This window comes from Hyla sarda, chromosome 3 (genome assembly GCF_029499605.1).
Source record: "Hyla sarda isolate aHylSar1 chromosome 3, aHylSar1.hap1, whole genome shotgun sequence".
In the NCBI taxonomy this organism is placed as follows: Eukaryota; Metazoa; Chordata; class Amphibia; order Anura; family Hylidae; genus Hyla; species Hyla sarda.
In genome coordinates this window covers 448,869,549-448,941,637 of record NC_079191.1, presented here as the reverse complement: position 1 = coordinate 448,941,637, position 72,089 = coordinate 448,869,549, and the positions used below count along the sequence as shown (strand labels likewise).

General features: G+C 43.2%; 1 protein-coding gene across 8 annotated transcripts; it reads right to left on the bottom strand.

The window, feature by feature from the left end:
• Positions 1–42,322: 42,322 nt before the first annotated feature.
• VEGFA (vascular endothelial growth factor A) lies at positions 42,323–71,334 on the bottom strand. Of its 8 annotated transcripts, none has more exons than XM_056568685.1 (9): positions 70,953–71,334; positions 60,620–60,668; positions 54,320–54,516; positions 53,876–53,952; positions 53,748–53,780; positions 50,190–50,237; positions 48,019–48,156; positions 47,241–47,336; positions 42,323–46,652 (listed from the first exon to the last, which is right to left on the bottom strand). In XM_056568685.1, the coding sequence occupies exons 1-8, from the start codon at positions 71,025–71,027 to the stop codon at positions 47,270–47,272; spliced, it is 684 nt and encodes a 227-aa protein (XP_056424660.1). In that variant the 5' UTR covers positions 71,028–71,334; the 3' UTR covers positions 42,323–46,652; positions 47,241–47,269. The 8 variants fall into 8 exon arrangements, with proteins under 8 accessions (XP_056424660.1, XP_056424659.1, XP_056424661.1 ...); XM_056568684.1 differs by having other exon boundaries at positions 50,172–50,237; positions 70,953–71,333; XM_056568686.1 differs by lacking the exon at positions 47,241–47,336 and having other exon boundaries at positions 50,172–50,237; positions 70,953–71,324.
• Between the last annotated feature and the right edge of the window lie 755 nt (positions 71,335–72,089).

Here is a 72,089-nt window from a genome sequence, read left to right as displayed (position 1 = left end):
TAGGAAGCAGTATATGAGGGTATGATATCCTCAGTAGGAAGCAGTATATCAGGGTATTATATCCTCAATATGAAGCAGTATATCAGGGTATTATATCCTCAGTAGGAAGCAGTATATCAGTGTATTATATCCTCAGTAGGAAGCCGTATATCAGGGTATTATATCCTCAATAGGAAGCAGTATATCAGGGTATTATATCCTCAATAGGAAGCCGTATATCAGGGTATTATATCCTCAGTATGAAGCAGTATATCAGGGTATTATATCCTCAGTATGAAGCAGTATATCAGGGTATTATATCCTCAGTAGGAAGCAGTATATCAGGGTATTATATCCTCAGTAGGAAGCAGTATATCAGGGTATTAGATCCTCAGTAGGAAGCAGTATATCAGGGTATTATATCCTCAGTATGAAGCAGTATATCAGGGTATTATATCCTCAATAGGAAGCAGTATATCAGGGTATTATATCCTCAGTAGGAAGCAGTATATCAGGGTATTATATCCTCAGTAGGAAGCAGTATATCAGGGTATTATATCCTCAGTATGAAGCAGTATATCGGGGTATTAGATCCTCAGTAGGAAGCAGTATATAAGGGTATTATATCCTCAGTAGGAAGCAGTATATCAGGGTATTATATCCTCAGTAGGAAGCAGTATATCAGGGTATTATATCCTCAGTAGGAAGCAGTTTATCAGGGTATTATATCCTCAGTAGGAAGCAGTATATCAGGGTATTGTATCCTCAATAAGAAGCAGTATATCAGGGTATTATATCCTCAGTAAGAAGCAGTATATCAGGGTATTATGTCCTCAATAGGAAGCAGTATATCAGGGTATTATATCCTCAGTAGGAAGCAGTATATCAGTGTATTATATCCTCAGTAGGAAGCAGTATATCAGGGTATTATATCCTCAGTAGGAAGCAGTATATCAGGGTATTATATCCTCAATATGAAGCAGTATATCAGGGTATTATATCCTCAGTAGGAAGCAGTATATCAGTGTATTATATCCTCAGTAGGAAGCAGTATATCAGGGTATTATATCCTCAGTAGGAAGCAGTATATCGGGGTATTAGGTCCTCAGTAGGAAGCAGTATATCAGAGTATTATATCCTCAGTATGAAGCAGTATATAAGGGTATTATATCCTCAATAGGAAGCAGTATATAAGGGTATTAGGTCCTCTATTGGGAGTGTTTTGTCCTCTATTGGGAGTGTTTTGTCCCCTATTGGGAGTGTTTTGTCCCCTATTGGGAGTGTTTTGTCCCCTATTGGGAGTGTATTGTCCCCTCTATTGGGAGTGTTTTGTCCCCCTATTGGGAGTGTTTTGTCCCCTATTGGGAGTGTTTTGTCCCCTATTGGGAGTGTATTGTCTCCTATTGGGAGTGTTTTGTCTCCTATTGGGAGTGTTTTGTCCCCTATTGGGAGTGTTTTGTCCCCTATTGGGAGTGTTTTGTCCCCTATTGGGAGTGTTTTGTCCCCTATTGGGAGTGTTTTGTCCCCTATTGGGAGTGTTTTGTCCTCTATTGGGAGTGTTTTATCTCCTATTGGGGGTATTATGTCTCCTATTGGGAGTGTTTTGTCCCCTATTGGGAGTGTTTTGTCCTCTATTGGGAGTGTTTTGTCTCCTATTGGGAGTGTTTTGTCCCCTATTGGGAGTGTATTGTCCCCTCTATTGGGAGTGTTTTGTCCTCTATTGGGAGTGTTTTGTCTCCTATTGGGAGTGTATTGTCCTCTATTGGGAGTGTTTTGTCTCCTCTATTGGGAGTGTTTTATCTCCTATTGGGGGTATTTTGTCTCCTATTGGGAGTGTTTTGTCCCCTCTATTGGGAGTGTATTGTCCCCTATTGGGAGTGTTTTGTCCCCTATTGGGAGTGTTTTGTCCCCTCTATTGGGAGTGTATTGTCCCCTATTGGGAGTGTTTTGTCCTCTATTGGGAGTGTTTTGTCCCCTCTATTGGGAGTGTATTGTCCCCTATTGGGAGTGTTTTGTCCCCTATTGGGAGTGTTTTGTCCCCTATTGGGAGTGTTTTGTCTCCTATTGGGAGTGTTTTGTCCTCTATTGGGAGTGTTTTGTCCCCTATTGGGTGTGTCCGCGTCCTCTATTGGGAATGTCCCCTATTCAGAGGGTGCAAATACATTAAGTCCTATGGGACTCTGCCAGGAAATTAAAAACTGTCCGCTATTGGGAGGTGTCCGCTAAGGGAGATTTTACTGTATCAGGGTATTAGATCCTCAGTGCTAAGTAGTAAATCTAGGTAGTCGATCTTAAATTAAAGGCAATATATAAGGTAACAGATCCCCAGAGGAGAGCAGTATTTCAGGGATTTCCAGCAGGGGGTGTTATTCCTGGAGTTAAAACAGAACTGTCAGGAGTATAGAGAACGAAGTATCGGTTCAGAGTCTCTCGGCCAGGGAGAGTCCAGCTGTAATCTAATCAGTTACTGGAATTTTCAGTCTCAGAAAACAAGTGATATATAGTGCAAGTGCGTGCGGAAGGACATCCCATAATGGAGGAAAACCCGTCCACATGGGTCCACTGGAGAGATCTAAGGCCCTGTTCAGATCCTGCACAGTGTACACACTTACTATGGGGCTCCACTGTCTTTTTGGTCTCTGTACAGTTGTCCAACAATGTATGGAATAGCACAGTAGAGCTCACTATTCCATATATACAGTATAGGACATTATAGGTAACAGTATGCCTATATAATGGGTCACCTCGTGGTCCTCCATTGAAGGTAGACATCTGGAGCTTTTCCCACTACATTCGTCAGATTGATGCTGGAGACGTCATGTGAACAGGGCCTACGGCGGACACTGCCTGTGAATGCGTCTTACTCCTCTCTGTCCACCATGACTTCTTTTTGTCTTTGTGAGGACACAATCACAGGTCTATGAGAAGTATGGATGACTGTGATTTTCCAGAATATCCGGTAATTATACGACGGTCCGGGCTGTAACCTGTAATTTTGCAGAACTGGCTTCATTCTAGAAAAAGAAGAGGAGACAATGTTTTCCTGTAATCCGGCGTCTCTTCTCCTATTATCTCGCTTTCCCATAACTAGAGGTCAGGAGATTATTCGTCTCTGTCGTCAGTCAGGACCAGAGGACAGGACAAGAGGAGGAACAGATGTATCAGAACCAACGTAATGGGACCGGACAGGTGCCACAGATTCTTCCTCCCCGGGGACCCCTAGTCATCAGCTGTAATCTGCATTCACTTTCCCTGCAGCGCCACCACAGGTGATGGAAAGTATTACATGGTGTCCATTCATATCAATGTGTTGTGTGTGTGATGCACGGCCTGAACGATCCTCCAGAGAGATCAACGCTCTTTGTAACTACTCCCTAGTCTGATTCATGAGATAAGGATCCTGAAAAGGTTCAATACCATGTAATAACCATATAATAAAAATGATTTCCTAACCTGGACAACCCCATCAAGGCCAAGAAAACATTACAGGCTTTGTAGTTGAACATGAATAGACAACTTATCCAGTGAGTTTTCACCTCCGAACACATGAACTGTAATGGTCACCAGTAAATTCCTGACCAATGACTCTTCTCCAGACAGTTCGAGTTGCTGGTGTCACTGACCAATGACTCTTCTCCAGACAGTTCTAGTTGCTGGTGTCACTGACCAATGACTCTTCTCCAGACAGTTCTAGTTTCTGGTGTCACTGACCAATGACTCTTCTCCAGACAGTTCTAGTTGCTGGTGTCCCTGATCAATGACCCTTCTCCAGATAGTTCTAGTTGCTGGTTGTCAGGATCCGGGTTGGCGGAGGGTGAGGACACTGGAAGTGGATCCTCTGTACCAGAGAGGTGATGGCGTGGGCCGTACCAGGGGAACGGAGTCTAAGGGGTTACTGGTATTCACCACAGCCCGCCGCAAAGTGGGATGGACTTGCTGCGGCAGGTAACCCCCAGGTCGTTCCTCCCAGTAGTGACTCAACCTCTCTGGCGGCTGAGATGGCGCAGTACAAAAGGACAAGGCAAGGCAAGGTCAGACGTAGCAGAAAGGTCAGGGCAGGCGGCAAGGTTCGTAGTCAGGGGCAACAGCAGAGATTCTGGAAACACAGGCAAGGACACACTGGAACGCTTTCACTAGGCACTAGGCAACAAGATCCGGCAGGGACAGGAAGGGGAAGTGATGTTTTATAGGGGAAACAGTGATTGGACTCGATTGGGCCAGGCACCAATTAGTGGTGCACTGGCCCTTTAAATTTCAGAGAGCCGGCGAGCGCGCCCCCTAGAGAGCGGGGCCGCGCGCGCCGGGCAGGGACAGAGGAAGGACGGAGCGGGTGAGAAGGGACATGGGATGCGATCCATGAATGGGCACGTCCCGTCCCGCGGATCGCATCCCCTCCAGTGACAGGGTAGCAGCGCTCTCGGTCAGCAGCGCCGACCGGAGCGCTGCAGGCAGAGTAACGCCGCAAGCGCTCCGGGGAAGCAGCGGGACCTCCCCTTCTTTTTGGAACCCAGAAATCTACGAATGAGTTCCTTGTCAAGGATATTGACCTCGGGATCCCAGGACCTCTCTTCGGGGCCACAATTCTCCCAATCAACGAGAAAAAATCTTTTACCTCGGACAACCCTGGAGGCGAGGATCTCTTTCACAGAGAAGATATCAGAGGATCCAGAGACAGGAGCAGGAAGAATGACTTTGGGAGAATAGCAGTTAAGAACAACAGGTTTGAGTAGAGAGACATGGAAGGAGTTAGGAATACGGAGAGAGAGGGGCAGATGAAGTTGGTAAGAGACAGGGTTGATTTGTTTTTTGACTTTGAAAGGCCCTAAAAATCGGGGGCCCAACTTGTAACTGGGTACACGGAATCAAATATACTTAGCAGAAAGCAATACCTTGTCACCAGGGGAAAATACCGGAGGAACCCTTCTCTTTTTATCAGCATGCGCCTTCATTCGAGATGAGGCCAGTAGAAGCGACTTTTGAGTCTCACGCCAAATGGAAGAAAAATCTTGCGTCAATTCATCAACGGCAGGAACCCCAGAGGAAGTGGGGATAGGGAGGGGGGGAAGCGGGTGACGGCCGTACACCACAAAAAATGGGGATTTGGAAGAAGACTCAGAGTTTTTAAAATTGTACGAAAATTCAGCCCAGGGCAAGAGGTCTCCCCAATCGTCTTGGTGAGAGGAGACAAAATCTCGCAGGTAGTCACCAAGTATCTGATTTACTCTCTCCACTTGACCGTTGGATTGAGGGTGGTAAGCAGAAGAAAAATTTAGTTTGATTTTTAATTGACTGCAGAGTGCCCTCCAAAATTTAGAAACAAACTGGACGCCTCTGTCTGAGACGATGTGCGTGGGAAGCCCGTGGAAACGAAAAATATGAAGAAAAAATTGTTTCGCCAATTGAGGCGCAGAAGGAAGACCCGGCAGAGGAACAAAATGAGCCATTTTAGAAAAACGATCAACGACCACCCAGATGACTGTATTATTGCGGGAAGGTGGCAGATCGGTGATGAAGTCCATACCAATATGGGACCATGGCTGTTCAGGTACAGGTAAAGGAAGGAGGAGACCTGCCGGCTTCTGGCGTGGAGTCTTGTCACGGGCACAGGTAGTACAAGCCCGAACAAAATCAGTCACATCCTTCTGCAAGGTGGGCCACCAATAGTGTCTGGAAATCAACTGCTCCGACTTCTTGACACCAGCATGTCCGGCCAAAAGAGAAGAATGACCCCATTTAAGAATTTTGTGGCGAAGGCGTGGAGGTACAAAGGTCTTCCCTGGAGGAACTTGCACAAGAGTGGTAGGAGCGGAGGAGATGAGACACTCAGGAGGTATGATGTGCTGTGGAGGGGCTTCAGATTCGGAAACATCGGTGGAACGTGATAGTGCGTCAGCTCTAACGTTCTTGTCAGCTGGACGAAAATGAATTTCAAAATTGAAGCGGGCAAAAAACAATGTCCATCTAGCTTGGCGAGGATTTAATCGCTGGGCAGTCTGGAGATACGATAAATTTTTATGGTCCGTGTAAATGATGATGGGATGCAGGGACCCTTCTAAAAGATGTCTCCACTCCTCGAGTGCCAATTTAATAGCTAAAAGCTCACGATCTCCAATCGAATAATTTTTTTCTGCAGAAGAGAAGGTCTTGGAGAAAAAGCCACACGTGCGATTTTTCCCAGTAGTGGTCTTTTGAGTTAAAACGGCACCGGCACCAACAGAAGAAGCATCTACTTCAAGGATAAAAGGCTTTGAGGGGTCAGGCCTGGACAGGACAGGTGCAGAAGCGAAGGCAGCCTTGAGCAGATTAAAGGACTCCTCTGCCATAGATGGCCAGGACCTCGGGTTCGTGTCTTTTTTGGTCAATGCTACAATAGGTGCAACGATGGTGAAGTGGGGAATAAATTGACAATAGTAATTAGCGAACCCGAGGAAGCGTTGGATAACTAGCAATCCAGAGGGGCGTGGCCAATCCAGAACCGCAGAGAGTTTGACAGGATCCATTTGAAGGCCTTGGCTGGACACAATGTAACCCAAGAAAGGTAGACTACTGCGTTCAAAGAGACACTTTTCAATCTTAGCGTAAAGGTGATTTTTGCATAGGCGCTGTAACACCGGACGGACATGGAGGCGATGTTCCTCAGGGTTAGAAGAAAAAATAAGAATGTCATCCAGGTAGACCACTACACAAGTATATAGCAAGTCACGAAAAATCTCATTGACAAAGTCCTGGAAAACTGCTGGGGCGTTGCAAAGGCCGAAAGGCATGACAAGATACTCAAACTGTCCGTCACGGGTGTTGAATGCAGTTTTCCACTCGTCTCCTTCACGTATACGGATAAGATTATAAGCCCCTCTTAGATCGAGTTTGGTAAAAATTTTCGCTCCCCGCAGACGGTCAAACAATTCAGAGATAAGGGGAAGTGGGTAACGGTTCTTAACGGTAATTTTATTTAAACCGCGGTAATCGATGCATGGGCGTAGGGTTCCATCTTTCTTAGCAACGAAGAAGAATCCTGCTCCAGCAGGAGACGAAGATTTTCTGATAAATCCTTTTTTTAGATTTTCTTGAATATACTCGGACATGGCTTGGGTCTCTGGGGCAGAGAGCGGATAAATCCTGCCACGCGGTGGAGAAGTACCAGGAAGCAAGTCAATAGGGCAGTCAAAGGGTCTGTGTGGAGGCAAGACCTCTGCTTGCTTTTTACAAAAAACATCGGAAAAGTCCTGGTAGGCCTTAGGCAGGCCTGGCAGAGAAGAAGCGATGGTTACTTGTCTGATGGGTAAGGTCTTAAGGCATCGCTGGTGACAGGTAGGACCCCAACTTCTAATGTCTCCAGAAGACCAGTCGAGAGTAGGTGAGTGGAGCTGGAGCCAAGGCAAGCCTAGTAGAACTTGAGAAGTACAGTTGGGAAGCACAAAAAATGTAATCTCCTCATGATGGAGGACACCTACGTTCATGCGCAAGGGCACTGTGCGATAGCACACGGTACAGTCAAGATTCTGTCCGCTGACAGAAGAAATCAAGAGAGGCTTGTCGAGACGGGTCACAGGGACGTTGAATCTGTTGACTAATGGGGCCTCAATGAAGTTACCTGTTGAACCTGAGTCCAGAAAGGCCACGGCAGAAAAGGCAGAATTAGCAGGCAAAGAAATCTGCACAGGAATAGTTAAGCGCGGAGAGGTAGAATCCACACCCAGTAACGCCTCTGCCACGTTTACTAGGTGCGTGCGTCTTCCCAGACGCGGAGGACGAATAGGACAGTCCTTCAGGAAATGCTCGGAGCTCGCACAGTAAAGGCAAAGGTTCTCATTCCTGCGGCGAGTCCTCTCAAATTGGGTCAGGCGAGACCGATCCACTTGCATAGCCTCCTCGGCGGAAGGCACAATCACAGGTTGCAGCGGATGCTGGAAGAGAGGTGTTGGGCGGGGAAACCGCCTGGTGTGAACGAGATCCTTTTCTTGGCGTAGCTCCTGTCGCCTTTCTGAAAAGCGCATATCAATGCGGGTGGCCAAATGGATTAGTTCAGACAGGGTTGAGGGTATCTCTCGTGCGGCCAGAACATCTTTGATGTGGCTGGATAAACCCTTCTTGAAGATGGCTGTAGAGGCAGAAGTTGCTGAACCATTGCAGTCAGTTGTGACAACTGATGTCCTTGTTGGACTACTTGTTGAGACTGTTGTGCCACAACGGAGGAAAGGTCTCCAAGGCTAGGTAGCGGCACCTCAGCGGAATCCATGGCCGGATCTACTGTCAGGATCCGGGTTGGCGGAGGGTGAGGACACTGGAAGTGGATCCTCTGTACCAGAGAGGTGATGGCGTGGGCCGTACCAGGGGAACGAAGTCTAAGGGGTTACTGGTATTCACCAGAGCCTGCCGCAAAGCGGGATGGACTTGCTGCGGCAGGTAACCCCCAGGTCGTTCCTCCCAGTAGCGACTCAACCTCTCTGGCGGCTGAGATGGCGCAGTACAAAAGGACAAGGCAAGGCAAGGTCAGACGTAGCAGAAAGGTCAGGGCAGGCGGCAAGGTTCGTAGTCAGGGGCAACAGCAGAGATTCTGGAAACACAGGCAAGGACACACTGGAACGCTTTCACTAGGCACTAGGCAACAAGATCCGGCAGGGACAGGAAGGGGAAGTGATGTTTTATAGGGGAAACAGTGATTGGACTAGATTGGGCCAGGCACCAATTAGTGGTGCACTGGCCCTTTAAATTTCAGAGAACCGGCGCGCGCGCGCCCTAGAGAGCGGGGCCGCGCGCGCCGGGCAGGGACAGAGGAAGGACGGAGCGGGTGAGAAGGGACATGGGATGCGATCCGTGAACGGGCACTTCCCATCCCGCGGATCGCATCCCCTCCAGTGACAGGGTAGCAGCGCTCTCGGTCAGCAGCGCCGACCGGAGCGCTGCAAGCAGAGTAACGCCGCGAGCGGTCCGGGGAAGCAGCGGGACCCGGAGCGCTCGGCGTTACACTGGTGTCCCTGATCAATGACTCTTCTCCAGACAGTTCTAATTGCTGGTGTCACTGATCAATGACCCTTCTCCAGACAGTTCTAGTTGCTGGTGTCACTGACCAATGACTTTTCTCCAGACAGTTCTAGTTGCTGGTGTCACTGATCAATGACCCTTCTCCAGACAGTTCTAGTTGCTGGTGTCACTGACCAATGACTCTTCTCCAGACAGTTCTAGTTGCTGGTGTCACTGATCAATGACCCTTCTCCAGACAGTTCTAGTTGCTGGTGTCACTGACCAATGACTTTTCTCGAGACAGTTCTAGTTGCTGGTGTCACTGATCAATGACATTTCTCCAGACAGTTCTAGTTGCTGGTGTCCCTGATCAATTACTCTTCTCCAGACAGTTCTAGTTGCTGGTGTCCCTGACCAATGACTCTTCTCCAGACAGTTCTAGTTGCTGGTGTCACTGATCAATGACTCTTTTCCAGACAGTTCTAGTTGCTGTTGTCCCTGATCAATAACTCTTCTCCAGTTCTAATTGAAAGTAATACAAAACATAAATATATCTAGTGTCAGTTCACCAATTGTGTAGTTCAAATGCAGCCACAGCGGGAATTAGTGCAGGGAAGCACGGAGCAGTGCAGTCGAGCTGGTACTCAATGGAGGAATATTCAGGAACAAAAGAATAATGTGATCCACCTCCCCTAAAAATTTACTTTTAATCTACATATTAAAATTCATGTGCTCAAAACAACCCTACTAAAAGCTAAATGAAACGCCGACGCGTTTCGGTTCAAGACAAAACCTTAATCATGGCGATATTTTAACTGTGGTTACTTGCTTCTTATATATCTTATTTCAAATGATTTCAGAGTTCCTCAGTCCGCCCTCTCTTCGGCCGGTCACCTGACCATCCCTAATTGGACTCTGAATACACCTGTCATGTGCAACATTCCGGGCTACGTGTGAGGAAGCTTGGGCTCACATACGAGACAATTCACATAGCATAAGTAAAATCATATGCGTTTTTCTCATATATGCAATTTATAAGTATAACACTGTACAAAGATGCTTAATATACACAAAGTCATTACGGAAATTTAGGACTTTCGGGTATCTGGTATCCAGACGGAGGATCGAAAACGCCTCCCGTCTGAACACCAGCTTAGTCCAATCTCCTCCCCGCTTCGGGGGTTTAACCCTTTCGATACCTTGTAGAGTAAGGGGAGTGAGATCACCTGAATGGACCACGGCAAAGTGCCGGGTTAGGCCAGATATTGCTCTTTGGACTTCATGCACATTCTGCGGCATGCAAACATGTTCTGCAATTCTGGTTTTGGAGGCTGCATATTGGAGGCTGCACGCAGAACAAGTGGCCAGATATACAATGTGAGTAGTTGAACAATTGATAAAGGATTTTGTAGGATTTGTTTTTCTAGTGCTAATCGAGTATATAGAGGAAGAGGGATTAATATATTTACACATATTGCATCTGTTTTGCTTACATTTGTAAGTACCTTTACAGGATAACCATGTATTAACAAACATGGGCTGTATACTTATTCAAATTAATTCCAGCACTTACGGTTAGATGATTCATATTTTCTTATTTTTTCTGATCTTTTCTGTAGCTTAAATCAGCTTGACAGATGGGATGTCGGCACACATCCAGTCTAGCAGAGGTCTTAACGCTTTAGCTGGGAGCCATCAGGGTCATGACGCGATGTTTCAGGGGACCTCCCCCTTACTCATGCGCAAGATAACCAAGATGCCCCTGTTGGCCATTCCATTTGCCTGGTGACTTGTAACAAAGTTTTGCTATCCCGAACGTACCCTGGGGTATGTATAACTAGGGGCTGAAGGAGAGCATCCAACCAGGCTCCTAATTTTTCGAGTAAAGAGTTAATGTTTACCACTATGGGTCTTAGTGGTGGCGGAAACTTGTTTTTATGTGTTTTGGAGAAAATATTAAATATGGGACAAACTGGGTGTGATGGTAGTAGATATTCTTTTTTGTTTATTGTTGATTAAATGTACTCCATCTGATAGCAATTTATCCAGTTTCTTATTTACAGTTTCAGTGGGATCACTTGGAATATTAAGGTATGTGTCAGCATACATAAGCATTCACATAACTTCTTTTTCGTAGAGATTTCTGTCCATTACTACTGCTGACCCCCCCTTATCAGAGGGGCGTATTATTATATTTGTGTTATTTGGTAATTCTGTCACTACTTGTCTTTGTTTATTGATCAAGTTATGTACATTGTTATCCTTCTGTAGTTCTAGACTTCTCAGATCTGACTCCACACGTTGTTGAAATATGGTCATTGCTTCACATCTTGAATTTTTAGGATAGAATATGGGGTTAGTAGTTTTGAAAGTAGTAACAGTAGAGTTAATGTAAAACATATCTTCAGGTGGTTGTTGTAGGTCTGTGGGCATGATAACAGCAGCTTGTTCCTGGAAGCTAGATGACAATTGCATTGTATTGGTTCCTTTAATGTTCAGGTTAGATTTGCTATGTGTATAGCTGCCCAGATCTTCCTTGTCCTGTTAAAAAATGTCACTTGACTGTTAATAACTGGATACATTTATTTATATAAAAAATAGTGGTGTAAAGGTCAAAAGAGCTATTGGGGACAAAACTGAGACCTTTTTCTAAAACTTCAATCTGTGCCGTAGAAAGAATGGATGCTGATAAATTGTAAACTGGATGAGAGTTTACTTGTAGCGTGGATAGGTTTTCTTGTTTCTTGTCTATATGGTTCTTGTGTTATATGGCTGCCCTGTGTTTGTTGTACCTCCTCCTCTTGTTTCGTTTTGGTGGTTGGTATGAGTTGTTTCTGGACCTGGAGTTTGTTTTAGATGACACGTTTGGTATGTTCTCATGTTCTGTTTCAGCCCCTTCTGATCCATAATCATTGAATCCTTTTTTAGATGAAAAGCTAACGTTTTTATTTTCTCTATCGTAACGTGGTTCATTGCGTTTTTTTAGGATTGACCTGGGTCTAATCTTTAGGGCCTCTGTTGAATTTAGTTTTTTTCATAGAAGTAACTGATTCTTCCAATTTTTGTAAGGATTGATTCATGTTTAGTTGTAGCGTTTCTAGTTCTTTAGTATTTCTGTATGGTTCCATCAATTCATGTAGATTTTTAATTGACTGTTCAAGTTGTTCAATTTTTTCTTGTTCTTTTTCTAGTAGAAACATGAGTTCGAAGGAACATTTAGTGAGAGCATTACCCCACTTCTGGGGATCATAGATTTTTCTACATATTGTTTTAGGGTGGTAGCATCCCACCATATTTTCAGCTGTTGGGCTTTACCATGTTGTAAATCCGACATAATGCATTTAAGGTCAAAAACACAATTCACATCAGAGTTGTTACGCCTAGCGCTCCGGGTCCCCGCTCCTCCCCGGAGCGCTCACGGCGTCTCTCTCCCTGCAGCGCCCCGGTCAGTCCCGCTGACCGGGAGCGCTGCACTGTCATGGCCGTCGGGGATGCGATTCGCACAGCGGGACGCGCCCGCTCGCGAATCGCATCCCAGGTCACTTACCCGTCCCGGTCCCCTGCTGTCATGTGCTGGCGCGCGCGGCTCCGCTCTCTAGGGCGCGCGCGCGCCAGCTCTCTGAGACTTAAAGGGCCAGTGCACCAATGATTGGTGCCTGGCCCAATTAGCTTAATTGGCTTCCACCTGCTCCCAGACTATATCTGCTCACTGCCCCTGCACTCCCTTGCCGGATCTTGTTGCCTTGTGCCAGTGAAAGCGTTTAGTGTGTCCAAAGCCTGTGTTACCTGAACTTCTGCTATCCATCTTGAATACGAACCTTGCCGCCTGCCCCGACCTTCTGCTACGTCTGACCTTGCCTCTGCCTAGTCCTTCTGTCCCACGCCTTCTCAGCAGTCAGCGAGGTTGAGCCGTTGCTAGTGGATACGACCTGGTTGCTACTGCCGCAGCAAGACCATCCCGCTTTGCGGCGGGCTCTGGTGAACACCAGTAGCCTCTTAGAACCGGTCCACTAGCACGGTCCACGCCAATCCCTCGCTGACACAGAGGATCCACTACCTGTAAGCCGAATCGTGACAGTAGATCCGGCCATGGATCCCGCTGAGGTGCCGCTGCCAAGTCTCGCTGATCTTACCACGGTGGTCGCTCAGCAATCGCAGCAAATTGCCCAACAAGGACAGCAGCTGTCGCAGTTGACCGCCACGTTACAGCAACTTCTGCCTCTGCTACAGCAGCAACCATCTCCTCCGCCAGCTCCTGCACCTCCTCCGCAGCGAGTGGCCGCTCCTAGCCTCCGCTTGCCCCTGCCGGACAAATTTGATGGGGACTCCAGACTCTGCCGTGGATTTTTGTCTCAGTGTTCCCTGCATATGGAGATGTTGTCGGACTTGTTTCCTACAGAACGGTCTAAGGTGGCGTTCGTAGTGAGCCTTCTTTCAGGAAAGGCCTTGTCTTGGGCCACACCGCTCTGGGACCGCAATGATCCTGCCACAGTCCAGTCCTTCTTCGCTGAGGTCCGTAGTGTCTTCGAGGAGCCAGCCCGAGCTTCTTCTGCCGAGATTGCCCTGCTGAACCTGGTCCAGGGTAATTCTTCAGTGGGCGAGTACGCCATCCAATTTCGTACTCTTGCTTCCGAATTATCATGGAATAACGAGGCTCTCTGCGCGACCTTTAAAAAAGGCCTATCCAGTCGCATCAAGGATGTGCTGGCCGCACGAGAGATTCCTGCCAACCTGCAAGAACTTATCCTTTTGGCCACCCGCATTGACATGCGTTTTTCTGAGAGACATCAGGAGCTCCGCCAGGAAAAAGACTTAGATCTCTGGGCACCTCTCCCACAGCATCCTTTGCAGTCTACGCCTGGGCCTCCCGCCGAGGAGGCCATGCAAGTGGATCGGTCTCGCCTGACCCAGGAAGAGAGGAATCGCCGTAGGGAAGAAAATCTTTGTCTGTACTGTGCCAGTACCGAGCATTTCTTGGTGGATTGCCCTATCCGTCCTCCACGTCTGGGAAACGCACGCACGCACCCAGCTCACGTGGGTGTGGCGTCTCTTGGTTCTAAGTCTGCTTCTCCACGTCTCACGGTGCCCGTGCGGATTTCTCCTTCAGCCAACTCCTCCCTCTCAGCCGTGGCCTGCTTGGACTCTGGTGCCTCTGGGAATTTTATTTTGGAGTCTTTTGTGAATAAATTCCGCATCCCGGTGACCCGTCTCGTCAAGCCGCTCTACGTTTCCGCGGTCAACGGAGTCAGATTGGATTGCACCGTGCGTTACCGCACAGAACCCCTCCTGATGTGTATTGGACCCCACCACGAAAGGATTGAGTTATTCGTCCTTCCCAACTGTACCTCTGAGGTCCTCCTCGGTCTGCCATGGCTCCGGCTTCATTCTCCCACCCTTGATTGGACCACCGGGGAGATCAAGAACTGGGACTCTGCCTGCCATAGGAAGTGCCTCTCCCCCCCTCCCAGTCCCGTCAGGCAAGCCTCAGTGCCTCCTCATGGCCCCCGTCCTGGTGACACACTGCCCCGTGCCAGGCTTCGCCCTCTGCCCTCCCTCCCCATTCCCACTCCTGCTGTACTGCCTGCCGTTGAGGAAACCCTCCATTCTTTCCCGGTGTCCTCATCCCAGGGGAGGCAGTTACCGGACAAAGAAAAGGGGAGACCTAAGGGGGGGGGTACTGTTACGCCTAGCGCTCCGGGTCCCCGCTCCTCCCCGGAGCGCTCACGGCGTCTCTCTCCCTGCAGCGCCCCGGTCAGTCCCGCTGACCGGGAGCGCTGCACTGTCATGGCCGTCGGGGATGCGATTCGCACAGCGGGACGCGCCCGCTCGCGAATCGCATCCCAGGTCACTTACCCGTCCCGGTCCCCTGCTGTCATGTGCTGGCGCGCGCGGCTCCGCTCTCTAGGGCGCGCGCGCGCCAGCTCTCTGAGACTTAAAGGGCCAGTGCACCAATGATTGGTGCCTGGCCCAATTAGCTTAATTGGCTTCCACCTGCTCCCAGACTATATCTGCTCACTGCCCCTGCACTCCCTTGCCAGATCTTGTTGCCTTGTGCCAGTGAAAGCGTTTAGTGTGTCCAAAGCCTGTGTTACCTGAACTTCTGCTATCCATCTTGACTACGAACCTTGCCGCCTGCCCCAACCTTCTGCTACGTCTGACCTTGCCTCTGCCTAGTCCTTCTGTCCCACGCCTTCTCAGCAGTCAGCGAGGTTGAGCCGTTGCTAGTGGATACGACCTGGTTGCTACTGCCGCAGCAAGACCATCCCGCTTTGCGGCGGGCTCTGGTGAACACCAGTAGCCTCTTAGAACCGGTCCACTAGCACGGTCCACGCCAATCCCTCGCTGACACAGAGGATCCACTACCTGTAAGCCGAATCGTGACAAGAGTTACCTGAAAAAACCTTAGCATGTGTGAGTCCATTGTAATTACACGGCCGAAGAGTGGGCGGACTGAGGAACTCTGAAGTCATTTGAAATAAGATAAATAAGAAGCAAGTAACCACAGTTAAAATATCGCCATGATTAAGGTTTTGTCTTGAACCGAAACACGTCAGCTTTCATTTAACTTTTAATAGGGTTGTTTTCAGCACATGGATTTTAATATGTAGATTAAAAGTACATTTTTAGGGGAGCTGGATCACATTAGTCTTTTGTTCTAATTGCTAGTGTCCCTGATCAATAACTCTTCGCCAGACAGTCCTAGTTGCTGGTGACCTATGATCAATGACTCTTCTCCAGACAGTTCTAGTTGCTGTTGTCCCTGATCAATGACTTTTCTCCAGACAGTTCTAGTTTCTGGTATCACTAATCAATAACTCTTTTCCAGACAGTTCTAGTTGCTCGTGTCCCTGATCAATGACTCTTCTCCAGACAGTTCTAGTTATTAGTGTCCCTGATCAATGACCCTTCTCCAGACAGTTCTAGTTGCTGGGGTCACTGACCAAAACTCTTCTCCAGACAGTTCTAGTTGCTGTTGTCCCTGATCAATGACTCTTCTACAGACAGTTCTAGTTGCTAGTGTCCCTGATCAATGACTCTTCTTCAGACGGTTCTAGTTGCTGATGAACCTGATCAATGACTCTTCTCCAGACAGTTCTAGTTGCTGTTGTCCCTGATCAATGACTCTTCTACAGACATTTCAAGTGGATGTTGTCACTGATCAATGACTCTTCTCCAGACAGGTTTAGCTGATGTTGTCCCTGATCAATGACTCTTCTCCAGACAGTTCTATTTGAGGTTGTCCCTGAGGTTGGCCAGACAGTTCTAGTTACTGGTGGCCCTGATCTATGACTCTTCTCCAGACAGTTCTAGTTTCTGGTGTCACTGATTAATGACTCTTCTCCAGACCATTCTAGTTGCTGGTGTCACTAATTAATGACTCTTCACCAGAAAGTTCTAGTTGGTAGTGTTCCTGATGAATGACTCTTCTTCAGACAGTTCTGGTTGCTGGTGAGCCTGATCAATAACTCTTCCTCAGACAGTTCTAGTTGACATTGTCCCTGATCAATGACTCTTCTCCAGAAAGTTCTAATTGCTGTTGTCCCTGATCAATGACTCTTCTCCAGACAGTTCTAGTTGTTGGTGACGCTGATCAATGACTTCTTCAGACAGTTCTAGTTTCTAGTGTCACTGATTAATTACTCTTCTCCAGACCGTTCTAATTGCTGATGTCACTAATCAATGACTCTTCTCTAGACAGTCCTAGTTGATGGTGTCCCTGATCAATGACCCTTCCCCAGACTGTTCTAGTTGCTGGTGTCCCTTATCAATGACTCTTCTCCAGACAGTTCTAGTTGTTGGTGTCCCTTATCAATGACTCTTCTCCAGATAGATCTAGTTGCTAGTGTCTCTAATCAATGACTCTTCTCCAGACAGTTCTAGTTGCTTGTGCCCTTGGTCAAGGACTCTTCTCCAGACAGTTCTAGTTGCTGGTGTCACTGATCAACGACTCTTCTCCAGACAGTTCTAGTTGCTATTGTCCCTGATCAATGACTCTTCTCCAGACCATTCTAGTTGCTAGTGTCCCTGATCAATGACTCTTCTCCAGACAGTACTGGTTGCCAGTGTCACTGATCAATAACTCTTTCTCAGACAGTTCTAGTTGACATTGTCCCTGATCAATGACTCTTCTCCAGACAGTTCTAGTTGCTGGTGACCCTGATCAATTACTCTTCTCCAGACAGTTCTGGTTGCTGGTGACCCTGATAAGGGACTCTTCTCCAGACAGTTTTTGTTGCTGGTGTCACTGATAAATGACTCTTCTCCAGACTGTTCTAGTTGCTGGTGAACCTGATCAATGACTCTTTTTCACTGCTGTTGACCCTGACCAATGACTCTTCTCCAGACAGTTTTAGTTTCTGGTGTCCCTGATCAATGACTCTTCTTTAGACAGTTCTAGTTGCTGGTGATCCTGATCAATGACTCTTCTCCATACAGTTCTAGTTTCTGATGTCACTGATCAATGATTCTTCTCCAGACAGTTCTAGTTGCTGGTGACCCTGATCAATGACTCTTCTCCAGACAGTTCTAGTTTCTGGTGTCACTGATCAATGATTCTGCTCCAGACAGTTCTAGTTGCTGTTGTCCCTGATCAATGACTCTTCTCCAGACAGTTCTAGTTGCTGGTGACCCTGATCAATGACTCTTCTCCAGACAGTTCTAGTTGCTGGTGACCCTGATCAATGACTCTTCTCCAGACAGTTCTAGTTGCTGGTGACCCTGATCAATGACTCTTCTCCAGACAGTTCTAGTTGCTGGTGACCCTGATCAATGACTCTTCTCCAGACAGTTCTAGTTGCTGGTAACCCTGATCAATGACTCTTCTCCAGACAGTTCTAGTTGCTGGTGACCCTGATCAATGACTCTTCTCCATTCAGTTCTAGTTGCTGGTGTCACTGATCAATGACTCTTCTCCAGACAGTTATAGTTGCTGGTTTCCCTGATCAATGACTCTTCTCCAGACAGTTCTAGATGTTGGTGTCCCTGATCAATGACTCTTCTCCATTCAGTTCTAGTTGCTGGTGTCACTGATCAATGACTCTTCTCCAGACAGTTATAGTTGCTGGTTTCCCTGATCAATGACTCTTCTCCAGACAGTTCTAGTTGCTGGTGACCCTGATCAATGACTCTTCTCCAGACAGTTATAGTTGCTGGTTTCCCTGATCAATGACTCTTCTCCAGACAGTTCTAGTTGTTGGTGTCCCTGATCAATGACTCTTCTCCAGACAGTTCTAGTTGTTGGTGTCCCTGATCAATGACTCTTCTCCAGATAGTTCTAGTTGATAATGTCCCTGATCAATGACTCACATAATGGTGGCTCACTTGGGGACACATACACAAAATGGGAATCCCCAAGTGTTTGAGGAAAAGGTCTGCGTGCACACAGTTCCTCTATTCATTGCCTCCTGCTTCAAAGAACAGCAAAACAGATGAAGGGGAGGTCTCTCCTTTATATGGATCCCCATCCAATACTTTATACTGATATAACTATATACAGACAATACTCTATACTGACAATACTATATACAGACAATACTATATACTGACAATACTCTATACTGACAATACTATATAGAGACAATACTATATACAGACAATACTCTATACTGACAATAGTATATACTGACAATATTCTATACTGACAATACTATATAAAGACTATATTCTTTACAGACAATACTTTATACTGACAATACTCTATACTGACAATAGTATATACTGACAATATTCTATACTGACAATATTCTATACTGACAATACTATATAAAGACTATATTCTTTACAGACAATACTTTATACTGACAATACTCTATACAGACAATACTATATACTGACAATACTATATACAGACGATACTATATACTGACAATACAATATACAGACTATATTCTTTACAGACAATACTCTATACAAACAATACTATATACTGACAATACTATATACAGACTATATTCTATACTGGCAATACTATATACACACAATACTGTATACTGACAATACTATATACACACAATACTATACACTGACATTACTATATACAGACAATACTTTATACACTCAATCTTCTATACAGACAATACTCTATTCAGACAATAAACTATATAACGACAATACTCTATACAGACAATATTCTATACAGACAATACTATATACTGACAATACTATATACTGACAATACTATGTACAGACAATACTATATACTGACAATACTATATACTGACAATACTATATACTGACAATACTCTATACTGACAATACCATATACTGACAATACTTTATACTGACAATACTCTATACAGACAATACTCTATACAGACAATACTCTATACAGACAATACTCTATACAGACAATACTCTATACAGACAAAACTATATACAGACAATACTCTATACAGACAATACTCTATACAGACAATACTATATACAGACTATATTCTATACAGACAATAAACTATATACAAACAATATTCTATACTGACTGTCACGATTCGGCTAGCTGGAGGTGGATCCTCTGTGCCAGAGAGGGATTGGCATGGACCGTGTCGGTGGACCGGTTCTAAGTTGCTACTGGTATTCACCAGAGCCCGCCGCAAAGCGGGATGGTCTTGCAGCGGCGGTAGCAACCAGGTCGTATCCACCGGCAACGGCTCAACCTCTCTGACTGCTGAGATAAGCGCGGTACAAGGGAGTAGACAAAAGCAAGGTCGGACGTAGCAGAAGGTCAGGGCAGGCAGCAAGGATCGTAGTCAGGGGCAACGGCAGGAGGTCTGGAACACAGGCTAGGAACACACAAGGGAACGCTTTCACTGGCACAATGGCAACAAGATCCGGCGAGGGAGTGCAGGGGAAGTGAGGTATAAGTAGGGAGTGCACAGGTGAGGATACTGATTAGGCCTGCTGCGCCAATCAGTGGCGCAGTGGCCCTTTAAATCGCAGAGACCCGGCGCGCGCGCGCCCTAAGGAGCGGGGCCGTGCGCGCCGGGACAACACAGACGGGGAACGGGTCAGGTACGGGAGCCGAGATGCGCATCGAGAGCGGGCGCGTCCCGCATCGCGAATCGCATCCCGGCTGGGAGTAATATCGCAGCGCACCCGGTCAGCAGGTCTGACCGGGGCGCTGTGAATGAGGGAACGCTGCGAGCGCTCCGGGGAGGAGCGGGGACCCGGAGCGCTTGGCGTAACACTGACAATACTATATACAGACAATACTCTATACTGACAATACTATATACTGACAATACTGTATACTGACAATATTTTATACTGACAATACTTTATACTGACATAACTATATACAGACAATACTCTATACTGACAATAGTATATACTGACAATACTATATAAAGACTATATTCTTTACAGACAATACTTTATACTGACAATACTCTATACAGACAATACTATATACTGACAATACTATATACAGACGATACTATATACTGACAATACAATATACAGACTATATTCTTTACAGACTATATTCTATACTGGCAATACTATATACACACAATACTGTATACTGACAATACTATATACACACAATACTATACACTGACATTACTATATACAGACAATACGTTATACACTCAATCTTCTCTACACACAATACTCTATACAGACAATAAACTATATAAAGACAATACTCTATACAGACAATATTCTATACAGACAATACTATATACTGACAATACTATGTACAGACAATACTATATACTGACAATACAATATACAGACTATATTCTTTACAGACAATACTATATACAGACTATACTCTATACAGACAATACTATATACTAACAATACTATATACAGACGATACTATATACTGACAATACAATATACAGACTATATTCTTTACAGACAATATTCTATACTGGCAATACTATATACACACAATACTGTATACTGACAATACTATATACACACAATACTATACACTGACATTACTATATACAGACAATACTTTATACACTCAATCTTCTCTACACACAATACTCTATACAGACAATATTCTATACAGACAATAATATATACTGACAATACTATGTACAGACAATACTATATACTGACAATACTATATACTGACACTACTCTATACTGACAATACTATATACAGACAATACTAAATACAGACAATACTCTATACAGACAATACTATATACTGACAATACTATATACTGACAATACTTTATACTGACAATACTATATACAGACAATACTCTATACAGACAATACTATATACTGACAATACTATATACTGACAATACTTTATACTGACAATACTATATACAGACAATACTCTATACAGACAATACTATATACAGACAATACTATATACAGACAATACTCTATACAGACAATACTCTATACAGACAAAACTATATACAGACAATACTCTATACTGACAATACTATATACAGACTATATTCTTTATAGACAATACTCTATACTGACAATAGTATAAACTGACAATATTCTATACTGACAATACTATATAAAGACTATATTCTTTACAGACAATACTATATACTGACAATACTATATACAGACGATACTATATACTGACAATACAATATACAGACTATATTCTTTACATACAATACTCTATACAGACAATAAACTATACAGACAATACTATATACAGACTATATTCTATACTGGCAATACTATATACACACAATACTATATACTGACAATACTATATACACACAATACTATATACTGACATTACTATATACAGACAATACTTTATACACTCAATCTTCTATACAGACAATACTCTATACAGACAATAAACTATATACAGACAATACTCTATACAGACAATACTCTATACAGACAATACTCTATACTGACAATACTGTATACAGACAATACTATATACTGACAATACTATGTACTGACAATACGATGTACAGACAATACTATATACTGACAATATTATATACTGACAATACTCTATACTGACAATACTATATACAGACAATACTCTATACAGACAATACTTTATACTGACAATACTTTATACTGACAATACTCTATACAGACAATACTATATACAGACAATACTCTATACAGACAATACTTTATACTGACAATACTCTATACAGGCAATACTATATACAGACAATACTCTATACAGACAATACTCTATACAGACAATACTCTATACAGACAATACTATATACAGACAATACTCTATACAGACAATACTATATACAGACTATATTCTATACAGACAATAAACTATATACAGACAATATTCTATACTGACAATACTATATACAGACAATACTCTATGCTGAAAATACTATGTACAGACAATACTCCATACTGACAATACTCTATACTGACAAGACTATATACTGACAATACTGTATACTGACAATATTTTATACTGACAATACTTTATACTGACATAACTATATACAGACAATACTCTATACTGACAATAGTATATACTGACAATACTATATACAGACTATATTCTTTACAGACAATACTCTATACTGACAATAGTATATACTGACAATACTATATACAGACTATATTCTTTACTGACAATATTCTATACTGACAATACTATATAAAGACAATACTCTATACAGACAATAAACTATATACAGACAATACTGTATACTGACAATACTGTATACCGACAACACTATATACAGACAATACTGTATACTGCCAATACTGTATACAGACAATACTATATACAGACAATACTCTATACTGACACTACTCTATACTGACAATACTCTATACAGACAATACTCTATACAGACAATACTCTATACTGACAATACTCTATACAGACAATACTCTATACAGACAATACTCTATACAGACAATACTCTATACTGACAATATTCTATACTGACAATACTATATAAAGACAATACTCTATACAGACAATAAACTATATACAGACAATACTCTATACTGACAATACTATATACAGACAATAATCTATACTGACAATACTATATACTGACAATTCTCTATACAGACAATACTATATACAGACAATACTCCATACTGACACTACTCCATACTGACACTACTCTATACTGATAATACTCTATACAGACAATACTCTATACAGACAATACTATATACAAACAATACTCTATACTGACACTACTCTATACTGATAATACTATATACTGACAATACTATATACAGACAATACTCTATACTGACAATACTATATACAGACTATATTCTATACAGACAATACTCTATATTGAAAATACTATATAAAGACAATACTCTATACTGACAATACTTTATACAGACAATACTTTATACTGACAATACTATATACAGACAATACTCTATACTGACAATACTCTATACTGACAATACTCTATACTGACAATACTATATGCAGACAATACTATATACTGACAATACTATATACAGACAATACTGTATACTGACAATACTATATACTGACAATACTATATACAGACTATATTCTATACAGACAATACTATATACAGACAATACTCTATACTGACAATACTATATACTGACTATATTCTTTACAGACAATACTATAAACAGACAATATTATATACTGACAATACTATATACAGACAATACTCTATACAGACAATACTCTATACTGACAATACTATATAAAGACAATACTATATACAGACAATACTCTATACAGACAATACTCTATACAGACAATACTCTATACAGACAATACTCTATACAGACAATACTCTATACAGACAATACTATATACTGACAATACTATATACAGACAATACTATATACGGACAATACTCTATACTGACAATACTCTATACTGACAATAATATATACAGACAATACAATACTATATACTGACAATACTATATACAGACAATACTCTATACTGACAATACTCTATACTGACAATAATATATACAGACAATACAATACTCTATACTGACAATACTATATACAGACAATACTCTATACAGACAATACTCTATACTGACACTACTCTATATTGACAATACTATATACAGACAATACTCTATACTGACAATACTATATACACACAATACAATACTAAATACTGACAATACTATATACAGACAATACTATATACAGACAATACTCTATACAGAAAATACTATATACAGACAATATTCTATACAGACAATACTATATACTGACACTACTCTATACAGACAATACTCTATACAGACAATATTCTATACTGACAATACTCTATACTGACACTACTCTATACAGACAATACTCTATACAGACAGTAATCTATACTGACAATACTATATACAGACAATACTATATACTGACAATACTATATGCAGACAATATTCTATACTGACACTACTCTATACAGACAATACTCTATACAGACAATACTATATACTGACAATACTATATACAGACTATATTCTATACAGACAATACTATATACAGACAATACTCTAAACTGACAATACTATATACTGACTATATTCTTTACAGACAATACTATAAACAGACAATATTATATACTGACAATACTATATACAGACAATACTCTATACAGACAATACTCTATACTGACAATACTATATAAAGACAATACTATATACAGACAATACTCTATACAGACAATACTATATACAGACAATACTCTATACAGACAATACTCTATACTGACAATACTCTATACTGACAATACTATATACAGACAATACTCTATACTGACAATACTCTATACGTACAATACTCTATACTGACAATACTCTATACTGACAATACTCTATACTGACAATAATATATACAGACAATACAATACTATATACTGACAATACTATATACAGACAATACTCTATACTGACAATACTCTATACTGACAATAATATATACAGACAATACAATACTCTATGCTGACAATACTATATACAGACAATACTCTATACAGACAATACTCTATACTGACACTACTCTATATTGACAATACTATATACAGACAATACTCTATACTGACAATACTATATACACACAATACAATACTAAATACTGACAATACTATATACAGACAATACTCTATACAGACAATACTATATACAGACAATATTCTATACAGACAATACTATATACTGACACTACTCTATACAGACAATACTCTATACAGACAATATTCTATACTGACAATACTCTATACTGACACTACTCTATACAGACAATACTCTATACAGACAGTAATCTATACTGACAATACTATATACAGACAATACTATATACTGACAATACTATATGCAGACAATATTCTATACTGACACTACTCTATACAGACAATACTCTATACAGACAATAATCTATACTGACAATACTATATACAGACAATACTATATACTGACAATACTATATACGGACAATACTCTATACGGACAATACTCTATACTGACAATACTATATACAGACAATACTAAATACGGACAATAATCTATACGGACAATACTCTATACTGACAATACTCTATACAGACAATACTATATACTGATAATGCTCTATACCTACAATACTATACACAGACAATACTATATACAGACAATACTCTATACTGACAATACTATATACTGATAATGCTCTATACTTACAATACTATATACAGACAATACTATATACAGACAATACTCTATACTGACAATACTATATACTGACAATACTATATACAGACAATACTATATACAGACAATACTCTATACTGACACTACTCTATACTGACAATACTCTATACTGACAATACTCTATACAGACAATACTCTATACAGACAATACTCTATACAGACAATACTCTATACAGACAAAACTCTATACTGACAATACTATATACTGACAATACTATATACAGACAATACTTTATACAGACAATACTATATACAGACAATACTCTATACAGACAATACTATATACAGACAATACTTTATACAGACAATACTATATACTGACAATACTATATGCAGACAATACTCTATACTGACAATACAATATACAGACAATACTATATACAGACAATACTATATACAGACTATACTCTATACTGACAATACTCTATACTGACAATACTATATACAGACAATACTCTATACAGACAAAACTATATACAGACAATACTCTATACTGACAATACTCTATACAGACAATACTATATACAGACTATACTCTATACTGACAATACTATATACAGACAATACTCTATACGGACAATACTATATACTGACAATACTATATACAGACAATACTCTATACTGACAATACTATATACGGACAATACTCTATACTGACAATACTCTATACAGACAATACTCTATACAGACAATACTATATACAGACAATACTCTATACGGACAATACTATATACTGACAATACTATATACAGACAATACTCTATACTGACAATACTATATACAGACAATACTCTATACTGACAATACTATATACAGACAATACTCTATACGGAAAATACTATATACTGACAATACTAAATACAGACAATACTCTATACTGACAATACTATATACGGACAATACTCTATACTGACAATACTATATACAGACTATACTCTATACTGACAATACTCTATACAGACAATACTCTATACTGACAATACTATATACGGACAATACTCTACACTGACAATACTATATACAGACAATACTATATACAGACAATACTCTATACAGACAATACTCTATACTGACAATACTATATACAGACAATACTATATACAGACAATACTCTATACTGACAATAATATATACAAACAATACTCTACACTGACAATACTATATACAGACAATACTCTATACTGACAATAATATATACAGACAATACTCTACACTGACAATACTATATACTGACAATACTCTATACAGACAATACTATATACAGACTATACTCTATACTGACAATACTCTATACTGACAATACTATATACAGACAATACTCTATACTGACAATACTATATACAGACAATACTCTATACTGACAATACTATATACTGACAATACTATATACAGACAATACTTTATACTGACAATACTATATACAGACAATACTTTATACAGACAATACTCTATACTGACAATACTATATACAGACAATAATCTATACTGACAATACTCTATACTGACACTACTCTATACTGACAATACTCTATACTGACAATACTCTATACAGACAATACTATATACAGACAATACTCTATACGGACAATACTATATACTGACAATACTATATACAAACAATACTCTATACTGACAATACTCTATACAGACAAAACTCTATACTGACAATACTATATACAGACAATACTCTATACGGACAATACTATATACTGACAATACTAAATACAGACAATACTCTATACTGACAATACTATATACGTACAATACTCTATACTGACAATACTATATACAGACTATACTCTATACTGACAATACTCTATACAGACAATACTCTATACAGACAATACTCTATACAGACAATACTCTATACTGACAATACTATATACGGACAATACTCTACACTGACAATACTATATACAGACAATACTATATACAGACAATACTCTATACAGACAATACTCTATACTGACAATACTATATACAGACAATACTATATACAGACAATACTCTATACTGACAATAATATATACAGACAATACTCTACACTGACAATACTATATACAGACAATACTCTATACTGACAATAATATATACAGACAATACTCTACACTGACAATACTATATACTGACAATACTCTATACAGACAATACTATATACAGACTATACTATATACAGACTATACTCTATACTGACAATACTCTATACTGACAATACTATATACAGACAATACTCTATACTGACAATACTATATACAGACAATACTCTATACTGACAATACTATATACAGACAATACTCTATACTGACAATACTATATACAGACAATACTTTATACTGACAATACTATATACAGACAATACTTTATACAGACAATACTCTATACTGACACTACTCTATACAGACAATACTCTATACTGACAATACTATATACAGACAATATTCTATACTGACAATACTCTATACTGACACTACTCTATACTGACAATACTCTATACAGACAATACTCTATACTGACATTACTATATACAGACAATACTATATACGGACAATAATCTATACAGACAATACTCTATACTGATAATACTATATACAGACAATACTATATACAGACAATACTCTATACTGACAATACTCTATACTGATAATACTATATACAGACAATACTCTATACAGACAATACTCTATACTGACAATACTATATACTGACAATACTATATACAGACAATACTTTATACAGACAATACTATATACAGACAATACTCTATACTGACAATACTCTATACTGACAATACTATATACAGACAATACTCTATACAGACAATACTCTATACAGACAATACTATATACAGACTATACTCTATACTGACAATACTCTATACTGACAATACTATATACAGACAATACTCTATACTGACAATACTATATACTGACACTACTCTATACTGACAATACTCTATACAGAAAATACTTTATACAGACAATACTCTATACTGACAATACTATATACAGACAATACTCTATACTGACAATACTATATACAGACAATACTCTACACTGACAATATTATATACTGACAATACTCTATACAGACAATACTCTATACTGACAATACTATATACGGATAATACTATATACTGACAATACTCTATACTGACAATACTATATACAGACTATACTCTATACTGACAATACTCTATACTGACAATACTATATACAGACAATACTCTATACTGACAATACTATATACAGACTATACTCTATACTGACAATACTCTATACAGACAATACTCTATACTGACATTACTATATACAAACAATACTATATACAGACAATACTCTATACTGACAATAATATATACAGACAATACTCTATACTGGCAATACTATATACAGACAATACTCTATACTGACAATACTATATACAGATAATACTCTATACAGACAATACTATATACAGACTATACTCTATACTGACAATACTTTATACAGACAATACTATATACAGACAATACTCTATACTGACAATACTATATACAGACAATACTATATACAGACAATACTCTATACTGACAAAACTCTATACAGACAATACTCTATACTGACAATACTATATACAGACAATACTCTATACTGACAATACTCTATACTGACAATACTCTATACAGACTATACTCTATACTGACAATACTTTATACTGACAATACTATATACAGACAATACTCTATACTGACAATACTATATACAGATAATACTCTATACAGACAATACTATATACAGACTATACTCTATACTGACAATACTTTATACTGACAATACTATATACAGACAATACTCTATACTGACAATACTATATACAGACAATACTATATACAGACAATACTCTATACTGACAAAACTCTATACAGACAATACTCTATACTGACAATACTATATACAGACAATACTCTATACTGACAATACTCTATACTGACAATACTCTATACTGACAATATTATATACAGACAATACTGTATACGGACAATAATCTATACAGACAATACTATATACAGACAATACTATATACTGACAATACTATATACTGACAATACTATATACAGACAATACTCTATACTGACAATACTCTATACTGACAATACTCTATACTGACAATACTCTATACTGACAATACTATATACTGACAATACTCTATACTGACATTACTATATACAAACAATACTATATACAGACAATACTCTATACTGACAATAATATATACAGACAATACTCTATGCTGGCAATACTATATACAGACAATACTCTATACTGACAATACTCTATACAGACTATACTCTATACTGACAATACTATATACTGACAATACTTTATACTGACAATACTATATACAGACAATACTCTATACTGACAATACTATATACAGATAATACTCTATACAGACAATACTATATACAGACTATACTCTATACTGACAATACTTTATACTGACAATACTATATACAGACAATACTCTTTACTGACAATACTATATACAGACAATACTATATACAGACAATACTCTATACTGACAAAACTCTATACAGACAATACTCTATACTGACAATACTCTATACTGACAATACTATGTACAGACAATACTGTATACGGACAATAATCTATACAGACAATACTATATACAGACAATACTATATACTGACAATACTATATACTGACAATACTATATACAGACAATACTCTATACTGACAATACTCTATACTGACAATACTATATACAGACAATACTCTATACTGACAATACTATATACTGACAATACTATATACTGACAATACTATATACAAACAATACTCTATAGAGACAATACTATATACAGACAATACTTTATGCAGACAATACTATATACTGACACTACTCTATAATGACACTACTCTATACTGACAATACAATATACAGACAATATTCTGTACAGAAAATACTCTATACAGACAATACTATATACTGACACTACTCTATACAGACAATACTATATACAGACAATACTCTATACAGACAATACTCTATACAGAAGATATTCTTTACAGACAATACTCTATACAGACTATATTCTATACTGACAATACTCTATACTGAAAATACTCTATATATGTGCATATAATACTGACAATACCTTATATTGACAACCCTATGTATCGTAATATAAGTCACTATGTGGAGTTATTATTTAGTAAGTGTATAGCAGTATTATTTACTCACTATTTGGAGGTTTTATTCAGTCAATTTATGGTGGTAATATTTAGTCAGTATTTGGAGATTTTAAGTCAGTATATGGTAGTATTATCGGGGGTGATTTATCAAAACCTGTCCAGAGGAAAAGTTGCTTAGTTGCCCATAGCAACCAATCAGATCACTTCTTATATATATATATCTTCTTTATTTTTTTAAATGAAAGAAGCAATCTGATTGGTTGCTATAGGCAACTTTTCTTCTAGACAGGAATTGATCAATCTCCCCCATGAAGTCTCTGTTTGGAGGTTTTATTCAGTCAGTATATGGTGGTATTATCTGGTCACTGTTTGGAGGTATTATTCAGTCAGTATATGGTGGTATTATCTGGTCACTGTTTGGACGTATTATTCAGTCAGTATATGGTGGTAGTATCTGGTTACTGTTTGGATGTATTATTCAGTCAGTTTATAGTGGTATTATTTAACCAGTATTTGGAGGTATTATTCAGTCAGTATATGGTGGTATTATCTAGTCACTGTTTGGAGGTATTATTCAGTCAGTATATGGTGGTATTATCTGGTTACTGTTTGGATGTATTATTCAGTCAGTTTATAGTGGTATTATTTAACCAGTATTTGGAGGTATTATTCAGTCAGTATATGGTGGTATTATCTGGTCACTGTTTGGAGGTATTATTCAGTCAGTATATGGTGGTATTATCTGGTTACTGTTTGGATGTATTATTCAGTCAGTTTATAGTGGTATTATTTAACCAGTATTTGGAGGTTTTATTCAGTCAGTATATGGTGGTATTTTCTGGTCATTGTTTGGAGGTTTTATTCAGTCAGTATATGGTAGTATTATCTGGTCATTGTTTGGAGGTATTATTCAGTCAGTTTATAGTGGTATTATCTGGTCACTGTTTGGAGGTATTATTCAGTCAGTATATGGTGGTATTATCTGGTCATTGTTTAGAGGTATTATTCAGTCAGTATATGGTGGTATTATCTGGTCATTGTTTGGAGGTATTATTCAGTCAGTTTATGGTGGCATTATCTGGTCACTGTTTGGAGGTATTATTCAGTCAGTATATGGTGGTATTATCTGGTCATTGTTTGGAGGTTTTATTCAGTCAGTATATGGTGGTATAATCTGGTCATTGTTTGGAGGTTTTATTCAGTCAGTATATGGTGGTATTATCTGGTCATTGTTTGGAGGTTTTATTCAGTCAGTATATGGTGGTATTATCTGGTCATTGTTTGGAGGTTTTATTCAGTCAGTATATGGTGGTATTTTCTGGTCACTGTTTGGAGGTATTATTCAGTCAATATATGGTGGTATTATCTGGTCACTGTTTGGAGGTATTATTCAGTCAGTTTATAGTGGTATTATTTAGCCAGTATTTGGAGGTATTATTCAGTCATTATATGGTGGTATTATGAAGTCACAGTTTGGCACTATTATTCTGTCCCTGCTTTCTCTACATAAACCTTTACAACAGAGAAAAATGCATTGGTGTTCCCAGTCCACGGTCACAGCTTGCAGGAGGCCGGCACATTATCCCGGGATAAACTATCTCAAGGTGGACAGTCTAGTAGAATGGCTTCCAACCTATGGCTACAGTTCAGGACACCCTCTCACATCTGTGGGCTGGAGACTGCTGCCCTGTGAGCGAAGCAACCATCCCTCTGGCACATAGAGAGTTAAGGGAAGTCTTTCTGGAGGTCTGCACGGAGCTGGTCAGCTGTTACAGTGGATGTTATAGGAGCTGAACATCTGCAGACCAAAGCTTCTCAGGAGCTACAAGAGACCCATCACCCTCCCCTGGGATGTGAACATCTCCTGAGAAACTGGCAGAGCCGCACAGACTCCTCATTCAGTGATTCCCACTTTGGCAATATTCCCTGGAAGGAGTGGAAGTCAGAACAATGTTATATACATTCCGAGACAATTCTTCAGGCTGGAGAGACCAATCATCTCCTCAGTCCACATCAGCATACCCTGAGCACAGGAAACCGCTCAACTGGCTGCTGCCCATTCTGGGCTCTTATTGGTTCCTGCAGGGAGGCAGTGGCTGGGTGTGAGATGCTGCGCCTGCTGCCGCATTGTTTTGTGTATTGGTAAACAGAAGTGAATGGAGTATTAACCCTCAACATGTGGTCATCCGAAGAAGACTGTGGTGACACGCCTAACCACCCAGCATGCACCAACGTCATACAGAATACAATCTCCACAATATACCACCTCCTTCCTACTGTTGTGGTCACACTTCTCTAATGCATCCACTTCTTTAACTTGCATTGCTCCTTATAGCCACTTAAAGGAGTACTCCGGCCCTAAGACATCTTTGGGGATAAGATGTCTGATCGCAGGGGTCCCACCGCTGGGGACCTCCGCAATCTCTCATGCAGCACCCACCTGTCTCAGCTGTACAGAGCAACGATAGCTCCGTTCTGAAGACTCACGACCACGGGGGCGGAGTATCGTGACCTCACAACTCTGCCCCTTGTGATGTCACACACCGCCCCACCCCCTCAATGCAGGCCTATGGGAGGGGGCGTGACAGCCGTCATGCCCCCTCCCATAGATTTGCATTGAGGGGGCAGGACGTGTTGTCACAAGGGGGCGGAGTCATTATATCACAATACTCCGGCCCCGTGGTCATAAGTCTTCAGACATGGAGCTATCGTCACTCTGTACAGCTGAGACAGGAGGGTGCTGTATGAGAAATTGCGGGGATCCCCAGCGGCGGGACCCCTGCGATCAGACATCTTATCCCCTATCCTTTGGATAGGGTAGAAGATGTCTTAGGGCCAGGGTACCCCTTTAATTAAAGGGGTACTCTGACTCCAGGAAAACGCTGTAGAAGTATATATTATTGCTTAGCTGTCCACCTAATTTCTGAAAACACCAATAATCCATTTGTGTTGCCTTATTGATCAGTACTACAATTCCCAGAATGCATTGCTTTCCCTCAGCTCTTCCCACCTTGCCTAATCCCCTCCCACAGCACTCCTGCTAGTTTCCCATCCAGAGCTGTTTCAGAACATTGCATAACACAGAAGACTATCCCACTATCTGTGAAGTTGCAGCATCTGCTGTGTCATTCCCTGTTTGCTCCTCTGCCTGTGACATTGTTCAGAACAAGGCAGCATACTATAACCATAGCTCATTCTTTCCTAATATACTCAGTAAAGATATATATATATATATATATATATATATATATATATATATATGTATATGATGGTAATGTTGGCGCTGGTCAGAGAAGATGACATCACTCATGGTGCAGGGCTGAGACAACACCACACAAATAATTAGAGGACTACATGACTTCTTGTCAGGAAAAGGAGGAGTTGGGGAGCTGCTGAGAATACACCACCCTGACAATGAGAGGACTACACAGCTTCCTGTCAGGAGAGATGAGTTAGCCGCTGAGACAACACAAATCCGACAATGAAATTACTACACAACTTCTTTTAAGGGGAGAGGGAGGAACCAAGAAGCTGCTGAGACAACACCACACTAACAATAAGAGGACTACACAACTTCCTGTCAGGGGTGAATCATGAAAACTTGCTGAAGCAGAACAATTAGTGACAACACTGTATCAGTAAGTTTTATATCTTGGGGTGATAGTGTTATTTAAATAAAACTTTTCACACCAGAATACCCCTTTAATGGCTGGTTTTCAACATGTGATATTACAGATGAACACTTTATGGTTATTCTACATTTTATAATTTTGTAAGAGTTGAGGTTGAAATGTTGTTCCTTCATAGGGTTAAGAAATGGAAACAAGAACTACATATTTTAGTAGGATTTTCTGTCTAGAGGCTACAGAAAGAGAACACTTTAAGCCCAGTGACAATCTTATTAGTAAATCTGCAGAGCGAGGCTGAGATAGTGATCATCTGTTTAGGGAGTCACTAGGTCACCTCCCTACGGGAGAAAAAACCTGGACTCGTAGGGTTGGACACCATAATCATATGGTCCCTTTAAACCACAAATCAAGCTTAAGGCTGGGGCTACAGGGAAACTTGTTGGGGCTCGAATTTCCAATTTTAACTCTTTAGTGACAGCTGCAGGCTTGTGCAGAGGAGCATGCAGCAGAATATTACTCCACACTCCATTCTGACAATTCGGCCAGACTACAAGTGGACGGAGCTGGTGAACCTGGTGGCCAATTTCTGTTGAACCTAAATGTCCTCTGACCCAACAAAAGATCAATCAAATTCATAGAAAGATCTTCAAAGGTTAAGTCAGCTCTGAAGATTCGCAGTGAGGACTTCACAACACCAGTGAGCTTATAGAAGGCCAAGAAGAAGACTGACCCTTCAGAATTCGGTGGTTGGTGCGCAAGGCTTCTTGTCATCACTTCCTGCCGCTGGGAACTGTCTCCATGAATGAAGGTTATCCTCTCAGCAGCTGTTGCCCTACAGCACTAAAGAATATTCACTCTGCACCATGTTCCCTAACCTGTGGCTCTTCCTCTGTTTTTAAAACTCCAACTCCAAGCATGTCCTGACAGCCCTCAGCATGATGGGAGAGGTTACTGCTGTAAATGGCTGATGGTCTGTACAGTATATAGAAATAGGTTGATGTCTGTAGAACATATGGTGACCGATCCCTCTGCAGACATGGCCGCTCACACAGATTCCATCTGGCCCTACATGATCGATGACACCAGGCTAAGTACAAATCTGACGGATCTTTTATCCAACTATCGACCACAAGTTTCAAACAAGGTTGTTGTCTTCTTTCCAGATGGGTACAGTCATCCTAAAAATTTACCTGATGGCCTATTCTTTTTTTTTCTGTGTATGATGTATCTATATTATGGACACCATAATGGGGAGTTCAGTCTGGGGATCCAGATTTTACGCTGGTTTACGTAATCTTTTTCTGTATTTAAATTTTTCCCTCCTCTCCTAAGAGACAATTTTTTTATTTTTCCATTCCCAGATCCACATGAACATATAGGAAAGAAAAAACAAGCATCTCTGGCACTGGTCTGCTGAAGATAATAGGACTAGGACATCTGATAATCTTTAAAAAAAAAAAAGGGTTTATTGCGTAAGTACACAAGCAACGCGTTTCTTGTCCGTACCGGACCCTTCGTCAGGCAAGATGTACACCTTGCCTGACGAAGGGTCCGGTATGGACCAAAGACGCGTTACTTGTGTACTTATGCAATAAACCCTTTTAAAAAAAAAGATTATCAGATGTCCTAGTCCTATCATCTTCAGCAGACCAGTGCCAGAGATGCTTGTTTTTTCTTTCCTATATGCTACCTACCACTGGGAGAACAAGCCGGATTCCAGAGGACCGTGGCTGCAGGTCTGGGTATGGTGTAAAGCCGACCGAGGTGTTATGCTCTTAGCGCAACCCTACTAGAGTAAAACACTAACCACCACTGATACCCTCCATATGAACGTACTTCACTAGGGGTGCAATCCCACTTTTTTTTCCATCTCTTTTGCCAGATCCATATGAGGGGCTGTTTTTTTTTTTTTTTTTTTTTTTTAAGTTATCTGTTTTCTTCAAATCGGCATGATCACAATGCCAAATTTGTATGGTTTTTATCTTTGACTATTTAACCCCTTAAGAATATGGGGCCATATTTTTCAAAGTGTGAGAGAAAAAGTGGAGTGTTTTTTCCACAGCAACCAATCACAGCTCAGCTAACAAGCTCTGGTAAAGTGAAAGCTGAACTGTGATTGGTTGCTGTAGGTAAATCCCTCAAGTTTTTCTCTCACACAGTTTGACAAATCTGGGCCATAGGGATTCTTAATTTTAGTACTTTTTCTTCCTTGCCTTTTTATAGTCTGAACACTTTCAATTTTCCTCCCTACAGATCCATATGAGGCTTGGTGTTCTTGTTGTTTTTTGTGCTACAGATTGTACTTTGTAAAGATCAATCATTTTATTACCAAATCTATAGTGAAACCAAAAAAATTATTCATAAAAAGGAAAATAAAGGAAAACACCATCCTGTAAATTTTTGGCACTTCAGTTTTTACGCAGGGCACTTTTTGGTAAAAATGAAAATGATATTTATTCTGTAGGTCCGTATGTTTACAATAATACCAATTAACATAGGTTTGTTTTATTTTACTTCTTTTAAAAAAATTATACTTTTTGTAGGAAAATTAGTATAACTTAGATTTTTCCGTATAAGGTGTTGCACGAGGGTCACTTGTGGCATATTTTTTATTGATACCATTTTTGTTTTGATGGGACTTTATGGTCACTTTTAATAAATAAAAAAAAAAAATTCTGGTATATGAAGTGACCAAAAATGTCCAATAACTTCTGGACTTTAAATAATTATTTATGTTTACGTCACCAAGCGGTTTAATTATTTTCATATTTTAATAATTTGGACATTTAAGCATGCGGCAACACCACATATGTTTATTTTTGTTTACATTATTTTATTTAAAAAATGAAACAAGTGTAGTGATTTAAACTTTTATTAGAGAAGGGGCTTATTCAAATTTATTCACTTTAATTGTGGCATATGAAGGGTTAATGCCAGACATCAGCCTGATTGGCAACGGCCGGAATTAGCCGAGGGTCCCAGTAGACGATAGCGACCATGACCCACTGGGTATAAAGCGAACTCACTTCTTGAGCGCAATTTTCTTAGTGTAAGCAGTACATATATATCCTTGTGTCCTTAAAGGGTTAAAACCAAAACAATATTATTAAGGACCCCTATAATATTTTTAATTTTGTCTATGAGTTGTATGGGGGCAAATTTTTTGCATCACATTCAGTAGTTGTTTTTGCTACCATTTTGGCATAAATCTCCAAATAGTTTAGGGAGTATACAGAAGCATGGCAGCAAGAAAGTCCAAAAAACCTCATGCAGCATTTAGGCTACTTTACCAACGAGCAGGTGACTCCGAAATTCAATGCAAAAAGCTTTCATGGAAGATTTATAGGAAGTGGATAGCTGGGATGGTGGCAGCACGGTGGCTCAGTGGTTAGCACTGTTGCCTTGCAGCACCAAGGACAACATCTGCAAGGAGTGCGAATGTTCGCAAAAAACCTTCTAATAGGTAAATTTAGATTGTGAGCCCCAGTGGGGACAGAGATCAATCTGAGAGTATAGCGCTGCAGAATCTGTGTGCACTATGTAAGTAATAATTATTATACAAGAATGACAACCATCAAAATGTTCCAGAATATTTGACTCCTGATCTTAGTACGGCTGAGAATTTGCTGCTGACGTGGGAAACAGCGGTGCAGGGTCTACACATCCAATGTTAACAGATCGTTCCATGCGGCTGTAATACATGGTTGATCCAGCCAATAGCATCTACTTGTCTCACAGATTAAAGAGGTACTCTGCCCCTAGACATCTTATCCCTTATCCAAAGGATAGGGGATAAGATGTCTGATCGCGGGTTCCAGCCGCTGGGGACCCTCGCAATCTCTCTGCTGCAGAAGCCTGCCGGCATTCGTTTAGAGCATCGGGTGCAGTGCTGGAAACTCGCGATGTCATGGCCAGGCCACCTTCAATGCAAGTCTATGGGAGGGGACGTGATGGCCACCATGCCCCCTCCCATAGACTTGCATTGAGGGGGCATGGTTGTGATGTCACGAGCCTCCACCCCACATCGTCATCCGGCACTTACGAAGTTCACTCCGTGCACAGAATGTCTGGAGCGCCGCAGCCGAGATCACGGGGGTCCCCAGTGGCAGGACCCCCCGCAATCAGACATCTTATCCCCCATCCTTTGGATAAGATGTCTAGGGATGGAGCAACCCTTTAAGCCATGTGTAATGATAGGTTGAATAGTTTTGCAATTTGTTCCTTATGGACATTTTCTCGTTTCACTAATGTTAAAAAAAAGTTGAACTAAACCGACTGTGATTCAGCGTTACACAACAAGAAAGGGGTGTGAATACTTCAGGGCACGCTGTGAGCCCTCACTATGATGTTGCTGACCCACTTAAAACATCTGGGTCCATTTATCGGGAATGTCGTGTTTCTTGTATTCACGAAGAAACTGTTATGCCAATATTATAAATGTATTTCATCTCACAGCCGTTATATATTACGAGAAAAACAAAAAAGTGTAACACAGACGAATATATAACATCAAATAAAACAGATCAGGAAAAAACAGACATTGGTTAATCAATAAATGGATCAATGAGATACCGTCGGCTATACTATAGGTTTTGTGTGGTTGTGCATCTTATAGTTTATAAATCCAATATGGCGGAGCCAATCATGGAACTGAGGATGGGAGTTACCGGTCAGTAGTAATTAACAATGGGTCAGACCACATGGAAAAATGTAATTACAATGTTTTTGTGGCAGCAGGAAAACTCCTGGAAAACCCACCCAAGAAATGAGAGATGTGAAATATACCAATAGGATAGGCCCACTTTAACCTACCTTAAAATATATTAAGATAGAGAAAGCAGCTTTTTTTTCTATCTTTATATATTTTAAGGTGGGTTAAAGTGGGCCTATACTACTGGTATATTTCACATCTCTCATTTCTTGGAGTGTTGATTATTGTCTTCCTTTTTATGTAGGTACTTCTAAAGGGATCTGTGAAATTATTATATAGCCTGTCCTATAAGTTTGATCATGCCATGAATATTGGATGGATTCTTTTATCAACTATCATTTATTACCTATCCTAAGGACACATATCTACCCAAATACAGTAAATGTATAAATATGTGTGTTATCTATTACTAATCACTTCAATTTGAGCCACTACCATACATTTTCTTTGTGTATGTTTTCATGTGGGTTTTCCATCTAACTGCACTTAGTGCATTTCTATGTGTATCTCCTCCACCCCGGAAGAACTCAAATGCTTTTATGAGAGAAACGCGTTGGAAGAAGGAGACCGAGGTCTAGTGATACAGTTCTGCTTGAACCATATAAACATATTGGAGACCATAGATTTATCTACTACCATTTGTTCCTATACCCCTCCACACTTTAAACTAGGTAGGGTAAGCATAGTCTAGGTAGGGATAGCTGTTTATGGGTGGAGAATAGGGATGGTCACCTGTACCCCTACTCCCATCTCTGATTGTATCTATGGAGTAAATAATTTTTGCCCATAGTGAATATATATCTTCTGTATCCTTCTACACTTTATGCACTTGTGTCCTCATTTCCTGTAAATATATCACTCATTTTTGTAATATTTTAATGTAGCAGTAAAAGTTACGTTTTATCATATTGGGCCTCATTGGTATTTTTTTTGAGCTTGGTTTTGTCTTAATAAGTTGTCATATCTAGGGCCCGTTATCTTTAAGGTCCTGGGGCAGACCTCATCCTATTCCCCGTTGTGATTCGGCATGAATTGGATCTAATCTGAATTTCACAAAAATATTCAGATTGATGAGATTGTGAACGTTTTTTGTGATTTTTCTCCTCCCTGCTCCTGTACAGAGTGCCACAGGGACTTCATATGCATGACAGCTATCCATCACTACAGTCAACCCATACTGTACACAAGCTGTCCTGCCATGGACAGGTGTCCCCGCTCCTGTACCTTCATTGTGTTAGCATTCTGACCTGAGAAGAATTTTGGAAGATTTGCTCATATCTTTTGTGTCTCTTAGCACCTGAATTTATGACCAGAATTTTGGTCAGAAATCCCATAGTGTGAACCTGGCCTGTCAACAGGATTCTGCTGCAGAGTGCGCACTACTGAATGTTCTGCTGCTGAAATTCCGACACCAAATGAATGAACTTAGTGGCAGCACTAAGAATCTCCAGCCTAAGTGTGAATCTAGCCTTAAGGATGGGTCTCATATTGGCAATCTATAGTTGAGTGCCACCATTTTGAATACATTGTATCTTCTTCCTCACTGGTTACATCAGTGGACTGTTAAATAAGATAAGGTCTCACTTTGGAGCAGTGCTTACCAACCAATGTGCCTCCAGCTGTTGCAATACTGCAACTCCCAAAATGCTAAGCAGCAGATATCATGGTCTGTACAGTGAATACGAGACCAACAGCAATTCTCAGAGCAGTGTTTCCTAACCAAGGTGCCTCCAGCTGTTGCAAAACTATAACTTCCAGCATGTCCGGACAGCCTGGTTGGGAAAGACTGTTCCAGAGCCCTGTGGGAATGTTTAGAGAGGGTGTGTCCAACTCCCTCTTTTTCTATATACAAAAAGCTTCGCCTTCGTAAATCCAACAGAAGTTACAAAGTTATTACAAAGGCTGTGTCCCAGCGATGTGTGTAGGGAACGGAGAACTCATTGTGGGAAAAGTGTGTGCGAGCCATTTCAATAACTCGGTTGTCATAACAATTCAATGACAACAGATGTTTCCTGCTCCGAAATACATGCAGCGAAAATGTTCACGGCCTCTATCACCAGAGGGAATCTGAACTGACTCACATTTGAATAAAATTCTTAGGGCTATAAATCGTCTGCTGCCCTTTATACAACATCCAGCTCTCAGGATGAGACACACCATCCTGAAGCGGGGCCTGTGAATATAACACGAGAGGGTCCGGTCCTGTGTAACATGTCTGCTATCCTAATATGCTCCAGCCCTCGGATCTGGTTGCCATCAGGGAACTGTTTACATCCAGAGGCTGAAACCCATTCCAACCTAGACCAGAATATATCAGTGTAAGTATGAGCCATCAGCCTATACCTGGCCTGACGGAGCCTGCACTGTATCCCTACATGAATTATCATGAGTAGTGTTACAATCAGTACAGTAAATGCGACCTAACCCTAACATGGCGGCTCGATCGTTGATTGCTTTAGTCTACGCAGCTTTCTTGCTGCAGATCTGCAGCGAAGACACATGGGGCTATCCGGCCCCAGCAGGGAGCTCGCTCTAGTGACGGGCATCAACGCATCCGCAGTGTGAAATATGCTGTCAACGTACTGTGTGTGATCCTACCCTGAATCGATCTCTGGGTTCGACCACATTTAATGTAATTTCATTCAGTTCAAATCAAGAGTAGAAAAAGCTTTGGATGAGATTGTTAGAATCAGCCATCAGAGTCCATTTGGTCCTAGGTTTTAGGGTTTTGTTCTACTTTATAAGGACTCCCAGCAGCAGGAGTAAAGTATGGAATGTGATGGACAGTACAGGAGATGTGTGATCCTGTATGGCTTGTAGCAGAAGCTGCCATTTTCAAATCTCAAGTTTCAGATTAGGAGACATGCAGGATTTACATTTTAGAACAAGTTTTAACCATACTAAATCATTTTGCTCATCATTATAATGTATTGTAATCCTGTATTGTACTCATCAATCCAGCACCTTCCATGCACTGTAACACAGAATAGTTACATGGTTGGAGCCAACTTACTGCCAGGATAGAGTTCAGCCACCAAACCTCCAGTCACTATTCTCCAGCTGTCACTATAACCCACCATCCCACTTACCCACGAGGTTGGAGTATTCCAATCTTTCCCCCGGTACAGACAGCTCTCCTTTACCTCCGCCAACTCAGGGGGTCATGCAAAAATGTAATAAAAACAAAGAAAACGTAGGTATTTTTAACATTATCTTTATACTTTCTTTTAAAAAATAAATATGTTTCTACATAATATTTAATCTGCAAAGAAAAAGATGTGTTAATGACTGCGTTCACAACAATGACAAATGATAGCACCAATAAATAAAACACATATTACAATTTAAAAAAATGTTAGGCAGAATTAACTTTTTGTGTTTTTGAATTTATTTACAAAAAGAAGGAAACCTGTAGTGTTTATGCTTAATGCTCGATATACATATATTAAACCCTTGGCTGGCAGAGGCCTTGTGGTATAGACTTCATTGTCACTAGGATTGTGATGGCTTGTCTACCAGTGTTCCCTCTAGGTGTTGAAATACTACAATTCCCAACATGAGACAAGATGAAAGTTGTAGTTTTGCAACCGCTGAAGAGGCACAGGTTGAAGAACACTGGCTTATACGATTACACAGTGCTAAATGGCCAACATGCAGCTTTACAGCACGGCTCTAGTCAGTGGGGAGGAAGCACACCATACTCTTCAGTGCTAGTCCAGTAGATATCAGCCATCTGAGGGGAGGATGTTGGAAACTAATATTGGGATATCTGATTGATACGTGGTGTCTCTGAAGGTAGCACACTGAGAATGGTTAAGTCCATAACATAACTTTTAAAGTGGACCAGCCACCTGAACACAGGTTGGAGGAACAAATATTAAGCCAATAGGTTTGCTTGGAAGAGAAAAAAAACATAAAAGAGAAAAGGCATCAACAGTATTGCACCTGATGCCTCAGTGACGTCCAAAGTGACACAAGACTCCTTGGTGGATGCAGTCACCAGAAGTAGCCCAGACATGACAAGTCTAGTTTAAAGCTCTATACGTGTATTTCCAGCCCCCTCTGGGTTCCAGTGCCTGTGACCGTTCTGCTTTACACTGCACACAACCATTTATTATATTATTTTTGCCCACAGAACTACAAGGGGGCGACCTGTTCTTTCAGAGCCGATAGCGATTACCTACATGGAAGAACGTGGAGCAAGGGCTACAGAAAACACACACCCTTTCTGTTCTCACTCCAGTGGAAAGACTAAAAAGGTAAGAAAATGTATTGCTTAATGTTACATGGGGTAAGTGGAACCTTTTCCCTTCCAGAGCCACGTACAGTGTATTGTTCCACGCCGGTCTTGGGGTGGAGGGGGTGTATCAACTCCTTTCCTTCACCAATATGACAAAGCTCAGCATCTCCTGGACCTCACAGATATAATGTATCTGTCTGGTTATGCTGCCATGGAGCGAGGGAATATACAAAGGGTGTTCTGCAGCAGGTTGAGCCCTTTCGGCAATCATTACCACATGTGCACATATGAATAAGATGGATCACATGTGCAAAATAGTAAAATCCTAAATCAGCAATGCCCCAACATACACAGTCCACATAAATACTTAAACCTAAACTGGATTGGGCCAAGATAGCAATACAGCATGGGTGACACAGGTTGGAGTTTACAATAGAATATCTGACTGAGGGCGACTGTGATACAAGTGAGCCTTGTAATGGACAGACATTTGGTTCTACACCTGATGCATTTCTCAGTTCTACAAGTAGTTCTCGGGTGGAGCGGACACATAACAGTATGCCATTTATCCTATAAATAAAATAAATACTGCCATTCAGACCTTACTGTTGTGAACAGCCGATTCTGCAGTCATGGGGACATGTCTGGGTGAAGGGACGAGACATTGCTCTATATGATGGGTTCCACAGGACAGGCAGCAGAGACACAGAAGCAGCTAATGTGACACACTTATCTGTCATGGTACCTGCATGCTGGAGATGCAGACAACCTGTACTGCTGGGAGATGTTATCCTTTATCTAGAGCAAAGGCAGCAGGTAGGTCGCTCCTGAGCGTCTCTGGATGTGCAGCAGAATCCAGCGTCACAAGCTACTTATCCTCTGCCCTAGAGGAAAGATGAGTGAATAGCATTGGCCTTCTGTTCCCTGCGCCTCTGCTTACCCAAAAAGAAATTCGAGAAAGCAGAAAAACATGTATCTAAAAATCTGAGTGCAAGAGAAGGGGCCCCCTCCATATCGGCCTCCTGTGAAGGTAGCAAAGGCTCATGAAGAACAGATTAAAATGAAACCACCAAAAAGAATGGATAAAAACATTGGACAATTATTGTATTTGTAATTGTATAAATTATCTTAAATATAACAAAAGAAATACTGAACCCTCCCGCACTCTGAATTAATTTATCAGGTTTTTAATAAAAATAAAAAAAAGGGACATTAAATAAGTGTGGTGAACCTCTCTGCATCCATGTATACACATACACACACTGTATCCACAGACAGACAAGATAGCTGCAGGTGTGAACAGACCCCTGTTTGTGCTGGGGGGAGCTTATTTCGAACATCCCAGTACCCTATTCATCAGTAGCAGTAGACTTGCAATGTGCTTTAGTTCCTACAAAAGGCACTTATGATACATAGTTGCTCCATGTTTGAATTTGGCACTAGAGTAAGAGCCCCAGAGGTGTGAGCCTAATAGCGGAGTTACTCCTGCATCTTTATGGGGCACTCTCCTACATAACGAATAGCTTCCCTGCCTTGAACTGGATACCATTGACCACAGCACACATACACTCACACAGGTAAATTGATGACCACCCCTCTCCCTCCCTTTCCAGATAACTTTGCAGTGTACACAGGGATTTCACTCTAACACAGTCTAGCAGCAAAGGAGCCAACTCCCTCATGCAGGGATCAACCCTTTATTTGTGTCATTTTTTTTTTTTTTTATCTTTCATCGGCACCAAAGTCCTTTAACCAGAAAACAGCTTGGGGTCTCAGGGTGAAGGAGCAAGGGCCTCACTTGTTTCTAGGCTGCAAGGCACGTGGAACCTTAGAACAGGTGTGTGTGTGTGTGTATACATGAGATACATAGGCAAAGGCTACAGTGAACATGTTATAGATTCTAGTGATTCCACCAGCTGCAAATCCAGGACTTTGCAATGTTAGGTTGAGATACTTGGTGCTCGGACCAGATCGCTTCAAATTCTCAGACATGCTAAGCCAGTCCTGGTTCTATATATATTTCGGGTGGGATTCACCCACTGGAAGGCAGTCTCACTCAACATAAACAAGTCTCATTCAATAAACAGCAAGCTGCACTCATTGAGCGATTCGTAGTCCTAATATAGTCATTTCCACTCATTATGAGTGAGTCTTCCTCACTGGGGTGAGTTCAATGTACAAGAGTTCACGTCATATGCCGATTGCTCACTGGGAGAATACAAGTCCCAATGGATTCTAGTGATTACCGCCAGGTCAGCATGCAAATCCGGAACCATTCCTCTCTTGTGACCTCCTTGGTTTTGGTCCAGACTCAGTCCTTTTGCGAGATCTTTAATTTTTTTTAGTGTTGTATTTTTAAGACCACAGAGATACAACTGGCACTGGCTCAGCTTATGCCTGACAAAATGGAGCCAACAGGTCACATCATTAAGAAAGGGCAATGTCCACTGGAAATAAAGTCAGACATCTTTTTTTTCCTGAAAGCTTTTCTGTTTCTGAATACCGAACATACCCAAATCCATACACACACACCAGTATGTCGACATTAGATGCCAAAAACAAAAGTTCCTCAGGGGCAGAAACTGTGCATGATGGGCAAGGCTATACAATGACGTTGTCTCTGGCCAACCTATGGCACCGATCAGTCTCCATTTCCTCAATGAGTCTTTCTATCTGCAGAGGGCACAGGGCGCGGTTTGTGAAGGATCGAGTTATGCAGCTTTAGGATCCAGAACATCTCAGCAGGGCTTCTTTGACCTTTGTTCTGAACATTTTTTATGTGTTTGCCTCGTAAGTATTGGTTTAGCAGAAAATTAGCGAGAACAGATTATGATCCAGAAAAATTAATATTATTAGAGGTTAGCGTCAGCTGAGTTGCTATACCTCGCGTACGTTAGGTTAAAAAAAAAAAACTTTCGGTTGGTGACCAAGTCCAGTAAATTACTAGTTTGTTAAGAAAAATCCAATATATATATATATACACACACAAATATATATATATATATATATATATTTATATATCTATATTTAATTATAATAATATATTTATAAGAATCCAAAAAAGTTATGACCCCGCTGTTCTGGCTCTCGATGTGTAGCAGCATCAATTTTGATAAGGAGAAGGAGAAATGGCATTTACTGAATAATACAGCTTTTCTTTCCCTCCTTAGGGACACGGAATGCATGAGAACCAAAGTGCTGTGCCGAGTTTCGATCCTTCATTTTCACTCCATTTTGTCTCTTTTTAGGGAGACGCTCTCCTCGTTTCACCGCCGCGGTTTTTCACATCTGGACAAGTTTGGGAAGAGACAAAAATAACACAATTTAATTCTCAGCAACGTAACAGAGAAATACTTACATTTTAGGAATTACTTTGTGAGAGGACGAGAAGCAATGCCTATGCCAAGCGGACACAGATCTCTAGACTTTGCTGTTCTGAGTGTGCAACTTTAGACTGTGTGAACACTGGCAGTATTTAAAAAAAATTATAAAAGTCACTTCTGTAGCAACACTAGGCACAAAACGCATCTGATTTTAGATAAACCAGAGATATGAAATGATTAATCACAGGTGACAAGGTAACTATTCAATTTCTAGTTTCTTGGGAAACTGCACAAACACTTTGGTTTCCATGCCCTAACCAGCTCATCCTCTTCTACACTATTAGGCTTCTACAGTGCTTATAATGGTTTAGTACAATGTGAGCGGACCGTTTCATTCATAAGCAATAGGTGGAGTCTGTTCTTTATAACCACCCCATAGGAGACAAACTTGGAGAAATAATGTCTGAGGCATCTACATATGATGTAGCCTTAAAGCAGACTGACAACAGAGAAGCATTCAGGGTACATATAGGTGTTATTTGGGGTAACTTACTTTGGTGCACGGGGGTGGCAGAGCACATGTTAGTGAGCGAGGTCAGCAGAATAGGGGGCCGCATACGGCTGGGCTGCTCTAGGCTTCTTACCTCTCCTAGTGAAAGACAACAAACTGCTCTAGTTGGGTTCTCCGGGCAAATTCTGTCAAGACTTTGCAGCTATGTAGCTGTTGATGGACCATGGTGTACTATCTATACTACCAATCTATGGTGGAAAGAGGGGTACAGCTCGGTACAAGATTCACACTTCTCATGGACAACATATACCAAGGAGGTCCAAGGACTCCCCTTTCCTTTCACATTGTGCTGTGGCTCTATGGACAAAGAATATCTTGTTGAATGTCATGCATAATCGCAGGCTGCCCTGTAGAAGAAGTGGAACTTGTTCCGGAATGGTATGTGCTGCTACTCTAATAGCTTTTCCTCTAGTGTCAGCTAAAAGAACATACTGTCACATACATTGGGTGAAGCCACCACTGCGACTCTGGCATAACTGTTGTGAAGTGGTGTAGATGCTGCTTTTGTGTATTCTACAGGAGATTATAAGCAGCTACAAGATCAAGTAGTAGAGCCTCGCTGCAGATATACGAGACGGACGACAGGGTAGAAGTGTGACTGATCTGTACAATAACTGTGCACATGTAAAGAAAACACAGAATGAGTAAAAGAACATTGAACACAGCATCCTCTGAAGTCAGAATGTCAGGCAGCAATCAGCAGGAAGAAGCAGCTCTATCTGTGCATTGGATTTTTTTCCCATATGTATAAAGAACCAACCTGCAAGTCCTTTCGTTTAACTCAAGCTGCTTCGTTTTGCAACGTGAGTCTGTGTTTTTACAGGAACATTTACAGGTCTGGGGGTCTTGGACAAACAAGTGTTTTCTCCTCTCTGTGTCTGTGCAAGGCTCACAATGACTGCAAAAAGCAAAAGGAAAAAAAGAGTTCTAAGCTACAGCGCAACAGCAAGAGAAATGTCAACATGCATTACTCCTGAACACATTACAAGCAATCCCTCCATCCCCGGGACACTCCAGGGTGACCATCCATCCATCGTCCTGTTTTTATAGCTCCCATCTGTACGTGCTCTGTAACAATGGATATAGAAGCAGGGAGTCTTGACATTCCCGAAGAAGGTGGTCACCCTGACGTGTAACACAGTACAGAGCAGTGCTACCATAGGTTACAGTAACACAACCCAACACGTCTACAGCTAACTTATGCCTGTTCAATATAGATACATCTGGCCACCCCAGGAAATACATAAACAGGTGGTTGGATCCTCATCTCCTCCTTAATGCCCTCTGATCCCTCACCAGCCACCTTCTCATGTTATGTTCTTTATAAAAGAGGCAAGACGAAGCAGACAGCATAGCATTAGGAAGCCAGAAGCTGCATTTGGAAGGAGTAAAATGCATTTATCATGTAATCTTACAAGATTGGTGTAAAAGACAGTATGGAGAATTTGCAGGACTGAAATAGTTAGCTGAGATTACAAAAAAATCTTAAGGATTAGACTAAGAGAAGCAAAAACCATGAGTGAAAAGATGATAAGTTCTGCCTTCCAAATGCAGTACCTTAGAGTTAGAGTATAAAGAAAGAAGCAGAGATGACATCAGGAGATAAGCTGCACGCCACCTATCTAAGTCACTGAGGAGTCCAAGGATGATGCTATACAGTGAAGCGAGCGTGTGACACGTTACAACCACCAGGCGATGAACACAAATGGCTGCGTGTAGGTCATGCCTCCCTATGTCCTATCCCATCAGATGTAGACAAAAAAAAAAGTAGTTATTCCTTATGTTATAACTCAGCCATTTCAGTTCTTATCCATTGGTTGAAGAGTCGGTACTAAATGTTCATGACTGCAGTCTCACCAAGGACCCAAGGTAAAGTGTCCACAACCTGATGACGTTCTTGTGGAGACTACTATTCACACTACTAACACTCCAGTGACAAGCTTTATGGAAGTGAAGTGGTGTAACCACACAGGGGTGGCTGGTGCTGACCCTACACAGAAAGCCAATGACAAATGGTATATCCAGCCACCACTGACATTCCACTTCTTTCTATATCGGAAAGGACGTGTTTTGACTGCAGACGGTCAGCAGGATGGAAATGGAAGGGACTGACAAGAGTCTAATGTCTATAACCAGCTGTAGTCTCTTTGACATGGTCAACACTTTCACTTCGGTTCAAAGGAGACTGTTGCCTTAACAGACCTAGTCATATTGACTCACATGTTACACTAAGGAAAGCAGGGGGGCATTGTGACTGCATCGCTGGTTTTGGACAGCATTATAGACCCTGATTTCACTGTAGCTTGTAGGCAACATGTAGTCACAACAAAACAAAAAACAAAGAATTGAAGGGTTGGTATTAAGAGCAGTCACTTTTTGTGCTGGAGCCAGGAGGATGATGCCACTATAATCAAGGTACCCGAAGATGTGTCCCACCACCAATGCTGCCACAAGCCACCACGTCAAACCCCAATAAGCCAAATTGACCTAATGTGATCATGAGATCTGTCAAGAAAATGTAAATAAAAAAATCAATATAACTACTGGCCTGCCTGCACAAAACTGGAGATCCTGCCATAGGGGGTTCACAGCAGACAAAATCTAGTACTACTCCGCAGTCATCTGAACACGGATCTACTGGGAAAGGTTAGGTTTGCTGTAGCAAAGAATCCAGGATCATTACTGGCTATGCAAGTCTCATGATGACATTAAGACAGTCAAAATTCCCTCATCATTATCCCCGCCATCACCAAGGCCTCCAATTACATCATACCAAGTTGGAGATTGTCTTATTGACCCCAATCCGCAACGCCACACGAGCAGATTAATGGGATTAATTTATGGAATGAGGTGAAACAATGCCAGAACTTTATCTGTGGTTGGGATTTTAGTGAGCACACGATACAAACGTACAAGCGGTGCGATTTGTACCGGATTTTCTTGCGCTTTCGTTTATGGCCCTTCCCTCGTTTTGCTTTTCTGGAAGAAAAAATAAACAAAGAGCGAGAGACAGAGAGAAAGGGCAAAAAACGAGAGAAACTGGAGCAAAAAATCAGGGGCAGAATTTGCAGAATAAGATAGCTTAGTGACGCTACACTGGACTATAGAGTCTTATACAACAATACAACGTCTGATCCAAAAAACAAAATGAACATATAGCATCCAGAAGAACAGAGTCACAAAGGCTAGGACATCTTAAACACACCTCTATGTATGGGCTAGTATAAAGGGGGGGGGGGGTGATCATTACACTCTGCCATCACATCTACAGATAGGTTCACTTACTTAGACAAGCATGCTCATTATTATTAGTCGCAGGGTCTACCCTGTTCTATTCCCAGTAACAAACTTGATGACATCATCAGATCAGCTTGGAACCTAACACTTGTGAAGTTTCTAAAGTTTCCCAACTGGGGGGCCCTAAAATGCATCCATTACCCCAGACCCGAGCCACCTGCAGAGCATTTCTCTCACATCATTCCTGCAGATATGCCGGAGACATACTTGTAATTCTGCCTCGTGCAATATGATCCGGCCCAGAAAGCAATAAGTGCAAAGTAAAAATCTATGCAATAATTAACAAAACCCACATCTCCTTAGCGATAGCTGAAGACAAACAATGGCAGGGGAACTGGCTTTGCTTTGGGCAAATGCGTACAGCCTTATTTTCCTTCCAGTACCTGCATGCTATGCTGGAATGTCAGCTGGAGTAAAAGAAGCTTCCCCCGTGAGACTTCACCATGACTGGGCCCTCATGCACAAACAGGAAAGCAGATGATAGCGGCAGCGTGACCACTGCTAATCTACTCTATAGTCTCTACACAGGTGCTGCTGCTGCTTTGGCTTTTGAGAAGCATCAAACTTTTAGCTGGCTCCTGTTCATAGCCAGCACAGGACAGCTTTATCAGCTGGGTCTCAAGCAATGTGGCCCAGTTATCTGGGCCTCTGCTATCTCCTCTGCCTCATTATGAAGCTGCATGGACAGCAGAGGTGACCTTTCCCACACACGTGGCTGGATATTAATAGTAAGCTTAATAGCAAAAACATCTCTCTCCAAGAGGCCTTTCTACGGCATTGCATTATGGGATATGGCCTCCAGTCTTTTTTTTTTTTTTCCCATGTCTTGCTTAGATACTTCCAGCAGGTAACTGTGCTTTTTCATGGAGTCGCTATGACCGGGTTTGCTACATTTAGAGGGTTTGGGGTTAACATAGTAGCAGTGTCATTAATATATTGCCAACCGATTAACAATGGGCCTATGACTGGTAAACATGTAGTCAGAGGACTGTGCGTAATATGATAAATATGCTGCAAGCTGATACAGCATAATATTAACTAAAAAGTTTGAAAAAAACAGTGGCTGCTGTTACATGAGGATTGGCGCGTTAGATCACAGAGCTTCATAACCATTTGGTGTTACTGCAATAGAATTTCTCTTATTGATGGGACACTTTCTGACCTTGGTGGTGACAGTCACCATGTCTACTATATACATATGACAATATGTCTGGACAACTGGAAATGGACTCCCAATGTGAACAGGTTAACACCTTGTCTCCTGGACCATGCAGCTTCTCCAGCAGGATAATAAGCGTGCAGCAGCAAGAGCAGGTTTTTGGAGAAAAGCTTAAGTTGCACCAGTGCCAGTTGACAGGTCCTGACAGAGTCTAAGAAAATGCCTCACCTTATCCCCCCTAGGCTCCTGTCCCACCCCCTCCTCTACCCACTGTCTCCTCTTTTCTAAACATAGGTTAGAATGAGAGAAGGCATTCAGGGTTCTAAGGGCCACCTTTCCCAATTTTAATATTAAAAGTTCCTTGTTATGGGGTCGGTGCTCGAACAGGGCAAGAAAACTTCCAGGTGCTATTAAGCACATATGAACAGGCTGAAGAACACATAGAGCTACATACAGTGTTTCTCCGAAAATAAGCCCCGGTCTTATATAAATTTTTGTCTTTTCAGGGTAGGGCTTATTTTCGGGGAAACACAGGAACAAAACAAAATTATGGGGGGGCTGGAGGAGTGTGGAGGATGGGGGGCTGTGGGAGGATGGGGGGCTGTAGCAGTGTGGAGGATGGGGGGGGCTGTAGCAGTGTGGAGGATGGGGGGGCTGTAGCAGTGTGGAGGATGGGGGGGCTGTAGCAGTGTGGAGGATGGGGGGGCTGTAGCAGTGTGGAGGATGGGGGGGCTGTAGCAGTGTGGAGGATGGGGGGGCTGTAGCAGTGTGGAGGATGCCGCACCCCCCCATCCTCCACACTGCCACAGCCCCCCATCCTCCCACAGCCCCCCCATCCTCCACACTGCTACAGCCCCCCCATCCTCCACACTGTTACAGCCCCCCCCATCCTCCACACTGCTACAGCCCCCCATCCACCCCTTTCCCCCGTCGTCCTCCACACTCCTACAGTGCCCCCAACCCTCTGCCATAATAAACTACCATACCTTACACCTTCATACCGTACGGAAGCTGCAGCTCTCGGTGGCGGCGGGACCTCCTTATGTTGCTTAGAAGCCGGGGGCAGGGACACGTCCGTGACGTTGGCCGTGCATACGCGCCGACGTTTTAAAGTGACAGCGTCCCTGCCCCTGGCTGCTAAGCAACAGAAGGAGGTCCCGCTGCAGCTTCCGCACGGTATTGTAGGATAGATAGTTAGATATGGCAGTGTTTCCCAACCAGGGTGCCTCCAGCTGTGGCCAAACTACAAATCCCAGCATGCCCGGACAGCCGGCATGCTGGATGTTGTAGTTTGGCCACAGCTGGAGGCACCCTAGTTGGAAAACACTGAGATATGGGACCAGCCAAATGCGGGCATTACTGGCGGCCACGGTCCGGATCTGGACCGCGGTCCGTCCAATTGATTACCCCTGGCCTAGGTCTTATTTTTGGGGTAGGGCTTACATTGCAGCCCACCCTGAAAATACTGCTAGGGCTTACTTTCGGGGTAGGGTTTATTTTCGGGGAAACACGGTAAGAGAAACAAAAAAATCCTACAATCGTCCTTGGAAGATATCCACTCTTTAGTATCTACAGACCTACGGCTTGAGAGATGAGGACATGCATGTAATCTGGGTCATGCTGCACAAGTTAGAAGTATTGTATACACCGTCACCACAGCAAAGGCAGAGTTACCCCAGCAGCCGGTACCGAATGTTAACCATGTATTAAGCGCCCGTTACACCCTACCTCTACGTTACAGCGCAGTAAGACAAGCAGAGAACAAAAAGGGAGCAGATAATGTCAGGTATACAATGCTTTGTCCACTAAGAAGTGTCAGCGATAATATGCTGGAAAGTAAGTAATTTCATGTACGCTCTGGTGACCTTATCAATGCCCGGACTTGAATGCAGCAATTAAAGAAGTCCTTCAGCATGATATATTAACCCTTCCAGAGGTGCAGAACTGCAGGAGGGGTTAATGACAGGTCTCAGTGCATTATGTAAGTGGCTAAGACATATTTATGAATCATACATAAAGTGGGGGGCACTTACTTTTCCTGTTTGCCTTTAACTTCTTTCTTTTGTCTGAAGAATAAAATAAAAAAAATACAATAATTAAACTCATTTTAAAGGCGCATCATTGAGAAAAATAGTGGAGAACATAGGGCTGTAGTCTTTACCTGCATTCACATCGACTGTGCTGCTGAAAACTTTTTTCCACATACAGCTGACTCATGTGAGGCCTCATCCTCAAGATCTACAAGAAAAAGAAGTCTTGCTATGAAATGGAGAAGCAGCTCTTTACCATTAGAGGTTTTGGGGCTTTAATCATGCAGAAATAACGTCATGGAGTCCACATGCTATTAATGTTGGTGATAATTGAGGCTCCTGATTTTTTGAAAAAAAAATAAAAAATTCTGAGGGATCTGGCCTTGCATGTGATAATGTGGCAGCTGCTGGTCACGTACAGATACGCAGCCATGTCCTAGTTACTGAAGAATGTTAATCTGCGTGTCTCAGTAAAAGTTCATAAGAGGCTGAAAGGGAATTACGTGCAGCAGCCCCTGTGATGTAAAACATGCCAGAAAAAAAAAAATAAAGGTATAGGCCTGCTTGGCACATACCTGCATGGTGACATTGTACCACTCTGTGGGTACGCACTCGAAATTCTCATCACTGCAGCATCCTGCACATCTCATAAGGGCTACGCAAGAAGGTTTGAAGATGAACTCCACCTCGTCGGGGTATTCCTGGTAGATATCCACCAAGGTCTCCCGCACCTGACACATGCTGCGCTCGTAGACGTTTATGAACGACACCACTGCAGAAAAAAGACACAGCACTAAGCATTGCATCTACATATGTTATTGTTCTACAGGATTAGATACTGGAAGCAGAGATGTCACTTCTTGACACCTATATGCAATTAAATTCCAATAATTTGGCACATAGAGACCAAGAAAGATGCTAAATGAGCAGGATCTCACCAAAGTTTTTGTGGTCTTATCTGGATAGTTACCCAATCAGCCTCATACAAAAAGAGACTGGGTGAGAATGAAGAATAAAAGCAAATACTGCACTCACAAGGCCTAAAGCTGGTCATACACACAACATTATATGTATGGGGGCTTGTTCGGCATAAGAATATGGCATGTTACATTTCAACACACCCAATTTTTTATTCTTGCAGGAGCTGGTCACAGAGGGGCCTGGGGGGGGGGGGGTAGATGGCGGGACACCCATGTCCTCTCCCCACTGAAATGTGTATACATGCTCAGCTACAGAGTCTTTAGGACTAGTTCCTGTCGTTAACAAAAACCTTTTCATATAATGTAGATACCATTATATGTATATTTGTAATGTATATTTGCCCGCGAGTCTCTGTGAGGAATCCACTGAGGACAAACACTGAAGACAAGCGGGGCGCTGTACACCGAGGACAAGCACTGAAGACAAGCGGGGCGCTGTACACCGAGGACAAGCACTGAAGACAAGCGGGGCGCTGTACACCGAGGACAAACACTGAAGACAAGCGGGGCGCTGTACACCGAGGACAAGCACTGAAGACAAGCGGGGCGCTGTACACCGAGGACAAGCACTGAAGACAAGCGGGGCGCTGTACACCGAGGACAAACACTGAAGACAAGCGGGGCGCTGTACACTGAAGACAAACACTGAAGACAAGCGGGGCGCTGTACACTGAAGACAAACACTGAAGACAAGCGGGGCGCTGTACACTGAAGACAAACACTGAAGACAAGCGGGGCGCTGTACACTGAAGACAAGCACTGAAGACAAGCGGGGCGCTGTACACCGAGGACAAACACTGAAGACAAGCGGGGCGCTGTACACTGAAGACAAACACTGAAGACAAGCGGGGCGCTGTACACTGAAGACAAACACTGAAGACAAGCGGGGCGCTGTACACTGAGGACAAGCAGGGCTCTGTAAACCGAGGACAAGCAGGGCGCTGTACACCGAGGACAAGCAGGGCGCTGTACACCGAGGACAAACACTGAAGACAAGCGGGGCGCTGTACACTGAAGACAAACACTGAAGACAAGCGGGGCGCTGTACACTGAAGACAAACACTGAAGACAAGCGGGGCGCTGTACACTGAAGACAAACACTGAAGACAAGCGGGGCGCTGTACACTGAAGACAAGCACTGAAGACAAGCGGGGCGCTGTACACCGAGGACAAACACTGAAGACAAGCGGGGCGCTGTACACTGAAGACAAACACTGAAGACAAGCGGGGCGCTGTACACTGAAGACAAACACTGAAGACAAGCGGGGCGCTGTACACTGAGGACAAGCAGGGCTCTGTAAACCGAGGACAAGCAGGGCGCTGTACACCGAGGACAAGCAGGGCGCTGTACACCGAGGACAAACACTGAAGACAAGCGGGGCGCTGTACACTGAAGACAAACACTGAAGACAAGCGGGGCGCTGTACACCGAAGACAAACACTGAAGACAAGCGGGGCGCTGTACACCGAGGACAAACACTGAAGACAAGCGGGGCGCTGTACACCGAGGACAAACACTGAAGACAAGCGGGGCGCTGTACACCGAGGACAAACACTGAAGACAAGCGGGGCGCTGTACACCGAGGACAAACACTGAAGACAAGCAGGGCTCTGTACACCGAGGACAAGCAGGGCTCTGTACACCGAGGACAAGCAGGGCTCTGTACACCGAGGACAAGCAGGGCTCTGTACACCGAGGACAAGCAGGGCTCTGTACACCGAGGACAAGCAGGGCTCTGTACACCGAGGACAAGCAGGGCTCTGTACACCAAGGACCAGCAGGGCTCTGTACACCGAGGACAAGCAGGGCGCTGTACACCGAGGACAAGCAGGGCTCTGCACACGGAGGACAAGCAGGGCTCTGCACACGGAGGACAAGCAGGGACAGCCTTTTTTCACCCAAAAATATACACCTTTTTGTAATCAATGTATATTACAAATATGCATATAATAGTATCTACATAAAAAGTTATTGTTAAACCATATTTTCTAAAACGAACTCAGATTATATTCCCTAACTACTCCAAACACCACTCCTGCCCTTAAACAATTTAGAGGTTTAAAAAGCTGTGCATCCTACCTTTCCCCTTGCTCACATTGCATTAGCTCCCGGCAGGATAAAGTGGACGTTCCCCAGCAGGTGCGACATCACTGAAACCTGCGCGAGCTGTACCTCGCCTCATCCCACATGCACTTCATGAGTTTGGTCCCCTGCCAGGTCGGGAGGAGACCAAACTAACTGTTTGACTTGTGCAGGGAACAGAACAGAGCCACCTAGTGGCCGTTTTTTAATGCCATTAAAAACATATAAAGGTTGAGAATTTAAGTAAATAGCAAAGTGTCTTATAATTACACAAAGTTATTAAAGTTATTTTAAAGTTTATTAAAAGTTTAGTTTGGTGACAGGTACTCTTTAACGACAGGTACACTTTAGATTTTAGAATTTTTAGATCTTTGAATTTTTATATTCATTGCTAGCTTTGAAAATGATCACCAAAAAAGTGGAAACACACCCTCCATGCTTGGACCCAAAACGTTAGCAATGGGCTGTAGTAGATAAATTATGAGGAAGCATATCAGCCTATTCACTTGCCCCACGTTCTGACACCCGATTTTCCGCCCCATTCTCTATCCTCCCAGCTCGGCTGATTCTCGCAGCTCCTGCAACGTGTGAGGAGCTAATTAGACGCCATATCTCTACAAAGTGGACAAAGACTCCCTGTCAGGAGCTGTGGAGGCATATGGTGCCCAGATTAGCAGGAAAAATTCCCCTGCAGTTACTGCATCCCAGGACGATTGTTTCATTGGCCTCTAGGATTAGAAATAAAAGCTCTTAAAAATCCCCCCGGCATCCCGGCCAGGGACTAGTAGCAGTTCTGAGAACTTTCAGCTGCCGCACCCCTGTTACGACACCATGTTACCCCCTTTACCAGACTCTGCAAAGTCAAAATACTTGTTGCAAAACCAAATGACTTACTCCCTTGGGCTCTGTCATATGCAAATGTAAAACTGTTCTGAGCTGTGGTATATTACAGCAAAGAATAACTCTTCAAGTTTCTGCCATCATGGTCACAGCCTGGAAGGACAAGGGTCTGAACATACAAGAACCAAGTTTCTCCAGTGTCTCACTCTACTGAGTCTGTCAGAAGTCCTCAGTTAACTTCCAGAGACCCCCCCCCCCCCCTTCTGCCGGTAGTGGTCCAACACCAGAGACCACCAGAGCAGCTGCTGGGAATCAGCCCTTCCCCCTCTTCTACGACTCCTAAGACAAACTGTAGAGGAACCCACCCCCACCCACCTATTATGTGCATCTCAATTTTTCCTGAGGAAGCCATGTAAAAATATAGTAATCCTCTTCCCTGCTAACATGTAATAGCGGCAGACACCATGCTCTCTCCACCGCTCAGTGTTCAGGATAGGGAGAATCCAGTTTCCAGCAGCAGGCATATAACAACTTAGTTCATTTCCTATAACCATACTGTAGGTTGCAAAAAGGGTATCTGATGTCCTGCCTGGGATTTTAGCTTTGTAGTGTACAGAGGGTTAATAGGCACTGAGCTTGTCCGTGGCCCCACACGGGGGATATGCAGTGTAAGGGAGAAGTACATGCTTGCACCATGTTTGAGCTGACTTGGAGCAGTGGCGCGAGGGTTGATAACCTTAGCTGATAAGTACAGCTGCTGCCATCACGGAAACTTGTCCTATCACATGTGTCGCCTGCAGGGGTGGCCGCCTCTACGTGCACTGCTAAATCTCTGTTTAGTTTTTCTATAAAAATTATGATACGGAAAAAGCTGCGGCATCAATATGAAGGGAAAAAGTCCTGACCTCCATCTGTCAGTAATGAAACTCAAGGGTGTTACACCTCAGCTGGTGCAGTCATGTGACATTACAGCTATACAAAATAGTCGTGACTAGGTAAGAATGTTAGAACATCCTCCCCCCCCCCCAATCGGGCGGCACGATCTCCACGTATTAGGAGCTTAAAATAAATGGGCTGACTAATCCACAACCACCCGCGGTCTACATGATAATAGGAAATCACAATGAGACAGCCATCCACTTACTGTGCCAGAGAGAAGGCACCATTCATGCCAGGGGAACTAGTAGACGTAATGCCCTATAAAAGGTGCAGGAAAATGCAGACCTAAGGGTGAAATAGACAACTGAGCAGAAGTGCCACAGAAGCCATCTGCCCAGCCATGGCCACCAGCCAAGCAAAGGGGCCACACAAGCTGCCCAACCAAGGCCATCTCCCCTGAGCAGAAGGGGCACACCAGCTGCCTGCCCCACCATGATTACTGCCCCTGAGAGGATGGGCCACACAAGCTGCCCAGTCAAGACCATCACCCCTGAGCAGAAGGGGCACACAAGCTGACTGCCCCATCATGGCCACCGCTCCTGAGAGGATGGGCCACACAAGCTGCCCAGCCAAGACCATCATTCCTGAGCAGAAGGGGCACACAAGCTGACTGCCCCATCATGGCCACCGCGCCTGAAAGGATGGGCCACACAAGCTGCCCAGCCAAGACCATCATCCCTGAGCAGAAGGGGCAGATGGTCTTGGCTGGGCAGCTTGTGTGGCCCATCCTTTCAGGCGCGGTGGCCATGATGGGGCAGTCAGCTTGTGTGCCCCTTCTGCTCAGGAATGATGGTCTTGGCTGGGCAGCTTGTGTGGCCCATCCTCTCAGGAGCGGTGGCCATGATGGGGCAGTCAGCTTGTGTGCCCCTTCTGCTCAGGGGTGATGGTCTTGACTGGGCAGCTTGTGTGGCCCATCCTCTCAGGGGCAGTAATCATGGTGGGGCAGGCAGCTGGTGTGCCCCTTCTGCTCAGGGGAGATGGCCTTGGTTGGGCAGCTTGTGTGGCCCCTTTGCTTGGCTGGTGGCCATGGCTGGGCAGATGGCTTCTGTGGCACTTCTGCTCAGTTGTCTATTTCACCCTTAGGTCTGCATTTTCCTGCACCTTTTATAGGGCATTACGTCTACTAGTTCCCCTGGCATGAATGGTGCCTTCTCTCTGGCACAGTAAGTGGATGGCTGTCTCATTGTGATTTCCTGACTGCCCCATCATGGCCACCGCCCCTGAAAGGATGGGCCACACAAGCTGCCCAGCCAAGACCATCATACCTGAGCAGAAGGGGCACACAAGCTGACTGCCCCATCATGGCCACCGCCCCTGAAAGGATGGGCCACACAAGCTGCCCAGCCAAGACCATCACCCCTGAGCAGAAGGGGCACACAAGCTGACTGCCCCATCATGGCCACCGCTCCTGAGAGGATGGGCCACACAAGCTGCCCAGCAAAGACCATCACCCCTGAAGAGAAGGGGCACACAAGCTGACTGCCCTACCATGGCCAACGCCGCTGAGCAGAAGGGTCACACAAGCGGCCTGCCCAGCCCTGGCCACCACCCATGACAATATTCTCTTGGATCGGGCACTTACTGCTCCATGACCTTCCTTTTTTGGTTCACATGCCACTGCACCTTTATGACTTCTGCAATATGGTGGTAAAATATTTACGTGATTTATCACTATCATAGTTGCACATCTACGTAAAGTACCAGATCTGTGTCTAGAAAAAAGAAAATAAAGTTTTTACAGGTTTTTGTTGCCTCCATTTTAACTGCCTCAGATGAATAACAACACCTGACTACTGCAGTGACCTATGTGTTCAGAATGACATGTGTAAAAATGTATCCATTGAACCAGAACCAATACACAACAGGTTCCTAATTTATTATAAAAATACGTGCATATTAGGAGGCCCCCCCCTCATGCCAGAACCTAAACACTGAATTGAGTATATACAAACCTACTAAAAAGGAAAAGCCATCTAGGAGACGGCAGATGTTCACCAGACTGGAAAATATCACAAAAAAAAAAAAGTTCTTACCTTCTGTGGGTTTGTGCTCTTTTTCTTGAGTGGGGGCCGCCCAGGAGAACTGCAAGAAACAGAAAAAAAAAAATTAGTATTAAGTAAGATGCAAGAAACTAAAGGCTAATCTAAGGAATGTAACCAAGTTATAGTGGGGAACTGACTATCCCACCAATCAGTATGTGGACAGTGGTGGTTTAATTATATATCTATATATCCTACAATGCAGATAAAGCAGTGAATACATCTAAGCAGCTGGCCTTCCCCACTATTTACATAGAGAGCAGGATCCTCCCCATACATGGCAATGTTATTGAAGGGTGGGACCACAGCTGGGCAAACTAAAGGATTTTTCGGTTGTGGGCATTTATGACACAGCGGCCGCCTATAGTCCTGCACCCTCATACACGTGGTGACGGTTCAGGGCAGCATCCTGTTTGCTCCCAGGCTTCTGTCCTCGGTGGCCTTTAGAGCTCACGTTTTATTTGGTTTTGGGCTTGTCTCAGTTTTTCTATGCCCTTGTGCAGGTGCCAGCTGGGAGATCTGTGATTAAACACATAGGGTGGGATTGGCACTGCAGTCACACTGCGAGTCTCAGGTACAATTGTGTGTTTGCCTAGTAAAGATATAATCAAGAGGAAACCATTAAGCTAGAACAATAGGAAGTCATTGTCAGGCAATGGATGGTCAATGACTTCCTTCAGAGCCTTAAGCTTCAATACTCCCCGAGATTGTCTAGTCCTGTTCACATCACAGTTAAAGGGGTACTCCGGTGAAAACCTTTTTTCTTTTAAATCAACTGGTGGCAGAAAGTTAAACATATTTGTAAATTACTTCTATTAAAAAAATCTTAATCCTTCCAGTACTTATTAGCTGCTGAATGCTACAGAAAATATTCCTTTCTTTTTGGAACACTGATGACATCACGAACACAGTGCTCTCTGCTGACATCTCTGTCCATTTTAGCAACCGTGCATAGCAGCTGTATGCTAAGGGCAGCATGGTGGCTCAGTGGTTAGCATTGCTGTCTTGGAGTGCTGGGGCCTTGGGCTCAAATCCCACTAAGGACAACAATAAATAACGAGTTATTATTATTAATAATATAATGACGTCAGCAAAGAGCACTGTGCTCGTGATGTCATCAGAGAGCATTCCAAAAAGAAAAGAATTTCCTCTGTAGTATTCAGCAGCTAATAAGTACAGGAAGGATTAAAAATTTTTTAATAGAAGTCATTTAGAAATATGTTTAACTTTCTGCCACCAATTGATTTAAAAGAAAAAAGGTTTTCACCGGAGTACCCCTTTAAATATAAGCATACGCTTTTGTGCATTTATTTTTTTCACGCCACCAATTGACTATACAAACAAAGATACAATGTTGCTTGTACATTTTTAATAGCGTGGTAGACTGTGCTCCAAACAAGTGTACACCAACATAAAGGAGGACAAATGTAATCTTTTGGAAAGCCAACAGGGAGCACTGAGGAAATCTTCCGGCGTATCTGCTCTGCTTATAAGCCTGATGTGAACAGGGCCCCAGTCTGTGTAATGGAAAGCAGGACTCTCTCTGTGTACCATCGCCCCTGCCTTCCTGTGTTGCTCATATCTGAAGGTCAGTCAGTGGCAAAACAAACAGAGCAGCAGAGCCGGCCGTGCGTGTTGTGTTGGGAGCTGCAGACATGTTTAAGGCTTCATTGATGGGTCCAAAGTCTACAATCCAATAATGGAGCAGAACACATAGACTGGAACATTGTGCAACACAAGCAAACTTCACTGTGCACTAGTTATATAGGGTCTGGCTGGCAGCATATATCTCCTCACTGGAATACAGGGGTCCCTCAAGTTACAATAATAATTGGTTCTGGGACGACCATTGTAAGTTGAAACCATTGTATGTTGAGACCAGAACTCTATGGAAACCTGGTAATTGGTTCTAAAGGCACCAAAATGTCATCCAAAAATAGGAAAAAGTGAGGATTAAAGAAAACTAAGTAGATAACTAATATAGATAGAGCAAGTCCTTACATATAAAAGTGATAAAGATCTGCTGGGAGCTGTAAATCACGGTCTGTGTCAGTGTTTCCCAAGCAGGGAGCCTCCAGCTGTTGCAAAACTACAACTCCCAGCATGCCCGGACAGCCAAAGGCTGTCCGGGCATGCTGGGAGTTGTAGTTTTGCAACAGCTGGGGCCACCCTGCTTGGGAAACACTGGTCTATACAGAGGACAGGAGCTTCTTCGGGGTCCTGTACAGTACACACAGTGTCCTAAAAAAGTAATGGAGTCATGTAATACCTCCCTGTACTGTAGGTAGGCGCTATCAGACACCAGTCAGTGCATACACTTCAGTAATACAGGGGTTTTTACCAGTGAATGTCCATTCTGATTGGTCAGTTCCTCTAGCCATTGACACGTTTCACAGATCTGGACTGTCCGTAGCATTGTATGTTGAGTCTGGTTTCAACTTAAGATGGTCCAGAAAAGACCATTGTATGTTGAAACTATTGTATGTTGAGGCCATTGTAAGTTGAGGGATCACTGTATAAAATTGTATAGATTGTAAGCCAATGAGGACAGCGCCCTCTGACCTTCTGTATCAATTTGCCATTTACTCTGTATCAAGTTCATTGTACTTGAGTTTGTGTTATGTATTTTAACCCTTATCATATGTACAGCGCCCTGGAACTAAGAGCACTATAAAAACAAATAATTGTAATAACAATAACCACATATGGTGCTCTCAGACCTCAGCCCCTGCTTACAAAGCAATAAAGTAAGATACTGTTTTCATTAATCTCATAGATAATATGGACTGGCAATAACTTGAATAGATCTCTATTTGCAATGATGTGGACTTCTCAGCATCCAGATCCTAAAGGCCCAAATCACACTTGAAAAGGACCCTCCGGGATGATCCACTACGTGATCGAACTAGAGCTCTGGAGGCTGAATTTAGTGTTGGGCGATATGACCAAAAATGAGTATCACGGTATTTTTCTAAAGTATCACGGTATTTATTTATTTTTTACATTGAGACTTGCATTGAGGTGTCGTAGCGGAACTAAACGATCTGAACACTGGGGCAGTGGAGTACCCTTTTAAATAGATGTAACAAACAACCCTACAGCCTCCAGCTGTTGCAAAATTACAACTCCCAGCATGTTGGACTCTATAGTAGTATATAGTATAGGTCAGTGTTTCCCAACCGGGGTGCCTCCAGCTGTTGCAAAACTACTACTCCCAGCATGTTGGACTATATAGTAGTGTATAGTATAGGTCAGTGTTTCCCAACTAGGGGTGCCTCCAGCTGTTGCAAAACTACTACTCCCAGCATGTTGGACTATATAGTAGTATATAGTATAGGTCAGTGTTTCCCAACCAGGGTGCCTCCAGCTGTTGCAAAACTACAACTCCCAGCATGTTGGACTATATAGTAGTGTATAGTATAGGTCAGTGTTTCCCAACTAGGGGTGCCTCCAGCTGTTGCAAAACTACTACTCCCAGCATGCCCGGACAGCAGTTGGCTGTCCGGGCATGCTGGGAGTTGTAGTTTTGCAACAGCTGGAGGGCCTACTGTAGGTATAGTATATTATACAGATCCCTGTCCATCCCAGAACCCTGACTCACCTTCCCAGTTGCTGCAGGGACCGTCCGGGGAGGATGAGCCGGGCCATCCATCCTTCCTGTAGTGTCCGGCGGCATTCCGGGTGGAGGGTGAACCGTCCGGGCTGTCCTTCTTCTCCGGGGGTCCTCTTCTTCACTCCGGGCAGGCTCCGGCCTAGTAACGCTGCATAGACGCCGCTGCACAGTGACGTCCGTGCGCAGCGTCGCACCTGACGTCACGGACGTCCCGGCATAGCGGCGTCTATGCAGCGTTACTAGGCCGGAGCCTGCCCGGAGTGGAGAAGTTGACCCCCGGAGAAGAAGGACAGCCCGGACCGGTTCACCCTCCACCCGGAATGCCGCGGGACACTACAGGAAGGATGGATGGCTTGGACCATCCCCATTACGGGTAAGTTTTATTTTTTTTTATTGACTCGGAGGGTGGGGCAGGGGCCCGACCGGTATAGCGGTATGGGCAAAAATCCATACCGTGGGAGAAAAAAAAAACGGTATCCGGTTCATACCGGTATACCGCCCAGCGCTAGCTGAAATCACTGCAACATGATGACAAAGGTGGAGGGGCCAGTCATTGTCTGCCATCCTAGGGAGGAGGCCACAGAAGGGACACATACAAGAATGAACATAGAGACAGATGTCACAAGGAGTATGTACTGCACCTGGTCCTCTTTTGGGTATTCATCCTAAATCTCATGTAAGCGTCTAATTCTGGAGAAAAATTAATATTAAAATGGGGATCCGGTTACCACTCCACACAGTAGCTCATAGTGACCAATGAAATCACTGCCTGCAAGGAACAACAAAACTAGAAGGCCTTGGCGCTAACCTTTGCAGAGGTCCTGAGGCCGCGCACACTATGGAGCCCAGGATTAGGAGGGACCTTGACTGACAGTAGAGACTAAACTCAGTGCCATCTCCATGCTATCCAGCCGTGACATTAACTCTCCAGGGACGGTTCCAGGAACACAGCGCCCTGCACCTGTCTACTTCCAACAGTCCACTCAGAGACTCCTATACTCTTCCGAGGACAGAATTAACCATGAACGGTGATTATGGGTCCTGCCTGTCCTTGTAGCCTGTGCCAGTCATGGGAGGAACAGCGAGCCCCTTCATAGGAGGCTGGGATTGCTGCGGCAGGACCCAGCGCTCTATGGGGGTGACCTTTTCTCTTGCTGTAAAGCTTCTGCTAACATTGCTCAGCTGAAACCTGAAGAAGCTGCTGCCATCTCACCCACAAACAATGCACACAGCACCTGACCACTCGCTGACACTCATCAGAACACGCAGCCAGATGGAGACCGTAACTAGGGTTAAATGTACATAAGGAACTCTTGTAACATGCCACTGCGCCCCTTCCCAAAAACATGACAATGGCTGTCAATCAGAGGGGACACCTTCCCCGGCCTTGGATGTAACATTAAGCCTTGGAAGTTGCGTCTGCACCAAGCATAATAAGTTAATCAAACTATATGTGGAGATGGACTCTGTGCCTGGTCAGGTATAGCAGAGCCGAGGTGCTTGGAACAACCACTTCTTCCTATTTAGACTTTTTTATTGACACTTGGGATTTCGTCAGGAGACTTTTGGTTCCCAGGGTTGTAAGGGGTTAAGCTATTTGGCACATTAACCTCTGCATCTACTGTAGATTGGTGCCCCTTTACCTCGACACTTTTGCTCCTGCAATGTGAGCAACTTTCCAGAGCAGCGGGGGGGGGGGGGGGGGGATGACAGAATATAGAGCTAATGTCAGGGCGGACTACTACTGCAGCAAGAGCCCAGCTAGAAATGACAACACACACACGAGTACACATAGAAATGACAACACACACACGAGTACACATAGAAATGACAATACACACGAGTATACGTAGAAATGACAATACACACGAGTACACATAGAGATGACAATACACACGAGTACACGTAGAAATGACAATACATATGAGTACACATAGAGATGACAATACACACGAGTACACGTAGAAATGACAATACACACGAGTACACATAGAAATGACAATACACACGAGTACACGTAGAAATGACAATACACACGAGTACACGTAGAAATGACAATACACACGAGTACACATAGAAATGACAATACACACGAGTACACATAGAAATGACAATACACACGAGTACACGTAGAAATGACAATACACACGAGTACACATAGAAATGACAATACACACGAGTACACGTAGAAATGACAATACATATGAGTACACATAGAAATGACAATACATACGAGTACACATAGAAATGACAATACACACGAGTACACATAGAAATGACAATACATATGAGTACACATAGAAATGACAATACACACGAGTACACATAGAAATGACAACACACACACGAGTACACGTAGAAATGACAATACACACGAGTACACGTAGAAATGACAATACACACGAGTACACATAGAAATGACAACACACACGAGTACACATAGAAATGACAATACACACGAGTACACGTAGTAATGACAATACACACGAGTACACGTAGTAATGACAATACACACGAGTACACATAGAAATGACAATACACACGAGTACACGTAGTAATGACAATACACACGAGTACACATAGAAATGACAATACATATGAGTACACATAGAAATGACAATACACACGAGTACACATAGAAATGACAACACACACACGAGTACACGTAGAAATGACAATACACACGAGTACACATAGAAATGACAATACACACGAGTACACGTAGAAATGACAATACACATGAGTACACATAGAAATGACAACACACACGAGTACACATAGAAATGACAATACACACGAGTACACGTAGTAATGACAATACACACGAGTACACGTAGTAATGACAATACACACGAGTACACGTAGTAATGACAATACACACGAGTACACGTAGTAATGACAATACACACGAGTACACGTAGAAATGACAATACACACGAGTACACATAGAAATGACAATACACACGAGTACACATAGAAATGACAATACACACGAGTACACATAGAAATGACAATACACACGAGTACACATAGAAATGACAATACACACGAGTACACATAGAAATGACAATACACACGAGTACACATAGAAATGACAATACACACGAGTACACATAGGAATGACAATACACATGAGTACACATAGAAATGACAACACACACGAGTACACATAGGAATGACAATACACACGAGTACACGTAGAAATGACAATACACACGAGTACACATAGGAATGACAATACACATGAGTACACATAGAAATGACAACACACACGAGTACACATCTCCTGCACATGTCATTTCTATAAAGTGAAGTTTGGATCCTGCCCAGATTTTCCAGCTATCACTGAACAATGAGTCTTTACAGCAGCCAATAGCACAGTCCTGGAGAAAACCAGTGCTGGATTCTCTGGGAGACAAAACCGCATGCCCCGTGAGGTCTCCCCAAGTTCTAAAAGAACTTGTCGGAAGGAAGGTTCCTCTATAGTGAGTGAAATACAGCAACATGTCACCACTGAGAGGGAAGTACACAATGTGACCTTGCAGAAACATAGACTAGGTCTGCGACTAATGTCTGAGCTTCCTTGTCACAGCTGTATGTGGTCCTACAGAGGTTGGAGGTAGTCACTGGTGGTGTCTCTTCAGACCAGGCAGTTTTACTAGGGGGTGCACCATAAAAGTGTCCTGCGGGAGTCTGTGTTACTCTATACAATGAAAAGCTACAATGTCCCCACCTTGTCGCCAGTTACTTATTCCATGATAAGAAACCAGCACCAGGGGCAGGATCTGTGGAGCGGGGGCCCCTGCAGCACCTAGGTCAGTGGTCTTCAAACTGTGGCCCTCCAGATGTTGCAAAACTACAATTCCGGGCATGCTGGGAGTTGTAGTTCTGCAACAGCTGGAGGGCCACAGTTTGAAGACCGCTGACCTAGGTCTTATGTAAAGCTATGGAAATCCTCTCCACTTCTCAGGAAGTGAAGCAGTTAAGGCGTCTCACTCCGCCTGTCTTGCCACAATCTCTCCTTCCTCATTAGTTGAGCTTTGTAACTGTAAATGCTTGGAAAAACAATTAGGCTTCCTTGTAAAAACCGCTTGTGAGCGCACAAGGACCCTTCCCAGAACCTCCAGCAGACAGAGGGAAGAAAGAGAAAGCCTTGTGATCTGTCAGAGCGGGGAGAGCCTGCTCATTCAAGGACATTTCCAACTCACAATGTGGACTGAGGCCTAGTGATTGCTGGCAATGTGCACACACAGATGAGGGGGGGGGGGAAGCTTGGCCCAGTCACATGAAAGAGATTTAAAGGCCTTTAGTCTGTCTCAAGGCTGGTTTACATTTGGAAAAAGCGTACGTGCAGCATGAGCCGCCTGGCTAACCCGGCCTACTGATCTGTCGTCAGAATCAGAAGGGGAGCCAGTGAGAAGGAGGCCTGCTCACCCCGACAAGAGGAGGAAACTTAAGTGACCCATTAACAGTCCAGTCACACGCTGCCCGCTCACTTCACCAGCCCTGTATCTATGACAATGCTCTGGGGTGATGCACATATCAGGGATGCCTGGGGATGGGAAGCAGGGCTCCTTTCCTTCTGTCTATATGGCATCTAACAGTAAGTTCTTGTACAGAGTTGCAGAAAATGTTACATGGATTCAATAACTGACTGCTCACAGGCCTCTGCCATCTATCTACTTTATAACAATAATTCCTGAAAGACAAAGCCTGCACCATATATCATCAACGCCTCAACTTCCAGTGCCCCCAGGAGCTAAAGTCCAGCATCCAGTGCCCCCCAGCAGCTAAAGTCCAGGCACCCAGTGCCCCCCAGCAGCTAAAGTCCAGGCACCCAGTGCCCCCCAGCAGCTAAAGTCCAGGCACCCAGTGCCCCCCAGCAGCTAAAGTCCAGGCATCCAGTGCCCCCTAGCAGCTAAAGTCCAGCATCCAGTGCGCCCAGGAGCTAAGGTCCAGGCATCCAGTGCCCCCAGGAGCTAAGGTCCAGGCATCCAGTGCCCCCAGGAGCTAAGGTCCAGGCATCCAGTGCCCCCCAGGAGCTAAGGTCCAGGCATCCAGTGCCCCCCAGCAGCTAAGGTCCAGGCATCCAGTGCCCCCCAGCAGCTAAGGTCCAGGCATCCAGTGCCCCCAGGAGCTAAGGTCCAGCATCCAGTGCCCCCCAGGAGCTAAGGTCCAGGCATCCAGTGCCCCCCAGGAGCTAAGGTCCAGGCATCCAGTGCCCCCCAGCAGCTAAGGTCCAGGCATCCAGTGCCCCCCAGCAGCTAAGGTCCAGGCATCCAGTGCCCCCCAGCAGCTAAGGTCCAGGCATCCAGTGCCCCCCCAGCAGCTAAGGTCCAGGCATCCAGTGCCCCCCCAGCAGATAAGGTCCCAGAAGCCAATGCCCCCAGTAGCTAAGGTCTAAGCAACCAGTGAGACCCCCAGGGGCTAAAGTCCAAGAAACCAGTGACCTTCCAGGGGCTAAGGTCCGAGAAACTAGTGCCCCCAAGGAGCTAAGGTCAATGTAACCAGTGACTCCAAAGAGCCAAGAGTAAAGCAACCGTTCCCTCACAAGTAGCTAAGGTCCAAGCATATGGTGCCCCCCAGGGGCTAAGATGCTGGTATCCGGAGAACCCTGAGGGACGTGCACCTTACCGGCTGAAGTTCATAGAAGTTACGGGGTTTGGTGTGGATGGTGCCCACTGCTGGCCACATGTGCTGCTGTGATATTACAAACCTCCTTGCGCTAGTTCTGGATCCTTTTTTTATCATGCTTTGCCCTAGACTAGAGAGATGAAGCCAGTACGCCCAATATATAGTTCCATTCACCCCACTATACAGCTCCATTCACCATCATACTTCACCCTGTACTAGGGAGGTGATGCCTGGACCCCAATACACAGCTCCATTCACCATCCCTGACCCCACTACACAGCTCCATTCACCATCATACTTCACCCTGTACTAGGGAGGTGATGCCTGGACCCCAATACACAGCTCCATTCACCATCATACTTCACCCTGTACTAGGGAGGTGATGCCTGGACCCCAATACACAGCTCCATTCACCATCCCTGACCCCACTACACAGCTCCATTCACCATCAAGCTTCACCCTGTACTAGGGAGGTGATGCCTGGACCCCAATACACAGCTCCATTCACCATCATGCTTCGCCCTGTACTAGGGAGGTGATGCCTGGACCCCAATACACAGCTCCATTCACCATCTCTGACCCCACTACACAGCTCCATTCACCATCATGCTTCGCCCTGTACTAGGGAGGTGATGCCTGGACCCCAATACACAGCTCCATTCACCATCATGCTTCGCCCTGTACTAGGGAGGTGATGCCTGGACCCCAATACACAACTCCATTCACTCCTTTTTATTGTGCTTCACCCTGCACCCCACTACACAGCTCCAATCACCATCCCTGACCCCTCTACACAGCTCCATTCACTATCACCAAGTGCACATCCATTCACAGGAACACAACGAGGTAAAGAAACCCAAATCCAACTTTTGCGCCTGGCTGGGTGTCTGCAGGGATCACCTGAGCCCGCCGTATTGTGGATATTTATGGAAAGTGCTGGAGAAGAGAATGATCACATGTGCTGAGCTGGAGGGGGATAAGGAGAAAGGCAATGACTGCTGACAAGTGGGCACATCCACCCCAGGACCCCCTGTGCCAGGTGCCCCTGCTGGATGTGGCTATAGTAAGTGCCCCTCTTACCTGGACAGAGGAGATATACACCAGTAAGCCCCAGTATATCCAAGAGAACAGAAAGTACATGGTTCCCAGTAACATCCGCAGAGGAGCCCCCGATAGTGTGCTGTAGCCGAGGACCCCCCACTCCCAGGGGTGAGTGTAAATCTTCAGAGCCGGGGAGCCGGGGTCACTCCATGAATCCACAGCCCCTGCTCTCCAAAAGACGCAGCGGTAACAGATCCAACAATGTGCACGGAGCAAAAAGTTGTAGCCAAGCAGTAAGTTTCAATCCATGATTCCTGTAATCCCGGAGCCCGGCGGCGGCTAATGCTGAACTCTACAATCCAAGCGCTCGGACCCAGCGGCGGCTTCTGTGTCACCAGAGCAAGAACAAGTGATAGACTAAAGGCTGTGCGGTACCGCCCCCGGGGAGGCGGAGCCTAAGAGAGGGACCCCGCTACATCATCGGCTGATCCGCTCCGGCTGCCAGTACTGCTCTGTGGTGGGCTCAGCATAGAGATCGGCTCTGCTCTGTGGTGGGCTCTGCATAGAGATCGGCTCTGCTCTGTGGTGGGCTCAGCATAGAGATCGGCTCTGCTCTGTGGTGGGCTCTGCATAGAGATCGGCTCTGCTCTGTGGTGGGCTCAGCATAGAGATCGGCTCTGCTCTGTGGTGGGCTCAGCATAGAGATCGGCTCTGCTCTGTGGTGGGCTCTGCATAGAGATCGGCTCTGCTCTGTGGTGGGCTCAGCATAGAGATCGGCTCTGCTCTGTGGTGGGCTCAGCATAGAGATCGGCTCTGCTCTGTGGTGGGCTCTGCATAGAGATCGGCTCTGCTCTGTGGTGGGCTCAGCATAGAGATCGGCTCTGCTCTGTGGTGGGCTCAGCATAGAGATCGGCTCTGCTCTGCATAGAGATCGGCTCTGTTCTGTGGTGGGCTCTGCATAGAGATCGGCTCTGCTCTGTGGTGGGCTCAGCATAGAGATCGGTTCTGCATAGAGATCGGTTCTGCTCTGCATAGAGATCGGCTCTGTTCTGCTCTGCATAAAGATCGGCTCTGCTCTGCGTAGAGATCGGCTCTGCATGGAGATCTGCTCTGCTCGTCCCAATATCACCATCAGTATTATTCCAGTGCTCTCCTGCAGCTACCAATTAGCTCGTA

Excerpts from the sequence above, each read along its gene's own strand:
- VEGFA (XM_056568684.1), bottom strand. The coding sequence starts at position 71,027 with ATGTTACTGGGAACCATGTACTTTCTGTTCTCTTGGATATACTGGGGC. Across the intron at positions 53,953-54,319 it reads GGTACAATGTCACCATGCAG|ATCTTGAGGATGAGGCCTCA; the intron begins GTATGTGCCAAG and ends TTTTTCTTGTAG. Across the intron at positions 50,238-53,747 it reads GTTAAAGGCAAACAGGAAAA|AAAAGCAAAACGAGGGAAGG; the intron begins GTAAGTGCCCCC and ends TTTTTCTTCCAG.